This window comes from Stegodyphus dumicola, chromosome 9 (genome assembly GCF_044657685.1).
Source record: "Stegodyphus dumicola isolate Sdum_Otavi_A_Nest chromosome 9, ASM4465768v1".
Taxonomy (NCBI): domain Eukaryota; kingdom Metazoa; phylum Arthropoda; class Arachnida; order Araneae; family Eresidae; genus Stegodyphus; species Stegodyphus dumicola.
This window is the reverse complement of record NC_140776.1, coordinates 104,031,737-104,094,048: the sequence shown is the minus strand read 5'-3', so window position 1 is coordinate 104,094,048 and position 62,312 is coordinate 104,031,737. Positions and strand designations below refer to the sequence as shown.

The window sequence follows — 62,312 nt, the reverse complement described above, 5'->3', positions numbered from 1 at the left end:
AAATAATTTTTAAAGGAGTTTTGAGGAAATCTTGTAACGCCTATCTGGAGCATAATTTATCCAGCTAGTTCAACTTACAAGTCTGACTAGGCGTTACACAGTTACAAAGATTCTGCAATTGAGTCATCATTACTAGAAAAATTAAACGCTTAAAGCAAGCAGACACAGATATATTTTAGTTTTAACTTTATTCCGCCTCACCGTTTGCTGCTGTAAGGGTTAAATTAAAAAAAATACAGCATAATATTACCAGCCACCTGGATCTGACAGAGTACAAAAGCTTTTCTCAGAATTATTTTTCTAATTAATATATCTAATTTATTATAATCAGAGGTTAAAAGATTCACCTAACACTCTAACAGTGACTTTAAGTTGTGACTTACCGATAAGGTCGAAATGGCTTAGGTTTCGGCCTGGATGAATAGGTTGGTTGCATAATTGGATTTGTGGTTTTCCCATGTGTAAACCGCATACGAGCCGCTTTCTGTCAGGAAGTCCTCCACGAAGGCATCAATCCTCTTAGACATATAATACTCATGGCTTTCCCATTTTCAAATAACGTATTCTAATCTGTAACGTACCAAACCAAATCTATCTTAGATTAAAAGTTTCGCCTTAGATTAAAAGTCTGTGCGAAACTTTTAATCTAAGATAAGATAAGATAAGCTGCTCCTCTTCAAGAGACATGTTCCACGGCAAGTTCTGTTGGCTTGAACACCAAACATCTCAGTTATTTGCTATTCTTCTCAGTTATCAGTTATATAAAAATCTCAGTTATCTGCTAAATCTATAGTACAGCAAAAAATAACATCGAGATAACTTCAAATGCGTTTGGTCTATGAGACCTTAGGACATATGGAGAGTAAGATTTAGTAGAAGGGTTTGCCACTCAAATTTACATGGAATTAATGAGCCTCGTTATGAAAGGAGGCAAAAGAAATGTGTAAATTAAATAAAACTGTTTAGTGAAACTCAATGAAAATGCCACAACCACCTATGCTGCATAATTAAAAATTAGAGAGTTTGTGATATATCATTTTAGAATTATCTGTTGCTTAACTCCTGTAACGTCAGAACACCCGGGTTGGGTGAAAGAAAAGACAGGTTGTCTTTTAAAATACTTATTTAAAAAACTTAATAAGAAATTTTTGAATAAATATTAAAATAATTGAATTATTTCAGCCATAATTCATACAAAGGCCGCTGACGCGGCTACGACGCTGGATGCGTCTACTTTCTCTCCTTTACAGCATCAAAAGCTTTTTACACAAAGCTTTCTCCTCGTTTTGTTAAAACCTGGAAAGAAAATAATTAGTCCTATATGTCCGGAAACCACACCGGGAAGGAGGGTTCGCTGCACCTTTCTTCCTGGAAGTCCGAGGGGTCCATATGTCACACTCCGATTAACAAAGCCTGGTAACAAGTGACTTAGAAGATCACAACTTGGAAGTTAACTATGAACACGTGGAGAAGTTAATAAAAGATTATAAATATGAATTCAGCAAGAAAAGACTGAAACATTATTAGGAGCAAGAAAACTAACATTACTAGGAGCAGCAGCGAAAGGCGGTTGTGAAGAAAGTGTCTTCAGAAGAAGAACGAAGGAAAGATGATGCTAGTTTTGATCCGCGAAAATTTTGCAAAAGAGCATAAAACAAAAAGTATTCACTTAATCATATCACCTTGACACCACAAAGCAGTGGCAAGCTACTACATATACATTCTCAATCGCAATGCCATACCTCATTTTGGAAATACTTTAAGATGTATACAAAACAAATTACTATTAAATTAGGTAACTCAAGCCCACTGGCAGTAGGATACAAAGAAAAATGAAAGAAGATGCCCTATGAAACAGTTATCTGATATTTTTATGAAGAGGGACTACAGATCCAAATAATAAATCCTCTTCCCATCTTTTTCCTCGTCAGTTTCTATTTATGTCTTTCACTCACATTTGTATAGGTATAATAAAATTAAGTTTCCATCTATTTTATTTGTTTAATATTGTATTGTTACGAATTTTGTACATAGATGATTTTGGTGTAACTGTATGTGAAATAGTTGTATTTCTTTTGTATAATGTAACATGAAAATCTAAGAGAGACAAGCCATGCCGGAAAAGTAAGAATACAGGGGTGAGATAAGTTATTTTACATTGAGTAAATAGGTATCTCGGTGTCAAGTCCATTTAACATTGAGTAAATAGGTAGCTCGGTAATTTGGCGAGATGTCACCCACATGACAACGGTTTTGGTGACTAATTTGTAACGACAAATTTAGTGAAAAATAGACAAAAGCAGCCATATTTGGCGACATTTCGGACTTGTTCTTTTATCACGATAATACGTATTGCAGTTGAATAAATGTAATTGATCCCTCATTTAGCTGTAACCTTAATTCGGCGCTCATATTGCCTTCCAGTAATTTCGAGAAGCAGAAAGTACTAGAAATATCTCGGCGGCAGGATGAAACTATATAAGCCCGAAGAGAGCATCTGCTCTCTGTTGTTGTTGTGCGTTGCCAGTTCAGCGTAAGATCAGAATACTAAGTTATCTCCGGGTTAGTTTTCTATTTAGATGCACTTTTCATTGCGTTGTGTTTAAAGTAAACTTTTTTGTAAACACAATTATGCTTATTTAATAAATATTTGAGATTTTCTATGTTTGTTCCCTTTAATAGTTTTATACTAAATTAAATTATACTGGGTTATTTTTAAACACAATGCAATGGCTAATTTTTCATTTTATATTACACACTGTTATTGCATTTATTGGTTATATATATGTCATAATAAAAGCAAAGGAAATAACGGAGCAGTGTAGATGCGTAGTTATCCTATATTGAAGAGGAAGTAATCTGATTGCGTCGTAAGCTAATGTGTTGACTTCGTAAATAAAACTTGGCAGTAGAAGCGATTTTAATTCCATTTTTATTTCCAATTGATATTTGTGGCCACAATCACTTGGCACTCTAGTCGTGCCTTTCCACAGAAGATTTACATTTTTGATATTGTTGGGATAGAAAGCAAGCCAGCGAAATTACATCTTAGCAGAGTAGAGGGCAAAAGCTGAAGTGCCTAGTTATGAAGGATGGAGGCACGCGAAGAGAAAAAGTTTTGGTTTACAATTCGGTGATTGGTCGAGAGGGATCTGCATTATGGGTTAAGTAAGATCGCATGATTAATTTGAATGACGCAATGCAGAGAAGTTATTACGATTTTAGAATAAAGAGGAAGAATTAATGTTTTTAGTTATTCTGATTCATATAATTTATCTTACATATATATATATTTACATATGTATATATATATATTTACATATGTATATATATATATTTACATATGTATACATATTCATAGACCCATATTTTCCTTGTCCAAGAGATATTGTATTAAGTGAGTTGTTACACCTAAATTTTGATTACTGGGTAAATTATTACATTAATTGACATATACAATAGTACCAGTAATTTTTTTTATATAACATTCTTTCCTCAACAAAAGTAATACAGATCATATAACATACTACAGGCTTCAACTAACCAGTGGCCGAATGGATACGACGACTGAAGCCTTGTAGCTCAGATACGACCAGGCGAGCTACATATAAATTTTCGTGTTTTCTTCCTCTTATGCAGAGCAAATATTAACCAATATCCCTTAGAAAGTTCTTCCCGAAGGCATCCCTTCCTTTATGAAAAAAGCACCACTTGTGGGCTTTGAGCAAATGATTAAAATCCAGTAGGCTTAAAGTTGTAGAAAAATGTCCTCTAGTAGCTTTTTATAAGGTTTACGTGGATAAAAATTAAATCAAAGTCCTTCTGACCCTATTAAGCTGACAAGCGAGTTATCGCTTTGTCTGAATTTATTACGAACAGAAAGGATGTAGAAAGCTTTTTATTAAATCTTTAAAAGAATTAAAAGCACAACTTCTGCGTATAAATGAACTCAGCTACTTGAGGGTATTTAAAGCAACAAAATTGAAGTTTCAAGTAAGTATCACCTACTTGTAAGGATCTTAAGTTTTACTAACGTTTATTTTATTTTAAATCTTTACTATCACTTCTTATTTTCCACTTCCGGCCAGAATTATAAGCGTTAATGTATTTATGCAAAGTTTGTCTGGCGAACGCCAAGTACTTAAGTTGGGGCTTTTTGCCAAGCGAGAGAGAGGAAGCAGTTAGTCGAAGCAGGCCGCTTACCTTAGAAGTTTTACTCAGTTGCTGTTTGCCTTCCAGGCCAGAGGTTTAATCCTCTTGATAACTTTAAACGTATTGTAATGTTCACAGTTCTCTGTACTACATACGGCTTCCTGTTAATATAAGGCCAATCTTCCACGTTTATTATTTTAAAGTTAAATTAGAGTTTAGTTTTATTTTTATATTTTTACGTTTAGACCACAAGTAGTGGGTCTTTGTATTCCGAAGTACGGAAGTTATTGTAAATAGAGAAAAAATAAAGGGTTTTGTATACCCTTCTTGTGTATCCTCTCTACTTCTCACAGTTATTGAACATAGCTTTAGTAAGCTCTCTGTTCCGAGTCAGGTCCTTGCATGTTTCCGAAGAAAGTAAGACGGAACATTGAACCTGATATACTAAGCTGACTTAATGTTTTGAAAGAGCATTTTTAACGTCGACTAGCAAAATGGCTAAAGCCCGTTAGCAAAATGACTACATTGGAAGAGTTGACCGATGTAACGTAAACTGTATAAGACGCTTCTAAAAGCTCTATACCTAAAACATTTAAAACTAGTGAATCACTAAACCATCAACTAATTATTTGCATCCAGGTAAAAAGTAATGAAAAGGAGAGGTGGTAAAGATTTAAATCATAATAATTGTATAATTAACATAAAAAACTCTGCAACGTTAGGTTAGGATAAAATAATAAATACTGAAAACTTTACCAACAAATCTTTGGAAATACTATTGCAATTCGTGTTCATGTGACTTAATCTCACTTATCTGAAAATTAACATCTTATCGACTCATATAAAGAGTACAGGATTGTGTCTGTCGTTGGCATGGGGTTTGGGCACTTTATAGGTGAGAATACGACATCGCCGAAGTCAGTAGCAATTTTTCAGGAGAATGTCTCGAGGGGAAAGAACGAAAGGTCTTCGAAACCGCTTCGGCTTCCCTACCACCAAACATCTCGAAAAGGTTTTTGGCTAACTGAGTATTTTAAGCATCACCAGGCCGCAAAGACACCATGCATTTAGAAATATCAACACTTTCTCCGGGATTAGAATCGCACCCAACAGCTTTGTTACCTGCCGATCAGGCCTGTAATATTTTATTTTAAGTATAAGAATATAAAGAAAAGAAAAAATATGAAAAAAGATGTATTTGTATATAATAAATGAAAAATAAATTAAATTTCTGATTTATACGAATGAAATTTTACGAGCCCCTAATCTGATACATAATAGCAGGACGTCACAGTACTTGAGGCAATTCGAAAACAGATATTAAAAAAAATTGAATAATTCGGTTGTGTTTTTCCAGTAACCCAAATACTTTCTCAGTTTTCGTATTTTATTTAACAAAATTACACAGCTAAAGAATAAAATATTTTTCCTCCAGAAAAAAATATAAAAAGTCTTTTTATCTCCCTACAACCTATGTACATAGAAAAAAGATGTAATGTTTTACGTCCAAAAATTCGATAGTGAGCTGACGGTGAATAAGCATGAATTAGGATCCCTACAACATGTTTTTACTACTTTTGCAAAGATATCTGTTTATTTGGGTCTATCTGTTGATCTGTGCTTATCTTTGTCTATCTGTGTGTTCTATTCTAGTTAATATATTAATTTTATATTATTTATTTCCTGAATTTTCTATTTTTTCTGACAGCCGTCACCAAAATGCAATTTAGGTTGAATTTAAGTTGAGAGAGAATTTATAGTTTAGAAGGAGACATAGCTCTTGCAATGCAATAGAAAACTGTTTATTTTCTCAGCCGTTTACGTTTTGTCCATCAGTGATCGAACGGTAAAGTCGCTGAACACTGGTTCGAATCCGAAACCGCAATCCGAATCTCGTCAAATGGGCTGGTTGCATAGGTGTTTTGAAGTTTTTCTCCATGTGTAGCATGGATACGAGTCAGTTTTCCTTAGAAAGCCCTCTACGAAGGTATTTCTCCTCTTAAGCAGATAGCCATTTTGTGCTTTGCCATTACCAAACAAACCAAATCAAACCGATTTTAAGCTTGATGAGTGATTATTTTAAAAATTTATCGATTCAGAGGGCTAAAGCCAGGTTGAACAGGCACTGAAGAATTGGAGAATGTCTACTTTCACCTGAGAATGTTAACATTCACCAAATACGTTGGTGAAAGATCGAATATTGCACTACATTCTTGTATATTCGGACCCTCACCGGTGTGTGTCGACAATCACAGATATGCTCTGGTGTAAGTTGAAAAGAGAGTTCATAAAGTGCCATAATAGTTTAAGTTGTTGCAATAAATAAGATTTGAATCACATAATTTAGTAAGTTTTTTATTACTGTTATTTTATTTTCTCATTTAGAACGTACTGTATAGTTAAGTAAGTTTTTAACTTCTATTATTTTCCTTTCTCATTTTGAATGTATTGTGTGTTTTAGGTTCTCATGTTCTTAAGTTCTTATTTCAAGTTTCAAGTGCGTTTATTCGCGACTGAATTACGGGGAAGAAAATACAATATTGTTTTATGTTCAACATTCACCATTAGTACATAGTGAATGTCGACATTGACCGGTGTAAGTCAGAAATAAGAGTATTTGGAAAATATTTCGGACATACACCAAGAGACTATGTGAATGTTGACATTCACCGATGAAAGTCGATATTCTCCAGATTTCGGTGTTTCACCGTAACATATATATTTTAAAATCTCACCATGTAGCAACGGTAAGTTTTGTTAAACTTAAGGTTAGAATTAAAAGACGTAGTTTTAAGAAATCTTTTTTATAGTTAAAATTTTATTCAATAATTTTTTATTTTGTTCGAATTTAAAGACAACACATGCTTTTCAAATCGAAATCCTGCATGATTACGAATTTTTATCAGCAGTAACAGAGTATGAAGTTCGAATTTTCAGCCTCATTAAGGATACTGAATTCAGGCATTGAGAATGACTAAGTCGGAGTAATTGTTACGATAACAGGGAATTGACTAAGTAAAGATATTAGAGCAGGGGTCCTCCACATGGTCCTTGTGTAGCAATTTTAAAGTTCCCGCTGTTCAAATATTCAAATTATAAATTTCAGATTTCAGATATTTGGGCAACAAACGCTCATAATTGTAAAGAATAATTTTGGTAAAAATTCTTATATTATCTTCGCCATCTTAACAACTGTATGAATTGTGCAATTAAACTTTTGACAAAAATATGAATCTTAGCGACATCTTAACGAATCAGAGAATTCCAGATGACTACAGAGGCTGTTCGCACATTTTTCAGACGATTTTCATTATATTTTCAGAAATATTTTACCTAAAAGTTTTGTGTTTTAAGTATTATATTAGATAATCCTTATTCTTCACTATCTTTCTACGCCCTGATTTCCAAGACAATAAAGCCTTTTACAATATAGATTGCAAAGTTAATTAAGCAATATAGTTAATTTTATCCCATTTCACTTAAACAGCTTTCCAAAGTCCAAGGAGGGTTGTAGGTCGTCGTTGGGATAATCCGTATTTTAGAAGCTGAAAACCGCAAAAATCCGTGGATGATGCATCAGAAGATTTAATAGAGATATGAGAGAAGGAAATGGACTTGATACCAGTTTCTTGTTCAATTTTTTCCCCCAGAAATTAACAGTGGATTTTGACGTGTGATTACTTTCTTTGTCTCAATACAGTTTTACTGATAACTCTGTGAGTAAGGAGAAGGTATTTCACGTTTGAAAACTGGGTGTAAAATATGTTCCTGATAATATATGGAGTTACGATCTTAACATTTTTCTCTGCTCTCTTTATTTTAAATTTGCCATTGTAGGAAAAACCAGCAACGAACATAAATCCCTTTGAAAACCTTTCTTTAGATTCTTTGAACCATGTTTTAAGACTTTTTCTCCTCTTTGATAATAAATGGATCTCTGTTTATTGAAGTCATTTAAATACATGCAATATTCATCTGCTTTATAGAAAGCAACAGTGGTTCACATAATAGGTGCCTCCATAATAAAGTTACCACCGCTTCTGACCTCAGTAGTGGCCAACGCTTATAACAGCTAGTGTCCGCCACTGGAAAAAAATTCTGAGAGTTTTTTGCAAAATTAAATTATTATAAGTTGAGTATTTCTTTATTTATCAGGTATCAGAAAGCTGATAGTTTTCGGCGCTTAAATCAGCTTTTCGTACTTCACTAACCATCCCTTGCTCACACGTATTTACCATCTTTGCAAATACACCGATATGTAAACTGAATTTAATAACACACTCAAATATAACAAAAACTGTCCACTCTACTTGGGGGCTGAAATTAACACAATGTATTCAAGAGGTAGAAATAAGTAAAACGTGCTCCTTTTTTCAACTGAAATATACGATGCTTAATTAACTTTGCATGGAGAGGACTTTCCTTTTTCAATTTTTATGCATCGTTTTGCTCCTTTTCTCACCTACACCAGTTCATTGATATATAGTCATTTTCTAACTAACTTTCTGACATATTCGTCCATGTTTCAGGGACTTGGAAAAATGAAAACTTAAACATTTGGCACTATATTGACTAAACAAGGGATTCAATTAGTTACCCTAGAAAGCACCAACAGAGGTATTACAGGCTACTCAATTTGTGTCAAAATATCAAGGTATCTAACATATCTAAAATTATATTCACTAAAGTAGCCCAATTTGAATATAATTTTGCCGAAGAAGTTTCCGAAGGTAGTCAAAATTGGAATTTCCACTTTTTTTTACTTACTTGCACAAAGCAAAGAAAGTATTGGAATCGCGAAAAATTTCGAATAACATATTTGAAAGCAAATATCCATGTTGACTGTTCCCTTATTCCAATCGGTAGTACCACACAAATATATGTGAACAGCAGGAGACGACTACTCAATACGACTAACTGTATCGCAGTGAGATGGACGATGATAGATAAGGAGGTCGTACTTTCGACTAAGACATGATTTATCAACAAAGACGTAAGCTCTCAATCACCACTCTTTTCTTCATTTTTAAATAGTCAGTTATATATCTCCACCAGCAGCTAAATAAAATACTTCAGTCACCTAAATATGTATCGTCAACTTAGAAATCCCCTAGACGCCGAGTTTATATATATGTGGGCGGGTAAAGTGTGTATGTATACACAGCCCTCTTATCCGACTTAAAATTTCTTACCCGGCTCTTATTATCGTAGTCATTGGTCACAGTCATATACTTCCAATAATAGAAGTGTTTCAAATGAGAAAAATTATTTATGATTTAGCAGTACCAAATTTAAATAATTAATTCTGAACAATTAACGAAATCTAACTTTTAATCTTGTCTCCGGGTTTCTATACTTATATTTACCAAAATTTTATATTCAGTATGAAAAAATAAAATTATAAGAAGTTTGATTCCGTACGTCAAAAATTAACCGGGATATTTAATTTCAAAATTTGCAATTTTTAAGTCATTTTCAACTTTCTTGGAGGCATCGGTTAACTAATCTAGAATAAATCCAGGAAATAAGTTTAAATGAAGAAAATATAATTAAGTTATATGCAAAGAATGCATATAACTTAATAGGCCATATAAGGATGTTTTTTTTTGGTGTCCATGTTACCATTGTCATTGAACTGAACATTGCAATCCCTGCCAAAAATATATATATATATATATATATATATATATATTAAAAAGGTCATCGTTGTGAAACCTATGATTTTTTTCTGAATTTAATTGATTTCTATGATTTTTAGTCTTAGTCAGATAGAGAATACAAATTTATTATGGCGTACTAAAATCACCTTACCAATTTTTTTACGTGTTTTGAATAAAAAAATTTTCATGGAAGTCTTTCCTTATTTTTTCAAAATAACATTTGCATTTTTAGGGATGAACGTCTTTTAAATAATAGAATAGTCTTATGATGGTCTTTTTCCATACTTTACCTGTAGAGCATCTGTTATTCTGTAGAATGTTTAGGTATTATATGTGTGGTATGTTTAGGTATTATACGTATGCAATGTTAGGTGCTTAGGTAAAGTACATAATACTTCTGATGTTTCATACTTTGCCTACAAACATTTTATAAAATGCCTAGGTATTCTATAGAATCCTGTCATTTCATATAACATCCCTGTTAGATTTTTTTAATTCAAAACCATCTTTGTTTTACAGATCTGAAATTGAAAAATTTGCCAGCTAGGTTGCAAAAAATAATAAATAAGTGGGTTATTACGTCATTGACTCAAAATAATTAATAAGTGGGTTGTTACGTCATCAACTCAAAATAAAAATGAGTTCTAAATTATTTGTACGGAGTATTGTAGAAAAAAGGCACCATTACTTTCAGGTAGCCTCTAAGTTACGGAAATAAATAAACATATTTTTCTGAATTAAATTACTTGAAAATACAAATAAATCATTAATTGTATTTTTCTGTTGATAGCAGTATGGGTTATTTCTTTTTTTTTTCTCTGTAATTTTTAACTGTTTTTCGACTAGCCGTGGTTTTCAGCTATCTATCAACATCTTCTCCAGTACAACTGCTGTAAATCGGGAGCTGATTATGTGTTTAATACGGGGCTTCTATGCAGGGTTAGTACTTATCCCTACGGCGTCGATGAAATTTTATGGGAGTCGATAACCGGAATACTGCTCAGTTGCGGTCAAGTCATTAATTCAAACTTAAGCAGAGGGGTGTTAAAAATGAGGAGATTACGCTTTTCGGAGTCGCGGGAAAATATGGGGGCCATCTCTTACTTCACTGCATTCAATTCCTCAGAGAGTAAAATAAAAAATATAAATTCTTTGAATGAATGCAATTTTATACCATGAAAATGGATTATTGACTATAAGACGAATAGCATATTTTTTAAAGGCACAGGAATAGAAAGACACCATATTTGTTACATCAATGAATCTGTAGTGTAGGTATTGATTTTTGTACTTTCAATGCTATGCTACATGTATACGAAGTATCTGATCTGAGTATCTGAGGAAACAGTCTTAACTAAAATGTCTTTCAACCTTTTCATCGTCTATGGACCAGACGATGAAAAGACGATGACGATTTTTCAAATTACAAATAAACTGCGGGTCGCCGTTTTCTAGTTAATTTCCTAATGCCACGTAAACATTTAATTGTTTTTAATTCGGAATTTACATATACATTAAATTATTAAATTATATTTACATGTCTTTGATAAAGAGTAATTCAGCGAAATTCAATGATAAAGAGATATATAGTATTCTACAGAATTACTTGTCTTCCTAGATTTTTTAAGCTTTATGATATTTCTTAAAGTGAATATCAGTGCTGATTTCATTTCTAAGCGGTTTATGTACCTTATTTTTTTCTGCACTGAGTTATATTTAGAGAATTATTTCAAATGATTATAGATGAAAATATTGCAGAAATTACATAAAATAGCCAATAAATATATATGGCACAAGCTACCGCACATTATTTTTTTCCTTTACATCAGTTGATCTTTTGGAGGATCTCAGTCGAATGATGATTTTTCGCAAACCTTTTTACATCAGGTTTTAAATTAAATTTTCTTAAAGTGTTTTCCGTTTCCAAAAAGCGTCTCTAAATCTAAAATACTGTAAAGTCTTAGATCTTATTGTAACAAAAATATTGTTCATTGAGTTTCAAGGTCGTTTAGTAGACTAACGTACGAAGTTCGGTGGGTAACACATGTTCTTTTAATGACTAAATAAATTAGCAATCAAAAAGAACAAGGGGATTAGAAATTAGAGGTAAATTCAGCATAGTGATTGCACGAGCTACTTTACAGCCTACCACTGTGTGTATTTTCGAGGTTTTTCTTAACACCAGCCTATTTTGTTTCCCAGAAAATTATCCAGGAAACCTTGCCTTCTTCAACCAGCCCTCGTATGATTTTCCATATTCAATTAAATAAAAACACAAAATCATTCTTAAGATGGTTAACTAATTAATTTCACGTTAGACAGTACGAAGGATTTTAAAAACTAGGATACTTTACATAAACAATTGAAGTGCTAATTAGCGTTGTTCAACTGAAATTGGAACGGATTATTTGTTTATAGCAGTGGATCGCAAGCCTTTCAGCCTCGTGACCTATATATAGTACATATTGCTCAGGAGGGATAAAAATGAAATTCCTAAACGAAAATGATAATAAAACGTAATAAAATCTTAACAAACAAACAGATATAATCAATAACATCATTATAAGTAGATATATGTTATTTATAATCTCTCAAACTACATACTAATAGTACTATTGAATTGTTTATTAATACGTAAAAGAAAAAAAAATGCTCTTCAAAACGTTTGACACCTATGTAATTTATCTCCAGTTTAGTACTATGTACATCCATGTACACATTGGTAACCAATAACTTACAGTGAAGAACAGATGAGAGGCCTCGCTACAGCTCCATTCTATTTCTTACTTCTGATATATTGATATTGAATGACACCTAAACATAACTAACGTCCTGCTCCCCTTCTTGACCGCATCTGCGACAAATATGCACCGGCATTTGCTTAACATAATTACATTCTCACATATAAACAAAATTTGTTATCAAACAAAATTGATTACTAATTGTTTATTGGTATATAGCTGGGTTATGTAGCAAAGAAGAAATATAAAATAAATATGGAGGAAAAGTATACAAAGATTATTTAACGTATTTTTAAAAACCAATAATATTTAAAAAAAATATGATATATTTAAAATATATTATAAAAATTAAGAAGAACTCAAAACTATTAGAAAAATAAGAAACAAGTTGAATATTTTTAAATCTAAATTTTTCAAAAATTACATTACACTTAAATTTTACGCCAGATATTAAAAACATTCCATCAATCAATACAATTCATGAAGTAAGCCTAGCCTCTACATTAGTTGAAACCAAACTTTTCTGCAGTCAGAATCTGTGACTTTGTTTCTGAAAATTTATTTATATTTGTAAAATTAAAAATAAAAATAAATAAAAATAAAACAAAAAATAAAATAAAGTAAAAATAAAAAAACTGAAATCTTTCAGATTTTACATTACACCAGAGGGGCGTTTTTTTAACGTTTTGTGTGTTACCTTTATTTAGCAAATATCATGTTCTTCGCACTTAAACCATAAAGTTCAATTCAGCTGCAATATCACAAAACAATTTTTTAATGAGCATATCTTTAGAATTTCCGAAACACATCCTCGCGCGCTGGAGATAAAAAAGTCTTTTTTTTTTTCCAGAGTGTTGCCATTCGTCGCTTCGAAATCGTTGAACTTGTCAATAAAAAATTCTTTAATGTCTGTCAAAATATGAAATAGATAATAAAACAAGTTCTAAATTCCAAATTAGGACTTCCAGATGCCCTTATTTGATAGAGGATTACGTTATTCAAAATTTGATGGCTCTAGCTACCGTTGTTTTATGACAGTGGGAGAAGTATGCATATATTTATGCATATTCCTCATTAATTAATTTCTTTAAATATAATACAGGGCTGTAATATTTGGTGGCAACAGTTTGAAAAGTGAATCAACGCAAGATGCCAAAACGAAATTAAGAACCCTTCGGGACCAACGCTCTTTGGGCTTATAATTAAACATAAATATAATAAACCATTTTTTTCAATAATTTTGTTCCTATTTTAATGTAATTATTATCTTTAATTATTTATGTGCAAATATTTTATTGTAATTATGTTGTGTATTGTATATTATGCAGAAAAACGTAGGGGGGTCAATGGAAAAAAAAGGCATTCCTTAATATGAGGTCGATACACGAAAAAAGTTCGAAATCTAAAACAATGATATAATTGAACTGTAATATAATAATTTTCTTGTTATGATAGCAAATGGAAGTTGAAATGAAGTTTAAAATCATGATTTTGCTGTGAAAAGCGAAAATGAATTTGTAATATACAGTTATCAAATTGTATGATTTTAAACCTGTTCTTTAGGGCTGCCGGTAACATGAAGGTCATTTGGCGAATTTTACTGGATATTTTTTTCGTTCTCAACTGATGCTCAGAACAGATTTCGTAAGAAATTTGTGCAATCAGTGCATATAAACTGGTTCCAGTGACATTGACTCTAACATTTAAAAATATGTTGTAGAACTTGATATGCTACGCAATCTTAGATAAGCCATTTATAATTTCGTTATTCTCTACAATTTGATGTACATAGGCCTACAAAAACACAAACAGATAATTATTTGCCCAAATGGTCTTATTAGTCTTGAAACGGGATTTTATGTTGTTTTACTTTACTTTAATGCGTTGTTTCACTTTTCACTCAAGTCTGCTGCCATTTGGCAAAATGTAAGATTTTTATCTCTCAAATTTAGTCTATTATTGACGAACAAACTAAATATTAGTTGTTTTTTTACATTTAAAAGTGATAGATTTAAATAGAAACGCATTTATTTCATGATCTATCTAATTAAAAACATTAAATATTTCTATAGAATCACATTATATATATTTCACTTTTCAAATATATATTTTACCCCAAGAAGGGTTATTAGTCTCGAAACACGATTTTGCGTTGTTTCACTTTTCATTTGATTCTGCTGCCATTTGGAAAAATGTAAGATATTTATTAGCTCAAAGGGAAATTTGTCTTGAAACTTTTAAAAGGCTGTATCACTTTTCAAAATTTTAAAAGGCTGCATCACTTTTTCTTGCCACCAAATATTATCGCCCTGTATTATATCTGCAGAAATTAAATAATGAAGAATCTGTATAAATGTATATATGTTTTTCGCATTGTGATAAAACAACAGTACCTAGAGCCATAAAAGTTTGACTAACATAATCTTCCATAGAATATGGGCATGTGGAAGCCCTAATTTGAATTTGAAATTTGTTTTATTATCGATTTCAGATTTTGTAACACTTCAACGAACTTTTGATTAAAAAACTAAACGATTTCAAAGCGAGAAATGGCAATGTTGTACAGAAAAAAATATCTCCCGTGCGTGAGACCGCGTATGAGAAATTCTAAAGATATACTCAATTTAAAATTATTTTCCGATATTGCTCTTGAACTGAATTTTATGGTTCAGGTGCGAAAATCATGATATTTAATAAATAAAGGTAACACACACAATGCTAAAAAACGATCCTTTGGACCTAATTTAAAATCTGAAACTTTTCAGATTTTCTTTTCTTTTCTTTTTTTTTTTTGTTTTAAATTTAATCCATCTAATTAAAGCAAAACAACAACGCTGATTTTTGTTATTTGACTTCAAATTTAATTGATAACAAACTAAGTTATTTAAAAGCAATAAACACAATTTTTAAGAATATTCCTTTTTTTACTTTTTAATTGGATTGATTTAAGTGAAAATGCATTCAATTCATGGCACATCTAACTAAAATCATTAAATAATTTTATAGAATTACTCTAAATATTTTTCACTTTTCAAATGTACAAAAGTTAATAATAAAATAATCTTTTCATGTCAGTCAAAATCTATATTCGCTAGTAGCTTAGAAAATGTTCGCTATTTCACCTGAGTACTCTCTACTGATAATCTCTACCGATAAACCATATATAAATTTTGAAACAGCTGTTTTGGGTGACCGTTAAAATCTGAGCGCTTTCCGAGTTTTTTCTTTATTTCTTTACTTTTTTTGTGAATGACAAAATTGAGATTTTGAAACAAAATTTAACCAGACAGACAGATAGACCCAAATAGAACTATCAGTGCTTCGCATTCCCAGAGATCCGCACCTTGTTTAATTTTTTAAATTACATTTTAAAAATGTTTTAAAAAATTCTATAAGCACAGCCCAAAACAATTATTTAAATGTCTGCCATGAGTGTCATTAATAATCAATAAAATGTATAGAACTGCGTCACTGGAGATCTCGTATATTTCTTAATGAGTCATCCCGACTCATAGTAACTTCTGAAAGTCTAAATTTTGTAAGTATCGCAATGGAAATTGATTTTGACTTGATTATAAACTACTTTAAATTGTGGTACAAGGAAAAGAATATGAACTTACTTTAAACTGGGCCCACCAGCGGCCGAGCGGTAAAGTCGCTGAACACTGGTAGTTCGGTCCGAGGTTCGAATCCCGCGGACGGGCTGGCTGCATGGGTGTTTTCGTGGTTTTCCCCATGTGTAACGTGTATACGAGCCAGTTTCCCTTAGAAAGTCCTCCACGAAAGGCATCCCTCCTCTTAGGCAGATAGCCCTAGTGTGCTTTGCCATAATTAAATACACCACACCACACTACTTTAAACTGTAAATCTCGGTTTTATATGACTGAGACAAATATGAATTCAAATATCAAATGTTATTAAGGGAAGGACGGTGGTTAATTGATTAAAGCACAACGCACAAGGGGTATCTGCCTAAGTGAAGGAGTGCCTTCGTGGAGGATTTTTAAAGGAAACTGATTCATATTATGATTGGTGGGTAAAAGAGCAGGATAAAGCTGTCTTTAAACAAACTATGGGTGCGATATAAAATGGACTGGTATTATGAATAAAGCTGCAAGAAAGGGCGGTGAGAGTTTTTTCCTTGTATTCATTTATAATTTAGTATGTTTTACCGAATAATTAATCGGATTCTTACTAAACAAATTGCAAGAAGATCATACAAGATACTTTTTCTATTCTATTATTATTTATTTTACTTGATTCTTTGTTTGGTTCGGGTTCAAATCTCGGAGAATGGGATCGTTCCATAACAGGTTTTATGGTTTTTATCTTGTGTGGTAATGTCTCTTGTGTCAATGTAATATATGAATAGCTGTAAACTTCCAAACCGATAATAATCATCCTCATGGTTAACACAGCTCACCTAAAACACACACACACACACAAAGGGATACTCAAAAACCAATAATTAATACCAAGAAATAAAATAAAATAAAATACAGGGTGTTTATAAAGTCCCGGACTCATTTTGATGTTTAATAACTCATAAAATAATAAAGATAGATTAAAATTAATAACATAAATGGTTAGATAGACTCACAAATTTCATGACCCTTGTCAATGAACTTCCACGCGTGCCTTCTTCGTCGCACGGAGAATATCAAGTCGATATTTAATTTCACGCCAGGTACCGGCAAGCATGTCGGCATCCACAGAGGGTATTGCGGTTGTAATTCTGGCTTTTAGGTCATCAATGTTCGACACTCTCCTCCTGTAAACGTTGTCCTTCACAAATCCCCAAAGGAAAAAGTCCATCGGCGTTATATCAGGTAACCAAAAACAAAAGAGAGAAAAATGCAATTAATAAGCAGACAATATTTAGAAAAGTACAGATATTTAGATTGGAAAATGAAATTATCTGAAATTAACCCCAATCGCAGACGATATTTACAAAAGTAAAGATATTCAAACCTGAAAAGGAAAATATATAAGTTATTCCATCAATAAATGCCATAAGTTTGTTTATATCATCATTATTTTATGAGTTATTAAACATCAAAATGGGTCCGGGACTTTATAAACACCCTGTATGTACAATTACAAATATCAAATTAAAATTCCCAGCTCTGTTCTATTACCATTTACACGACTCATCAACTCCTTTGAAAATTAAAACCTTTTTGTGGCAATAGGATCCCTTTATGTTGCCATGTTTTTCCCTAACATCACACAAAAATACACAATCTTCGACGAAATGTCTTGCATTGCTTTCAGCATCCAAAATTTACAAATTAAATCTTTTCAAAGACGATGCTCAGTAATTATTTGATTGTAATCAATATCGCATATCATTCTCATATTCTTAGAAACTTCGAAGTTTAAAAGATAACCTTTCTTTTTATCCGAAATGTTTCATTGTTCTTCCCAGCAGTCAAAATAAAATCTTCAATTTTTCCAAAACAATTCTTTTTGATGCCTGAATATCGAACGCATCTCTGGCAATACCCCTAGCAGCTTCATATGTGGTTAGTTAGTTAGTTAGGATCTGAGCTTAACTCAGCTGACCTACTGAATGTAAATTCATCTTATAGCCAAAAATGGGACCCGAGAGAAAACCAAGATGAGGAGGTGGGGAATAAAAAAACAGAAAAATAAGAAACAGAGAAACAGAAAAATAAGAAAACAAACACAAAAGGGAATATTATGAAGTAAAATAAAGTAAAAGGAAAACTCATAATCGTAGTAATGATAATCTACTCTAATGTAATATCGAGTGTGCTGCAACCCTCTTGCCCTATAATAATCAACCTCATAGTTAACGCAGCACACTCAATACAGTTTAAAACAAAAATACAGTTAAAAACATCAAATAAAAATTCTCAGTATTAACTACAATATAGTTCTCATATTAACTACAATATAGTTATAGTAAATAATAAATATGGGAATGATTGCATTCATTCCCTTAAATTTCTCTTTGTCAGTTTAGAATTGAAATTAATCATGCTCATCAACGGCCAAGTGGTAAAACTGCTGAACATTAATATTTCAAGCTGGGTTCAAATCCCGTGTAACGGATCGATTGCATGAGCATTATCGTGGTTTCCTTGGTGTGTAAGATGGATGGAAACACGTTTCCTTTAGAAACTACTCCATCAAGGCAAACTTTCCTCTAGGGACTCGAGCTCCGAAACGAACTATCAGAGTTCAGCGACTTTAGCGCGCAGCCGCTGAGGGGCCTAATGAATTAATCTTGCCGGGATCAAACCCCAGCGAGTGGACTAGCTGCAAGAGAATTTTCATGTTTGTTTTTGACTAATCGTCAGCCCAATAAAAATCTTCGTTGCAATTAGCACAGCACTACGCCTATCGGTGGCAACAGTATACAGGTGACAGTGCGATTTAATCAGTTCCGCTCCCAAATTTTGATGGAGAGCATCCTGGGAAAACGGGTCCGAGGGCCTCCCACCACTCTTTCCCTAACACCAACTTCTCGAGAGGACGTTCGGCTCTCCACATATTTAGAGTGCCCACATACAGTTACAAACATCTATGCCTTCTCCAGGATTCGACCCCGACCCCTTCGGTACGGCAGTCAGCGACGCTAACCACTATACCGGTTGGGCGATAATTTTCATGGCTCATTTCAGATCTAAAGTGAATACGAAACAGTTACCCTTGAGGCATTTTAAGAAGAAATCCTTTCTATTATGCGTGTTGCCCTTCTGTATTTTGCCTTAATCAATTAATGTAGGAATGCTTAAGCATGGAGAATTCATAGTTCCGGTGGGGGAGGGGGTTGAATGCGGTCAGTCTTTTGTTTACCTGTTAAGTACTTGTTTTTTTGCTTAATTTATGAAACATATTAAAAGTAACCGTAGATCTAAATAAAGTATATATATTTTCCGAGTTTGGGGATGGAGGGGGATGATAGTCTAGCAGTGGTGAAAAGCGTGCATGGATTAAAAAATTTGAGAACCATCGAACATTTATATTTTAGATTTTTGTAATTAACAATATTCTTCTTTTGATGGTCAGCAAAGAGTTCGGCTCGTATTCCAGTTACGTACTGCAGTAGGCGTAAACTAACAAATCTTTTATTACAAAATTACAACTTGATAAACATCGCGCGTATTTGGGAAAAAAGAATTGCTTCATCATGAAACCGCCGAAGGTTAATCATGCTTCATCATGAAACCGCCATAGCTAAAATTTTTTTCAAAACATTTTTTTTTACATTTGATTAAAAATAGGTAATAAAAAGTGCTTTTTGTACATTTTAAATTGATTTTTCAGATTTGGGGGGGGGGGGTATATTACTAGTGATGATACACATAGTATGCCATTAAATATATATATTTTTATTTTCTTTGAGGATCGACAGCAATCTCACGAGTTTAGAAACAAAAAAAGTTTCTTTCTTTGTTTATGTAGACATATTTCATTATTTCTCAATTAATAGATGTCAGTTTTCTGAAGTGTTTGCTGCAGTTCTTGAATTCATTTTATTTTGTGGCAACTATGAGGTAATCTTATTCCATGGAGAGAAACGTTAAAATTTTCCTTATATTCAAGGTGTTTCTCTTTTTTTTTTTTTCGTTGATGGATTCCCACAGAGAAGAGAAACACTTGAAAATCTGACATAAGGTCCCAAAGTTTTCGCCAAGGATATTATATATTTCGCCAAACATCAGCTTCCCTCAGTCTTCCTCGTCTTGCTAGGAAATTTAAAGAAGACAAGAAAATGAAGGAGGTCTATCTGTTATTTCTTTTGATTGGAGTAAATGCAATTCCTCTTGGAATTAATGCATATGTTTTTCAACACGATTTAGACACCAAAAATGGTAAGAATTTAGTTGCATAATTTATAAAATTTTTTTAAATATTTTTTAATTAAACATCAATTATTAATTTTAAGAGTAAAAAAAAGAAAAGCACTATTTCAAATATATTATTTTCAGATGACAAAGCTTTGTTTTAATTTGCTTTGTCTGCGATACGATTTCTGTTATCACTACTTTAAAATTTTTCTTGATTGCTTTTCTTTCCTCTTCTTCTTTCTTTCTTTTCTTTCCCCATGTATCTATCTTTTTTCTAAAGCAACAATTTTTATTTTAGACCATTGTCTCTCTAATTTGATGCACATAATCAATATCTTTTAATACCTATTTATTGTTCTTTCTTTTTTTTTTTCATCCGTTTGTGTCAAAAGAATCAAAACGACTCTGTTTATTAAAAACTTTTAAGTAATATAAAAATATTTTACATACAAAGCACCTTTTCATTTAATTTTAAAAGATACTAAAACGTTAATATGCAGCTAAATCAATATTTGCAAATGTCTTTTAAAAAACAATCCATATGATATTTCAGAACTTTATTTTCTTATTTGGATAGTCTTTCTTATGTACAATACATCGTGCACCCAAAAGTATTTACCTGTTCTTGATTTTTGCAACCATTCGTCATAGACGTTTACTTGGAGTTACAAAAACGTTATAAATGACACAAATATTCATGTTTTGTCATTTTTTTTTTAATTTAAAGAAATAAATTTTGTAAAATTGCCAGATCTAAATTTTTACACATTTGTTCGGTCTTACTTATATCTAAGAACATTTTATACTCCCTATATGAAAAATAAAACACCAAATGTTTGACATCTGTACAAGGAACTTTGAGCGAGACGTCTGAAATAAAAATCAGGTATCATATTTAGGAACAGTACATAAATTAAAGAGCGAAATATTTGCATTCGCGCGTAACTATAAATAAAATATCGTTAAGAAATTACGTGACAAGCATTTCTATGCAGAATATTTTGAAAAATATTGATCAATATAATTTTTGTTTTTGAAAAGGAGATCTTATTTACAGAATTTTATATAATTTGTGTTCTAGAAATTATTGGCAGGTTTCACAGCACTGGTATGAGAATATTAACAATGTACTTTTAGACCTTGAAAATTATAAATTACGTGCGTGAAAAATCTTTCGTCACATCAACTATGAGAAAGTTATAAATAAAGACACCACTAACTTACGAAAGAATATCATTAAGTAGCATTTATGAGGGAAAAATCAGTCTCAAATCATCCTAGTTTATTTATTAACCGGCCCTTCAATGTAAATTCAAAATGATGTCAAATACCGAAAAATATATCGGCCATTTTGTCGTATGGAAGACAAACATTTCATGTTTTATTCTTCATAAGGAGTACAATATTTTCCTAAACATAAGCATAGATACTGGAGGATTGTATAAAAACACGAAATTAATTTTACTAAATTTAAAAATACAAACACAAGAAACTTTTCGACGTATAAAACATTTTTATAATTGGTAATCTATGGCAAAAGATTGCGAAATTAAAGACTGAATGAGGACTTTTGTAGACAAGTTGTATAAAATCTTGTTATTTTATTAAAATCTGCTTCAGTGAAAAAGAGTGAAAATTCTGCAAAATCACTGAAAATCTGCTTCAGATCTCTCTAAAATAACTGATTTAACGCTGAAAATTACTTCGGCCGATTAAATAAATTATAAAGAAATTAAATAATACTCTCAGATAAAGCATCCATACCATATTAAAACTAAGACATTTCTATCTTTAATTAACTTTCTTTCACCTCTGCATTCTAAAATGAATTTCGTTCTTTCTTTTCTTCTTTCCTCCTGTTTAACAAGTCACTTGATTGGCCAACTTTCAATCTGGCTTGCATACTTCGCCAAACTGACGGTTTGGTTTGCTTATTATTTCAAATCACTCGAGAGCTGTCTGTTAAAATGATATTTTCCTGGAAGACCTTCTAAGGAAAATTGGCTCGTATTTTACATTGAACATCAGGAAAACTACGAAAATGCCCATGTAACTTGTGCGTTCACCAGCTTTTAAACGCCGCCAAAGCAAAAGCTGATTATATAAACAGGTAGTTGTAACAATGAAGTTTGAAGAGACCTCGTTATATGATCCTTTCAAAGAGCTTCTCTAAATAGGGGAGAAATAAATACAAGCTAATTTACCCTATTCTTAAGTAGATAGACTCATGTGCTTGCCACAATTTAAATAACCCCATTTATTAAGTAATATGTTTGTTTAGGCTGTGTGTGTATCATTTTCGCGAATTTTTAGAAATTTCGCGAATATTAAATAAATCCACGAATTTCAGATTTTTCTTTATTTACCAATTTCTGTTACGATTATCAGATTAATTTTCTTATTTAAATGCTTATTTATATTCCAATGCTTCTTTCTTTATTTGCTTTTTTTTTATTTAATAAAATATTTAACAACGTTGCATTAAAGAAGAAAATGCATGTATAATATCGTGTATTGAAAAGCGTTTTATTTAACTAAAAATAACACGCAGCACTATTTTAAAACTAGAATTGGAGTTGTTTGCAAATACGTAAATATTAATGTAAAAACATGTATAATACAATACACATTTAATTATTTGTTACTAATTTGTTTTATTGTTTCTTATCTGAAAAGATATTCTTATGCTTCTCAAATATACAATTTTGAATAATCGGATGCTAAGTTTTCGAGCAATTCTTAGTCTAATTTTAGGACTCGAAATTTTGGTGAAATTATTAGCGTAAATCAGAGACCTCAAATTTTTCTCGCAAATTTTCTTAATCCGAAATTTGAGATCTACTTAGCAACAGATCCGAAAACATTATCTATTCTTTCCGATTTATTTAAATGATATACTATGAGTACAGCATTTAATAGCGTAAGTTAGCTTTCAAATTATAAAGCGTTGTTTGGATGCTAAGTTAAAAAGAATCAGCGATAATTTCGATTATTGAAAATTACCGCTGACCCTTGTTTTCTTAGTATCTTCACTAATTGTAATTCGGCGTGTTATTTTTACTTACATTATAAGGCGTTGCTTTATGCACCAAAAAAAGAAAAAAATGAACAGAAATTTCACACGCAGTTATCATAGTAGACTATCGCTAAAAGTGCATTTTAGTGTAAGCTCTAAGGTTTTCCCATGCCCTAAAAACCTAGCAGTGAAAATTTCGCGAATTTAAATTTCCTAAAACAATAGCAGAGAAGAGATTTGAGGAGTGAAAAAGAAGGTAGAGGCGTTAAGGAAGCATATGGAACGTTTTGTATTGATTTCCGCTGTATAATCTTGAAGACTTGAGCAGGGAATAGTGCGACTAAATTCACATGATGACGAGACCTCTACTCAGCTGCGTAGCATATAATCTCAGCTGGAAATCTAGTCTATTACTTTAAAATAGAGACTTCAAGGTTATTTTCCGCCCGCCTTATGTGACTCGTAACCACAGAAAAATACCGCTGAACCAGTCTTGAATATTAAGGTGGGGAAAATAAATGTAAGGTGATCACGACACGAGTTACGTTCGCAAAGGAGATGAATGGCAACGGCTTTGAAATGCCTATTTTAAAGAAACAGGTTATAGGAGTTCTGGTAGTAGCTGACTTTAGTTCTGCCAATATTTGAACTATGTCATCAAATTTTAGCTTTCCGGAAGAATTTTTCTTTGATCCCAGATCTGGATTAACAGCAAACAAACTAAGCATCTGCTTAGGCACCAAGGAAAGAAGGCACTACAAAAAAGTGCTTTGAAATCGCCCAAAGGGGCATGACAAAAATTTCCCAATGCCTGCTTTACCCTGGATTACTGTTTTTTTTTTATTTGGTTAAGGCAAAGCACTCAAAGGCTGTCTCCCTAAAGGAGGGATACCTTCGTGGAGGACATTTTATGGGAAACTTGATTGTATCCACGTGCTTAGTATCCATGTCACACATGAGAAAAACTATGAAAAAGCCCATGCAGCGATCTCGTTGGCCTGGATTCGAACTCTGTTGAAATAACAGTAATTAGTGACTTTAAAAATTGTCCAATAATGAGCTGTTACCAAAGAATATATAGTGCAACTAAAACAAGATCGAGAGAAAATAAATGGCGTAAATGTTTATGGGGGCACCCAAATCTTTTAGGCTCTTAGAACCTATAATCTGCTTAATCTGGTCTTGATTTATTCCATTAAGTAATTTTTTTCTAAAATAACTAAATTTTCTAAAATAATTTAAATTACTTAATGGAAATTATTAGAAATACTATTTTCTAAAATAGTATTTCTAATAATTTCCATTAAGTAATTTTTTAAGTAATTTTTTGTTGTAAGTCTCTGTATTATGCAAATTGGCCGAGCTGTTTAAATTGCTAAACACTGGTAGTTCGAAAGTTTTCCTAATTTTCCCCAAGTGCTACGTTGATACGAGAAAATAATATACATCACTTAGAAAGTCCTCCAACGTAAGTATACTTCTCCTTAGGCAGAGAGCCCTTGTGTGTTTCGCCATAATCTATAATCCAATTCATTCCATTCATGAAGTATAGTCTTCCCGTCATATATAATCTCAATTTAGCCTAATCTAAATTATTGTAATTCTGTACGAAAATTAAGAATTTCACATGGTGTCTCTACAGCCTCGATGAGATTAGCTTTCTTCATGATACCAAACATCATTAGGCTGATCAATCTGCGTTTATGTCAGGGCACCCTTGTGTCATAGCGAGCGCACATCAAACTAGAGAAAGGCGCCTTCTGCACCACTGTGCAAGGTGAAGACTATTCGTCAAAACTAAGATCTTCACATTGACATCTTTATGCCTTCATGTCCTAAAACGTTTGGCTTGATGAATGAAGGGTAAAATAAAAAAAAGGTGCCACCCCAGAAAACAGCAAGAGTGTAAAACAGACTTTTATTAAAAACTGCACTCATTTATATATCTGTTGGAGTATACTAATAGGGGGAATACAGGACAGTTTTAGCAGCAGAAGCAAGAAGATTTGAGTTAATATGAAGATTACTGATAATTCTCAAAGAAATTATTTTAAAGCACTTGGAATGGTTACAATTCATTGTTTGAAACAAATGCCTAAGCTGAGGACGGGTAAGTAATAATTGGACAAACGTGTTTTTTCACAATATTTACATGTGATTCCAAAATCATATAATTTAGAATGATACTAAAATCTAAAAAACAAAGAATGGCAAGAATTATTCACTTAGACTGAAGCTAAAACAAAAAGTGGCGAACGCTATACATGCCTTGATATTATGAAAAATAAAGCTTTAATTATAATGTTTCTTCTAAAACACTGAATGTTGGTTCTTACAGGCTTTTGCGAAGGTCCTGATTACGGCCGCATTCCAGTAGGCAGTACTGGCTATAATGATGAAAAATGTGAGAAATATGTATGCGAAGAGAACCATCTCACCGGTGAAGGGTAAGCAATCCACATTTTTCACTCTGCTATTTTACATGCTGTAATTAGTTTTATATGTTAGAAATCAGTGAAACCGAAGAAGTGTGCGTAGTCATTCTAACCAACGTATTATTCATTTTGTCGAAGAGTTGCCGAAAACTTTTTGCAAGACAAAAGTATCATCCACAAGCAAGACGCTCAGAAAACCATTAAGTAAAACTGCATTTTACTAGTATGCAGTTTACTGATCAGAACACCCAGATGGCGCTGCAACAAAAGATTGAATTGTGGGAAAAAAGTGTCTGATGTGAACACCACATGACTTCCATGTAAGATCTTTTAAATTACAGAGACGTTTTGCTCTACCTTTATTTAAACTTATTTCCTCGAATCATTCTATCTTAATAAGCCGATAGCTCAAGGCAAGTTGAAATGACATCAAAAACTGCAAAGTTTGAAATTAAATATCCCGGGGAATTTTTATCGTTCGGTTGTCAAACTTCTCTTATTTTTATTTTTTCATAACGAGTATAAAATTTTCCAAAATATAAGTATAGGAACCGAGAGACCGCTTTAAAACTTAGATTTCGTTATTTGCTCAAATTTCTTTCTTAAATTTGATATTGCGAAATCCTGAATATTTTCGCTATTTGAAACACTTCTGTAACTGGAAATACATGACTACCACCGGTTAAGGACTTTCTAAGGCAGAATAAGAGGTTGGGTACTACCGATTGCAATGAAAAAGGTAGGTGCACAACTAGATGTTACAAAAGTTTCATATGCAAAATTTAAGCATTCTGAGGCTAATCGTTTTCGAGTTATGCGAGATACATAAGTATGTGAAGACTTCACGAAAAATTCCATTTTCAATTCCTTTTACAATCCTTTTTGGAATAAAGAGTCTTTTATTCAGTCCGTACGTATCGATGTCACGCAAAAAAAAAGTCAAAATGGATTCATGAATTATCAAAATGGGTATTTCCATTGAAATCTGATAACCGAAATTTTTCGCGATTACAATACTTTCTTTACTTCATACAAGGAAGTAAAATGATTTACAAAGCTGGATGCTAAATCGAATATTGAAACATTTCCTTTATAGCTGTTCGTTTTATATGTCACATTAGTAGAATTCTGTTAATTAAAACTAGAAATGAATTACTCTACAACTGTCAATTGGAATAATGACAAATCTTTTCTTGTTTGTGAATTTTTTTCTTTGTTTTCCTATTTATTTTATATTTAATATGACTTCTGTAAATAAAAATACTTTCAAAAGTACTTAGGTTTCTGTTACTATTCTATGTACTCCTAACTTTAGTTTGCTTACTGTGAGGTACTGGTTTTGACAGAAGTCTTTTTAATAAATATATATATTTAGGAACAAAGCGCAAATACGAATTTATCAATAATTAATTTATTTCAAGGCCTTTCATGAATTGGTAGTTAAATTAAATGAATAATTTAGATCTTTATTCGGTACTTACGAATTTTGTCGTCACCTGCTTTCAGCATGTCGCCAAATAGTGTAATTTATCGTCAGTAATGGTTAAGCTTGACTTCACAACACATTCATAAGAACTTCATTTCGAATTTAGGTAAACCCGACCTTCAGTAAACTAGATTAGGTTTTGTGAGGGGTTAACTGTTGTTATTTTTCGGTTTTTCTCTTACTTTTTTGATAAAAGGATTAAAGTTTCGGACCTGCATTCTACAAAATAGGAAGCAATGAAGTATTTAAAAAGTTTCGAGACTGGTGATATTGATATGCATACTCGAAACATTTAAAAGAAGGTGTAGTTCGTTAAAATAGCACAGTAAAAGACATCGCAGAACACCCTTTTCAGGTTCGTAGTTACATGATTTTGCGTGACATTGACTTCATAAAAAAGGTGAAAGTTTCGTTGTTACTTTATACTCCATTGCAGTGTTCCACAGCCGGAATGACTGGCTTTAATTTCTTTGCCATATAATCCCAAAACTTGAGCTTAGTTATTCCAGTTTTTATATTCCCCATTCGTAACTTGTGTTTTCTGATTATCTAATTACATATACAGTAATCTGTTAATATCTAACTAAAGAGAAAGCAATCTACTCTTTAAAACGTCGACCGGAATCGTTGGCAAAAACTCCGAAAACTTTTCCGGTCGATGGGACAATAAGTACTCCATATTTCCTGTAACAACAGAAAACTAAATTTATAACTAGGACAACAGAAGCCAATGTTTGTCCATACTTTTTAATTTTAAATGAATAGTGGCAGTTAGTGGATTATTTAAATGGAGGTACAAGAAACAAATTTCGAAAATTAAATGCGCAGAAACGACGTAATTTGCTTGCGTACATTTGCTTTGCGAAAAAGTGCAAATAAAAAAATGTTCTCATTAAGTAAAAATTGTCACATTTTATTTATTACAATGGACTGCAATAAAACGATAATATTGCTTACGACATATCTTTGAACGTTGTAATAAAATCGTGAAATGCAATTTCTGTAAATTAAATGCGCTCATATGCAGTTTTGGGAGACAAACAAATCAATAACGTTTTCATTTAGGTGTGTTCTTTATCATGCTTGCTTTCGGTTGACTGAAAGAACAGATGATTTCATTTAAGATAGAGATATCACTGGTTATCTGCAAAAAGAAAGATGGTTTCATGGAGGAAGTTTTTGGGGAAGTTAGTTCCTTTATCAGTTATTCACGGGAAAACAGTGAAACTACCCATGCAGCCAGCCTACAAGGAGATTCGATCTTGATCGAATTGCTTGTGTTCAGTAGTTTTACCTACCGCTCCACTGGTGACCCAAAAGAGAAAAATATAAGTGTTCAGTTATAAATTTGATACTTTCGTATTAAACTCATGCCATTAGCGAATGTTCAACACGTTTTATTTCGGGTGGAATTGCCCTTAGGATGGCATCAAACATATCATTATCATAATGATGCTTGTTTTTTTCCCTCCATTTATATGGAGGAACGAGTAGGATTGAAGTGATGGGGAGATGCCTCCTCCATTTTTACATTTCGCCATTTTGCGCTTCCCTAGATGCATTTTACTATATTTATGTATGGATGCTAGTTTCAGGGTTCATAAAATAATATTCATGGTTTACTTGGCAGTGAATTCAATGAAATATATCTAGTTATTCGATGAATCAATGAAATTCAATGAATCAATGAACTACTTTTTCTAGTTCTTACTCTGACCTCCTTCGACAGCAACTTTTCTACATACATTACTATTAGTATACTTAAGTAAATATGCTTATAGAAAAAAACTACGTTTCTTTTCAATAACTGAAGGCTATTAGTGTTGGTATAATCTTTATGTTATTAATTAAAAATCAAATTATAGGATTCTTATCTTCTTATCTTTTTCAACCATAGAGAGAGAGAGACAGAGAGTTTCTGGCGTTTACACCGCCTTGTTAGAATTTTGACAGCTCTATAGAAAGGTGATTAAAAGTTTTGCACTCACTTGCAGCCGAAACTTTAAACTTACTGATAAAATAAACTGAGCCAGCTTATAACTACTATTTGAATGAGTAGTAGTAGACTCCTTTATGAACGTTTAAATTTATTTGACTGTTATTGTTTAATTTACGTAGCCACGAGTAGTGGTTCTTTTATGTTACAAATTCAGAACAAATAATAAAGTTACTTAAAACTTTTGCAAGTCTTTGTCTTGTTATACAAGACGTAGTAATAACTATCTAATTTGTCTAGTAGAATTTTAGGACTTAAATTCAGTTTTCAAATAAACAGCAAACTTGTAGAGACATTTTCGCCGGAAATCGAACCGCGGACCTCTCAATTACGCGCTGAGCATGCAGAGCGCTACACCACGAAGGCTCGCTAATAAGGCGGGAGAAATACCTTATAACCTTGCAAAATAATGCAGGCACTAGCATTAATGAGATGGTTGAGCTTGGTGATTCTTGCGTAACTATTCTACGTTTCGATGTATGCTAGTAAGAAGCATCATAATCGTAGCGATTTAAATCCCTGTTCTGTCGTTAAGACTACACTAAGAAGGCCTTAGGTAGGATTAGTTGGTAATAAATTTCATAAACTGTTAGTATTGGGATAAAACGTGACAGACGATTGACCTGAATAATTTTCAGACTCTCAAATTTCCATCTGAAATTTATTTTCGTCTTTTTCAGAAATCTAGGACAACAAGGGAAGACTTCGAAACCACAGTTTGAGAAGCGCCTTATACAGTTATAGCAATTGAATATAAACTGAGTTTCGCAATAGCCTACAATACATTGAGAGTAATTACGAGACATTATGCACAGTTGAAAGTGTTTCTTCTTACAAATTTGCAATGACAGTCAATGTGGTTATTTTGTAGTAATCATTTTATTATTAAGATATTTTTGTATTTGATTCACCTAAAGTTTAGAAAGAATTGATAACTTATGTTGCATTTTAGGTGCGGTTCTGTGAGAGCAGGCGATGGTTGCTGGCTTGTTCGTGGATCAGGACGTTATCCAGCTTGCTGCCCAAGTGTCAGATGCGCAAATACTGAACATTCAGACGGCTGAAGGAACTACGAACTGAAGCAAATAGCATATAAATTAATCAAAAGCTACATTTTTCTATCTGATCAGGATGATCAATATATACGCTATGGTCAATATGTACGCTACATCGATAATCAAAACGTCTGATAACGTATGCTTATGTCCCGCGTTTGATTATGTCTAATAACAACTTGCATTTTTGCATGATAAAATTGTTAAATGCTACTTCATGCAGACGTTAGATTTGAATATTAAAAATTTTATATTATCCTGCATTACATGAGTTAGTCTTTCTTGCCTTCTGTGGATACTTATTGTTAAGTTATGTGACTACTCTTCTAATAAACTCTTTGCCAAATTCATTGGGACATTTTACTAATTTCTGACAACTAACGTTCTTTTAAAAAACTTTATTCGCAATGAAAAGTTTTATCCGATAGGGATAGTTCCGTGTGCACAGGCAGTGGCATCATTCTACGCAGATGAAAGTACTGAAATATGCAGAATTTTGGGATTAGGATTGAGTATCGAAGTACGTTCCTTCTGAATTAAATGTGCATCGCTGGAAAGGTAGCGAAAAATTTCTGTTGATATTTTATTGAATGTCAATGAATTTATTGATTAAATTTTCAGATAGAGCCTTTTAAAACATTAACATATTGTTTTTTTTTAAATATATAACAAAATTATGTTAAGATTGTTAGAAATCTTAATTTTATTTGAAGAATAACTAAATGGTGCATTTTTTAAGATACAATTTGACATCTGAGCATGGAAGGAATTTAACTGCTAGCATGCGCAAAACAGAGTAAGATAGGACTTCTTTTTTAAACAGTTTTGTTGTTTATGACAAAACAACAAAACAACAGACAACAAAATTAAATTCTTAATATCAAAGGGGTGGGGAAACAAATTTTAAAATTTGTCAATGAAAATCTAAAATGAATCTTTTAGCCATATCCTCATTGGCCCAATTAGAACTATAATGAATATGTATGCAATATGGTTTAAATACAGTAGCTCACATTTATTTTCTATCTGATATAATCTATCTGGATGATATCATCATCGTCGGGAACAGTTTTGAAGAACACTTAGAAAATCTTAGAAAGGTGCTTCAGAAACTGAAAGAAGCCAATCTAAAGTTAAGTCCCACCAAATGTAAGTTGTTCAGACAGGAAATGAGTTATCTCGGACATGTCATCGCCTAAGGTGTGTCTCCATATTCAAAAAACGTGTCTGAAGTTAAGGACTGAAGACGCACCAAAAATGTCCAAAAGCTGAGAAGTTTCCTAGCGCTTTGCACGTAATATAGGAGATTTCTGAAGGACCTTTTTTCATCACAAGACGCCTTCACAAATTGACAGAGAGCAGGCAAAAATTCTTATGGAGAAAGAATGCGAGGAGGCATTTAACAAACTGAAGAATGTTTTAACATCTGTGATAATCCTGACGTATTGTCAACAAACTATTTATTCTTGACATGGATGCCAGCAATGAGAGTGTCTGTGTCCCAAGAAATAAACAGTCAAGAACGTGTTGTGGCATACTGGAGCGAGGGTGTAGCTAAACCGTAGAGGAATTATTGCGTCACCAGAAGATAATTGCTCGTCGTAGTTAAAACCGAATACCATTTCCACCATTACCTCTACAGCAGAAGATTTTTCTCCGTACAGATCATGCATCAAAGACACGGCTCTTAAATTTCAAGAATACTGAAGCCTCAATAGCCAGACGGATACAGAGACTCCAGGAATATGACATCACTATCCGTCGTCGGATAGAAATATCACACGGAAACGCCCATGTCCTATCTAGAAGACTCTTCCCAGAAAGCGAAATACGAGACAGTTAATCAGGTTACACTCAAGCTGTAACTTCAAAATCATATGACCCAGACCTATAGAGTGACAAAGGAGCCCAAGAAGACAATTTAGAAGATGTCGACATTAAACCGATAATCGACCTAATGGAATCTTAAAATAGGAAATCTAACTGTCAGGACATTTCGATCTGTAGCCCTAAGACAACACATTGTTGCCTTAATAAAAGCTCCTTGATAGTTTTCATAACTCAGCAGGATTGGAACCAAAATTTATCTCTGTTTTTACTTGCCGAACGCAGAGTAGTGCACAAGAGTACCGACTATTCCCATCCCAGATACTCTTCAGTCGTGATCTTCTTCTGCAGTGTTACCGATTGTTTGGTCGCCCTACGGATGTGCCTTCATCGCAAGAGGAGTATAATAAAAATCTCCGGGCACGGTTTGAAGGGATGCAAAATTTTGCACGACAGCGCGTCAACTCGGTGATGGAGAATGTGATAAGCCGATAAATCACAAGAGCTACAGAACATCGACTGAACGAAAGTGAAAAGGTGTTATTATGAAATTTGATATGACGGAAATGACTTTCTGCTAAAGTACAGTTATCCTGGTATCGTCCTTACGTAATATTAATCAGGCAGTACGACACTATAGTTTGGATCCGTACGGCATCAAAACCTAAGCCTGAAGTCGTTCATTACAACAGACTGGCCCTTTGTGGCCCTTATAGTATATATAATGTAAATAGTGTGACAAGACCGTGGTCCTATTTTTATAGAAATTTGTAAAGTTATGCATTTATTTATTGACTTAGTGTTCGGTTTGATATATGTTATTTATTGAAATTTTTGTTTTAGCATTGCATTGATTTTTTCTAGTTGTAAATCTGTTCTTGTTTCTCTAGTTGTTTCTCTAATTGCTACCTAACCAGGGACTGTAATGTTTGGCGCATGCAGCCCTTAGAAAGAGTGCAATACTACGAATTTTGTATAATGTGCCATGAACGGCCTTGAAAAAAGCGAGGCTTTTCCATAAAAATAGATTAGAGAGACAAGTCTGTTATTGATATAAATGGTTATCTCGCTAAATTGGAGAGATACTGCCAAACTGGCGATGGTTTGAAAGACTAAATTTTGCCACCGAATTCGGCAAGAAACCGCCAGAAATCGCTACATTTGGTGGCGACCATTTGACATAAATGACGATTTGACCATTTGACATAAATCATTTATGTCAATTTGACAATTGACATAAATGATTACGTATATACCTTCTAGAAATTTCTAGAAATCGAAGGTATAGAAAATTTCTCGGCAATCAGGCGAAAAATATATATGAGCGGAAAGAGCATTATTTCTCAGCTTTCAGTTCAGATTCAATTTCGAAATTGGTCCGATTGACAAAACTCATAATGTTCAGGAAAATAGCTTGTGGCCCTTTTCTAGTTTTTCGCCTATATAGTTTAACTATATGAATAAAATAGTTGTTGTAAAGAAAAATTACATAACGATTTTAAAGAATCTAACGCAACTTTATAAAATCATTTAATATTTTTAATTAGTTATGCCATGAATTTAATGCAATTTTATTTAAAGGAATGAGATTTAAAAGTAAAAAAGATATGAGCTATGTTTATTGCTTTTAAATCGCTCATTTTGATAATCAGTAACAGAAAGATTAATTTTGAAAATGAACTATCCTTTGCTTTGACGAATGGCAACATACTTGCGCTCGGTAGATAGAAGTACTTTATTTCAGGCAGTGACAACTCTTTACTTTAAATTAGCCTAATTAATTGGTTAAATGTGGAAGATAAATATTTTATATTTTACCGAATGACAATGAACTGGCGTACCAAAAAAATGTTTTATAGCAAGCAGTTTCAACACACAACTTTTAAATCGCTGTATTTGATAACAAAAATTTCATTAAATTCACGGAAAATATGAAATAAATGAAATACATATACCAAATTCCGGCTTCGAGGTATCCCATGTTCAAGTGGAGGGATATGTGTATTAAAATTTCGTGGCTCTAGGTGCCGGAACAATGTGAGGAACATGCATAAATATATACATATAGATACTTTAATATCTAATAATAGAGTTAGTCATCAGCTCTGATATTATTTGGCAAATTCGTCAAAATTAGGGCCAATTATTCCACTGGCCAAACATTATGAATGATATTTAAATAGCAACGAAATATTACATTTTTAATGGTCTCAATACTACAGACAATTTATTTAAATACAAATCTAAGTGTTCTCGTTCAGCTCCAGGTTATTTTAATTGGCCATTTTTCCAAAATCTGCGGTCTTTCAGTGTTTTGATGCTCGTAACGTAAAAAAAGCTTCACTGCTTACTATTCTGCAAAAAGGCTGTTCCAAATTTAAACCTTTATATCCACCATTTTCATAATAGAAGTGAAGGATCGCTGAAATTTAGTTTATTACTCGAAGAACTCGGTAGAGCACTGAAACTCGTATTAAGTATTTGTGAATTGAATGGGTGATGTAGTATTTAATTAAAAATAATTGGTGATCGAATGTTACTTTAAATCAAATTACAGCATTTTATTTTAAATTAAAAAAATGTATAATAAGGACAAGTAAAAAACACTGAAATAAAATGTCTCACAAATTGATTTGACACTTGCGGTTTCGAAAATGATGTCAAAATACTTATAATCATTATATTGAAACTGTAAAATAAAAATCACAAAGACCGGGCGAGTGCAAGGGTATTTTCGTGTTTTCCTCCTTGTATGAAGTGAATTTGAACCAGCTTTCCTTATATAGACTACTAATAGTTCAAATTAAGTTCGAGGCTAGGCGAACAGGCCGTTTGCATGGTTAATTTTAGTGGATTTCCAAATGTATAACTTGAATACCAGTTTCTCTCAGAAAAACCTCCACGAATGCATTCCTCCCCTTGGTGATATATCCCTCAGCCCTCTTGTGGTTGCCTGTAACTTAACCCTTAAAGTCCTCTCTCTTTAGATTAACAACTAATGTGCAATATTAAGTTAAGAAAATCAAATGACTCAAATGTTCTATGTGAGGATCCATGCAAGAAAAGCAGATATCATCTTTGTGTATCTGGAAGCCTAGAGTTCTTTGATCGCTCAATAATACATAGTTCCTCAAAAAAACTGTATCATGCATATGCATACATATTATTCATAATATAAAATTCTAACATATTTGAAGGACTCCGAACAGTTAAAAAGTTTCAGGGAAATGTCATTGAATGATGAGAAATGCAATTTCACTCACTTTCAAGAGGGGGGGGGGGAGGGGATACATATCAATATGTAGTGCTGCCATCTGTTAATGAACATAAGAACTATGCAAGCCCAAGGTATCAGTAATGTTATTGCAGGTCTTCCATTTGTAGCAAACCTGCTCTTATATGAGCACTTATGGCTACAGATGATTTTGGTCTTTTATAGATTTGATCATCTTAGAGATGTTGTCGTAAATAACGGTGTTTGTTAATGTTTCTCAGAAAGAATGGTCATTACCAGTTGTGGTCGCCTTAGGGAGGTGAACATCACAAAAGGATTCTCTGTATTTAATTCGATCTTGCATATAAACTGTTAATTGAGATAAAAATTACATATAGTATACGAAGAAAATGAAACAAAAATGAAGGTACTATACCACTCGTAGAAGGTAAACAACTTGTAGAACAATAAAAGTACTTACTCTCTAGGAGGTAAATTATTGTAGCTCTATATTTAGAATAGTCATGTGGTATACGAATATCTTTCCAATGTTCTTGCATGAATAAAATGTTGGAGAAACATTATAATAGAACTTTTTTAATGCTTCATCGGATTTTGTCATCTTTAATAGTGCTGCCATCTAGTATTCAATGTGCAAATTATACGGATTCTAGGTGTCATTTTTAACAGTGCTGCTATCTAGTATTCATTGTGCAAACTAAACATAAATCATTATTGTGCAGTGTGGCCATCTGTTATAACACATACGAACTAATACTCGCTTACTACTTGGATAATGTCTGAAAAATATTGTGTTTAAATATATGGGGCGGACACAAATGGAATACTTGACGTCAGTCTCAAAGGAATAAATTCCAGCAAAGCGGAAGTATTGGTTTTCATATACAGTGAGATCTCTATTAATAGGGATCATACCGTGTATGAGATTCAATAATGATTAAAAACTACGGATCATCTAAGGAAAACTAAAAATGTTTAAAAGGAATAACCCACATTATAATTAACAGAAAAATAGTATTAATTATTTCTATATTTTCAAGCAACATAATCTTACGAATTCTTACTACTGGTTACTTTTATTAAATTAGTACTTAGTACAAAATGAACACGTTGTAAATAACTGAGAAATAAATATCTATAGAATTGAAAGAATTAAGTTATAATAGTAACATTAAAACACTGTTTATGAAAGAACTTTATAAATGTCAGCGAGTACTAATGCTCGTGGGAAAAAAAATTAAGTTGAAACATTTTGTTTTTTAGCAGACGTTTTTAAATATCATCTTATGGGGGGTATAATAACGTTTATACATTCGAGTTTACGTGCATTAAACTGCGTACTGTTCTGTATAAAAACTATTTCCGAATATTATGACATCATCTGCAATTATTATTATTTTCTTTTCCTTTTTGGATTTTCATTGAAGTTTTGAAAGACGCTGAAAGCTGACAGAATCCTCTGATTGGTTGATTGATGCGGTGGTAGCGTAATGCAGTATGACTCGGTTTAAAATCTATGACTGTGTTGTTGTCGACAGAGAAAAGAATAAACATTTGAAAGATACTGAAAACTTGAAAGAATCGTCTCAGCTGATTAATGGATGGTAGCAATAGCGCAACTTGTCGTGATTATAAGCGCTGAATGTATTGTTTTCTAAAAAGAAAATTATAAATGTTTTAGAGATGCTAAAAGCTGAAATAATCGTTTCAGTTGACTAATGCGGCGATAACATGATGAGGTTGAAAATATCGGAATATGTCGCTTCCGCTAAAAACATCGAGGATGGAAACATCGCGGAGAAAATAACGCAAGAGGAAAATATCGTCGTACAGACAACTGTGGGAGAAAAGAAAACAAGAAGAAAATAAATCAATTTTAATATAATGTAATGTAAAGCATCGTTATAAAAATATACCGATAAAAACTTCAAAAACTTCACAATTTTAAAATACCATCGTCGAATTTATGATAATGAAAAACAAAGCACCTGAAAATCATCGCATGATAATAACATCATAGATATGTGTTTAGGAATGCATGTTCGAAATATGGTGGTTCCAGTAGCCCTCGTTTTCCATAATGCCAGGAACATTTGCATGTACATAACAGATTCTCCATTATTTAATAACAAAGAGCGCTGTTAATTAAAATTCAGTCTGGCTTATTTTTTGCATAATTTTGAAAGATACACATTAGGCTTCTAAAAGCATATTCATTTTAAAAATACGTACTTGGTCGAATTTGGAAGAAATCTGCATTTGTCGTAATGTGATGTACTGTAGTAAAGAATTACATTTGTTCTTCTCCAAGAAATAGAATGAAATGTTTTAAAAGCTTCAAATGATAGCTTGTGTTAACTAATTAACTATAAAATGATCAACACTTCTTCTCATGGGCTCACAAGTTTGATATCAGTCTTTCACCACATAAACAGTATTTCACTACGCATATAGGAATTTTTTGAAGTTCAGTGTCTTGCTGTTTTAATTATTTGTATAATCATCTAGAATCACCCAAAATGACAAGTTGAGAACTTGGCAACTTCAGCGCTCATTCCGCAATCTAGAATTGTATGCTAACTATTCGTATTATGAATAATATCATTGAGTAGGCTGCATTTCGAGAAAAATATCCTTTATTATAACGTGGATTGAGTTGGTTTAGATGTTTTAGATTACGGCAAAGCAAAGAAGGCATAATTGCTTAAAGAGTAGGGATGCCTCCAGAGAAGAAGGACTTATGGATAATACTATCCATATCAGGAAACTACATTTCTTTTTTTTTTATATTCTTGAAGCCAATCTGAGAGATAGTGATTTATTTATCTTTCTTTAAGTAAGACGTCTAAAATAATGCAAGTTTCTTCAATAAGTCAAACTTTTAAAATCACTCAAGCATGTTTCTACAAAAAATAGTTTTGAAGTAGAAATTGGCAAACCCGCTCCTTTAAGAGAACAGATCGGAACTTTTCGCTCCCGAACCTATATTTTCGGAAGAAAATATAAATTACTTGTTTAAAGAAAATATTGTTAACATATCAAAAGTAGAATTCCATCTAGTAGGTACGTCGTTTTTCAATTTGAGTTTCTTTTTCTTTAAATTCTCCTGCATTTCAGCAAGTTTGCTTAAAGCGAATGAACGTTTTTAAAAATACATCACTGTCCGTTTAACTACGTGAACAATTACAGGAGAGCGGGAGCAATGAAAATTGCGAATAATCAAGACTGCGAAGGATCCAGATCTACGGTTAGTGAAGGACAGCTGAAGGGAGGACTACTGGGAGTCGGAGGAAACTAAGTACCTATAGTTTAATTTAACTTGTATTTTCCCACGGCAGTAGAACTCAATCCCTTTGAAAAAAGGGGGTGGCTTATTTTGTGTTTTGTTTTTAAAATACTAGAAGGAACACAAGAAAGAAAAACATATACATAAAAAACAGACACATACCTAAACATAAAAAAAATCAGAGATATTTACAGTAAATAAGAAAGGAAATGATGCTAATGTTTATAAGAAGAACCAAATATTTTGCCAGCAGGAGCTGTCTGCGAACCGTTGAAGAACTACCATTCCCTTTTCGGTGAATTGCTGATCATTCCCTTAGTAAAGTGAATCGGTTCATTGAATCATTTGCGGAGCAGATCGTCCATCTCTAGTTTGAAGGTCTGGCAGCATGTCGGATTGTAGTTGTGATGAGTTCTAAGCAGTTCTGAATGATGAAGTTAAAAAGCGGAATAAGCCATTGTATCTAAATGCAACATGAATCATCAGACTCGTGATATTGCTAGCAAAGCTTTGAGTGAGATTAAAAGTTTTATCACAAGCCATGTTTAGTATGTTAAATTCATAAACTTTCGTGAAGCTCGTAAAGAAAATTTACTGAATTCTATCATGCAAACGAAATCCTATGCAAATGTCGTGGCTCTGTTTGTGGCGCCAAATCAGACTATTTAAAATTGTTCTGTTACTATGACTGCGGAAAACCTTTACATCTGATGATTTTAAAAAGCTTCTTAAAGCTGAAATCGATCCTCGGAAATATAAAATTGGAATTATCAATATTAGAAGAGTTGATAACAATAAAGTAATGGCAAAATGCGTTTCGGGATATTACTAAAGAAAAACCATTTTCTGCCTTGCAAGAAGTCTCAACTCTTTAGAATTCTTCTATTCCAAAGCAAAAATACTCTTGATTGCAAAAACTCTTTGGCTTGTTATTGTTACTCTGGTGTGTTCTTTACTTTGATAGTGGCAGAAAAATATACCCCGCTTGTAAAACATCCTGTGACCATCCAGCTTCACTGGATCACATACTGGGTTGCATCGGACTTTCTAAGAAGGACTTAACATCCGATCCCCTTATTTTTTGACGTTCAAAAACCTTCCGGAGCTGATCTGATATATGTAAGAAGCAGCAACAATATTAACTTTGGTGAGTGCGATAGTTCAGATTGCTATAAAAAAGACAGAAAGTGCTATTTTATGTTATTCAATTTAAGAAAAAACGAAAAATGCAGCTAAGAAAGTTGGTATAAATCATAAGCCATTTTTTGAAACTTGCACCAGCCATACTTTTATGATAAACCTTGCGGCTTCCAAAATTTGTTATGGGTAAGTCCATCAATTCGCTTGTCTCTTTTGTATAAATTAATTTGCACAAGTTAAAATCTGCTATTTAGCAACTTATACGTAGGCAAGTGGTATAAGTTGTAAAAGTGGACATTGATGTTACACTGTTTCAGGAACTGCACTTTTATAAGTTATTCTTTCTTTCTTTCCGATTAAATATAAAGTCTATTATGATTCTGAAGCAGAAACTGTCAAGTGTGCTGTTTTTATTCGTAATTCCTATCCTTCTCCTTTTTTGGATTTAAATCATAGAGTTGTATGATTATGTAGTTACTATTGTACCAATACTGTTATTTTGGATATAAAAATTAATGCTTCTGATTTGATTGCTTGTTCTGCATACTTTAAACCCCCAAAAACTAACACTGATGTAAAATTATTGAAAATTTCACGAATGTTAAAGATTAAGATAACATGCAATTCTTTACGTTATATGGATTCAAATAGCGAATTAGAGATTTCGCAAAGTCCTATTACTGATTATAGAGGAACGAAGCTTGGCGATTTTATTAGCATGAATTATTTATTTTTAATTAAAAAAATAGCGTAGCTACTTTCAGTTCCATGCATGGCTAAAGTTATATTGACATTGCATTTTGTAGCTTGAGATTGCTACCATACATTCAAGGCTGGGGTATCTCTGAGGAGGATTCTCTTTCTAACCATAAAATTATTATTTTATAGTTTGATATCTTATGATTATATTTGTTAATTAGAATACTTTTAATTTAAAAAGTGCTAAATGGTTTTTATTTATAGAAATTCGTAAGAGAGAACTGCGTGACTTGAATATCCGATATATTCTTGAAAGTTGTTTTGTGTGGATTGTATTAAAAATACTGTAAGTAATCTTTCTGCTGTTTTCAATTGTGCTTCGTTATGAATCCCGATGAACAGAAGTATGACGAATGGTGTTGTTTGGTGATCTAAGGAAACTGATTGTTCTAGAAAGCTTGTAAATACCACTAGTCTTAGATTCTAGACAGAAAGTAACAGTATTCTTAAAGATATATATAAAATTAAACAGTTTGATTTGCGACATCTTTATTCACTTACATAAAAGCTTATTATAAGAAGTTTTTATGTAAGTGGAATGAAGAATATATTTTTGTCTTCTAATGCTGAGGGCACAGCAAAATTCTTTCTATTTACCATAGACTGCATTCCGAGTCTTTCCTCATTTTTAATTTTAAAGTATCTCAGTTTTTATTTCCTCGTGGTAAATTTGCAATTTTCATGTTTCGTTTCAATCTGAGATCAAATAATATGTGTGAGTGGTTAAAAAAATGTCTCAAGATGTGGAACATTTAATGTTTTCCTGTCTTAACTTCGATGACCCTAGATTATGCTTGCAGAACGATTTAAAAGAGGTGACTTGGCCAGTAAACTTATCTGTTTTAATGAAGTCTAGACTACTGTTTCCTGTTTTCGTTCGTTTTTATTTATGCATGTAATATTTAATTCTTTAATTAACTCACTTTTGTAAGCCTCTTGCTGCACATTTGCAGAGCACAGGGAGATATTGTACATGTTCAAAAAATAGTTCATTATTTAGATCAAAATTACAGATCTGATGGAGTAGCGGGAAAAGTTCTGTAAGCATTAGTTAAAATAAACATTTCTTTTATACCATATCATGCGTATACTAAACAATTCAAAATGGAAACCAAACAAGAAATCGTACAGAACACTTCATTTATTAATTTTAGTAAATTAAGTATCTTCATTTAATTAGAACTGAAACTGCAGATACCTTGAATAATGTTTTCAGATTTTTTAGAGTAAAAGAATGAGAATTAAATTATTCTCTTGCCAAGATTCGAACCATGGATCTTTCAAGTGCTGGTTGAAAGCGGTAACTTCTCCTGGGGATTATTTGAAGTGACATTCAATTTAAATTTATAAATACTAATTTTCCAAGATGGTCGAAGAATCTTCACTGACTGCACTTGAAAACCATTTCCAGCTAAAGTGTATAGCCTCAAAATACTCAGCTAAATCAAAAATGCACGATTAAAATAAATCATATTAACATAACACAGTACACTATTCACACAATAATGGATAGGAATCTTTCGTAAAGATGGTTAAACCAATAATACAGGCTTTCACGCAACTCAGTGCGTGATATTTCATTAAAATTGGTAACTACGCTGTGATGAATACTACTCAAGGGATAGGTTAAGTTTGTTTAAATATATAAAAGCCCCCGAGGGTTATTTGCCTAAGAGGAGGGATGCCTTGGCGAAGGGACGTACTAAAGAAAACTGGCATATATTAACTTTACATTGGTATATATTACTTTACACGTCAAAACATTGCATCGTAAGCAAACATAGCGTTCACCAAAATTTGAACCCGGATGGAAATACTAGAGTCCAGTGGTGAACTCATTATGATATGAAGTAGTAGAATATTTTTGCCAAGTACTTGACAAGCTGTTTGAATTAAATCATGAAGGAGATTTTAACAATATTAATGTCGAATGCATCCTCCTCCTTAAAAATAAATTAATAAATGCCCTGAATGACCTTTATAAAACCAGTAAAAATGTAAATCAATAAATAAAAATGCAATATAAAAAAAGAGCACATAATCCAACTGAGCGCTGATAACTAAAAACAAGTAGTGTTAATAATGCAAAATAAAATAAAATAAAAAATAAAAATATGTTTAAAATCCATGCCATATTCAGTTCAAAATAAACTACATGTTAAAAAAAAATCGGAAGCACAGTGGTAAACTGCAAGAAAAAAAAACCGGACAAAATATGCCCATATTAAAATGAAAATGATGCATCTTTCCTGCACCATCAACAGAGGATTGGAGCAAAGAAAGAAGTAAATAAATTAATTATCCTATTTCTGAATCGACGCAAAGTAAAGTTAAAAATTTTCTGATCTTAATCAGCCCAACACCTACAGGTCAAAGTAAGCAGTGCCAAAAATGCAAAATTATACCATCGGAAACATAAACAAATTCAAAATAATTGCGAAATAACATACAAGTTAAAAACCGTATAGTGAGTATATAAGGTATTTCTCCCACTTCCCTAGCGTGCCTTCGTGGTGTAACGGTAGCACGCTGGGCTGGTATTCTAGAGGTCCGTGGTTCGATTCCCGGCGAAGCGGTTGCATATTTTTCATCTTTTCTGCTTCCAATTATCCTAATGCATCTACAAGTAGATCGAGTTCGAAAACAAAATATGCAGAAGTAATAATTTAGTATTTGAAAGAATAAAAACAAATGCAAGTCTTTATTTCAAAATTACGAAATAACAAAACTATATATGAATTTTAAAAACATACAGGCCGGGTAAAAAATAATATAAATCACAAGCAAAAATGCTTAAAATTCTGATAAAATTTTACAGTATCCGTGGATTGAGTCCAAGAGCATGTACAACAGAAGTAATCAACCTATAAGTATAAACCTAAAAGAAAGAAATTAAAATTTGCTCTAGAAATATAAAGTAAAAAATAAAAAATAAATTAGTAAGTTCTTAAAATCTATAACATAAGAGCAACAAAAGCTTTGAAATGAACAAAATATATATGCAGCAGTCTAGTAGCAAAGTCTAAAACTAATCGACTAAGAATTTTACATTAATAAAATGAGACCATAAAAAATCGTTGACTTTTGGAAGAGTAAAAAGAAACATTTGAGACGGTTAGAGGATTAGTTAAAAGAACTGTGTCTATCCTTCCAATCTTGCCATAAAACACAAGTAAACAACACTTTCGTGAACGTTTTGAAATATTTATCAACAGGAGACAAAAAGCATTCTGATCGTATACTTCAATATGCTACAACACACCAGCAAAAGCTGATTAGATCCGGAGTCCCAGTAACAGTTATCAAGTTGTCAAAGTCTACGAGGACATGGTGTTTATGGTTCATTTATGGCCAGGGTTTGCTCTGTGGGCCGGATGCACAAATTGGCAATTTTAGTACATCACTTGGACACTTAAGGGTCAGTAAAAGCTTTATGGATATAATAGTTATCGACGCTGCTGTTTTTCCCTCGATGGTTATAAGACTTTTCTGGAAGTGTGTCACGTCTTTAGAACGATTCTTCACTTTTTTTCAGTTGTGAAGAGAGAATTCCCAAATTAGTAGTGAAATAGCGAAGAAATATTAAACATTGAGGGTATTATATGCTTAGTTAACGAAATGACAATGTTGTGTAGAAGAAATAAAAATTTGTTGTGCTTGAAATAATCAAACCGAAGTGCAAGTTTATTTAATAATCTCACTGCTCTGTCAATGAAGATATCTTCAAAGCTAAATTCTACTTCTTTTTATTGATAAAAGTAATTCTGTCAACTTTCTCTAACTAATTTAATTTTCTACACAAAATACTTAGTTGGGAATACCTGTAAAGTGGAAGATATCAAGGGTTGCGAAATTCTTGAATTAGAAGATTTAATTTTATCCCATTTAACTCTGTTCTTTAGTTCTTAATTCTTTTCAGAAAATGTTTGAGCTTGTAGAAGAAACTCCGTTATGAACGTTCAGGAAACAAAATCTATAATTAGAAGTTATGCATAGTAGAAATGAAACGTTTAACATGAAAGTAGTTGAATCGGGATAGAGATCAAATGACGTATAAATATAAAAGTTGCATAAATGAGAAACATATAAACAGTGCTTGACAAGAAAATATTATGGGAGCTTGTAGAGACATTAGGTATATTTTTTGGAAGAAGGCAAGACGAAAAATGAGCAACGCCTTCGACGGGAATCGAACCGCTGAACTCTCAATTACGCCCTGAGTGTGCTAACCAATCGCCAAATCGCCAAATCCTGGGTGATCCCAATCGCCAAATCCTGGGTGAGGAGAATCATCATTAGTTCGGGGAAATCGAACCACAGACCTCTCAATTACGCGCTGAGCTTGCAGACCACCACACCACGAATTCATGCAAAGAAGGCGGGAGAAATACCTTATATACTCTCCCTTTTAAAGAGCTACTGGGGTTTTCAGGGAACCCAATCATCAAATACGGGGTTAGGAGAATCATCATCCACAACCCTTTTTATTTCGGGCGCCACTGTAGATACATTAGTTATATTTTTGGAAGCAGGCAAGATGAAAAATTAGCAACGCCTTCGCCTGGAATCGAACCGCGTTTCTCTCAATTACGCGCTGTGCTGACCACTACACCATGAAGGCTCGCTAAAAAGGAGAGAAACACCTTATAAGCTATGTATTATAAATTACATTAGTTGAAGAAATAATTAGAAATAAATTAAAGATATAAAATATTAAGAAGTACATATGCCAACCTTATACCACTCAGTTTGTTCAATGATCAGAAAATAAAAGGTTATATAAACCTTTATTAAGAGATTAGAAAAGTCATTTAAACTTTCTCATTACTTTGTAATTACTTCATACAGGAATAATTCGCTTTACGTCTGTTAGGGTTTTGGATTAATTAATATTACCAGGTCAAGTGAAACCCTACGAATGTTCTAAGCAAAAAGATGCATTACAATGATTTTTCTTCATATTAGTCTGCAACAAACTGCATTTATTGTGCTCACACTATTTTCAGCGAGGGCAGTCCACAACACGGGGCTGCAAAGAATACAGTATGGGCTCAATATTTTACCTTTCGCCGATGAGTTCATAAAACCTACCTTGCTGAGGATTACAATATACAAAAACAAGCTTCATTTTAAGATATGCATCTGTTTGCTTTCCTATAAGTTTAATGCTTATCAGCTCACACAGAAAGCAAAATAATACACTGCCCTCCAAAAGTTAAGGAACAGCATGTTTTTTTGTCTGATTTGAGATGAAGCAACATAAATACAAGGAATTTACAAGGAATGTTCACCAAACAGTTCCCTTTAATGAATGCGACATAAAATGGTTCTAAACTTCAAAACAAACATAAATTACAACAAAAAATTGCACTCTTGGCAGAGAAGTTCACTCTTGGAGAAACAGTATATCATAATTTTTTGAAGAAACATAGGGTGGTAACATTACAAAAATGGGTTCTAATAAGGAATGCATCCCTCCTAGCTGCAATGTATTGGCGACAAGGACGTTCCTTGCTGTTAATTAAGGGGACTCACACCTTAAAATCCACAAGATCTTCGATTATGTGACTGTTGCAAGAATTGGGATAACTTATTTATTTTAAAAGCAATTACTTCCAACTTTGTACTCTAAAGCATGATTTTATCTGCTGTTTAATACTTAAACTTTAATTCATTTCTTTCGAGTATTTACTTTTAGCATCTAAAATTTTATGCTTCTAGACTAAATTCTACTTTTACATAACTTTCAAGTATTTACGTATATTTACAAAATTCTAATACATATGATTTTTACAATTTACCATATAATGAATAAGAGAAAAATAAAATTTTACTTCACGCATTCTTCGCCAAGCTGGCGGCACTGAAACTGAATTTCTCATTAATACAAGAATACGAAGTTATTTTACTTTCGGCCAAATTTTGGCTTTAACATAACAGAATTAGTCTTTCGACCAACAGGAACTGCTTGTTCTTAGATTTTATACTTAAAGAAAATAATACTTTTGCCTTAGCTAAATAAAGTAAAACAAAACTAAGTCTCAATCGAGACAAATTGACTTCCGTCAAAACATAGAACTTCGTATTTACGCATAACATTTCGGAACAAAACAAAAAATTTATAGAAGATTTTAACTTATCTTTGAGTTTTCGACGATTGGAACTCCGACATCCTCTTCTGGCAGAACTGCTCCCACGTTATGGAATTCATCGAAGTCAGTCGTCTCCTTTGTGTTTTTCGAGTTTCGTCCATGTTGATTTTTCTTTTTCGCCCTCTGTATGCCGGCCTCTTGGAGTGGTAGTCGTCGGGTTGCTGTCTTTTCCGTTTTGCCCCTGGACGGCTGGTCTTGGCGTCCTCCGGTCTGGAATCGTGCTTGAATTTCTTCTGTTGGTGGTGGTCTTTTCGTTCCTCCTGCTGTCTTTTCGTTCTCGTGAACGGCGGCCTTGTTTGCTCCTGACTTTCTGGCCCTGGAAGTGTTTTCCTCGATGCAGAATTTCTACTGCGATACGTTGTGACTGATCTTTTCCTCTTTACCAAATATTCTTTACACGGCGGCGTTGCTTTCTTGTATTTCTTAAATGCTGGAGTCTGAACGTTTTCCTTTCTTCTTTTCGGTACCGTCGCATGACTTGTAGAAGGGCTAGGTTTCTCTTCAGTTCTCTGATTCTTGGGTGGTGGAGCGGGTGACGTTACTTCTGGACCTTCCACTTCTTTTACGCTTGAGTCCTGCAAGAAACTTTTAAGGATTTCAAAATCATTTTCATTATAATATTTTTTCACCTGGTCGGGACTTGCTTTACAGATTTCCCCTCTCTCGTTCTTAAGGTACAATACGACTCCCTTGATTTCCTGAATTACATAAGGGCCTTCAAATTTTGGAGCTAAATTTGCAGTAAAATTGTCTGGGGCACATGATAAAGAAAATTTCCACTTCAACACTTTATCCCCAACTTTAAAATCTGCTTCAAGGCGTTTTCTATCATAGTATAATTTCTTTATATTTCTTGCCGTATCCGAGCTTTTAACCGCCTGGTCAATGAGTTTTTGCACATCTTTTTGTTTGAACTCTTGCTCTCTTTGTTGCACAAAGAATAATTTATCTAGTGGCGTAATTAACTTCCGTCCCAAAAACAATTCTGGTAAAATTTTCCCCGTAGTATCGTGATTTGCTGTTCTTAAAGCATAAGCTAACTCATTTATGTAGCCATCCCAGCGCTTGTGATGTGTGCTAACATAACTTCGAATTATTTTTACAATATTTTTAATAACTCTTTCTGCTATGTTTGCCTGTGGTCTATACGGAAACATTTTGATATGGCGTATGCCAAGTCCAGTGCAAATGTTTCCAAATATTTGGTTAACGAATTGTTTACCGTTATCGCTAATGACTTTTATCGGTGCACCGTATTTTAAAAGGTATGTGTGTAAGAATGCATTTGCGACTGTTTTGCTGACGCGCGTTTAAGTGGAACAATTTCTGTCCATTTTGAAAAATGATCTACAATTACTAAAAGAAAACGATTTTTATTTAACTCACTCTGGGGGAAAGGACCAAGAAGATCTATGCCTGAAATTTCTTTCGGAAATGTAGCGCGAATGTTATTTAAGTACCCAGCCGGGCTGTAATTAATATCATTTATTAACTGACATTGATTGCAGGACCTGACATACGCAGTTACTATTTTGTATAATTGCGGGAAATATACCGCCTCGCGTACCCTTTTTAAAGTCTTTCTGACCCTTAAATGACCCGCTGTTTTCGCGTCATGTAATTTCTTCAAAATGCTTAATGGAAGCGAGGCTGGGATGACTGGTTTGTATTCGAAATTTTCGTTTGTTGTTTTCGTATAAAATAATAAATTATCTATTATTTCATAGTTTTCTGCTCTATTTCTTATTGAATCGATATCTGTGTGTTCAGAGTTTTCGGGGTCTTTCAAATATGCATAGATACTTCAAAATTCAGGATCAGCTTTCAATTCAGCAATAATTGTTTCTCTAGAATCCAAAATTTTTGAAGTCAACACAGCGCATTTGAGTTCATTGCCTTCATCGTCCAGTTTTATACGAGATAGTGCGTCAGCTACATTGTTTTCCTAACCCGGTTTATATTTAATTATGAGTTTATACTCTTGAAGTTTTAAAGCCCATCTTATTAACCTGGGCGTTAGGTTTTTCCCCGAGTAAAGTCTACCAACAGCCGCATGATCCGAAAAGACTGTTACTGGCGCTTTGCCGAAATAAACTCGAAATTTGTGTACAGCCATTAATACGGCTAATGTTTCTCTTTCTGTAGCTGTATAATTCCTTTGTGTTTGATTCAATGTTTTACTAAAAAATGCCAGCGGATGGTTATTTTGCATAAGAACCTCACCCACCGCATAGTCTGATGCATCTGCCGCAATTTCCAGGTTTTCATCTCCCTCAGGGAATTTTAAAACAGGGGCATTAATAAGCGCTTCTTTTAATCTTTCAAAAGCTGTGTTAGCTTCAGCTGTCCACGTAAATTTACTCTTTTTTCTTTTGATTACTAAGAGTGGTTCAACAATATTAGCAAAATCTTTTATGAACGACCGATAATAAGAACATAACCCAAGGAAAGAAGAAAGTTTCTTGGCGGTGTTGAGAGGTGGGAAATTCTTGATGGCTTTTATTTTTGAATCCTGAGTTTCTATATCCTTTTGCGAAATTTTATAACCGAGATATTTAAGTTCTTTAGTTGCGAACTTGCATTTTGATGCATTAATTGTAAGACCGGCCTCTTTTAATAATTTAAAAACTTCTTCTAAGTCTTTAATATGTTGTTCCAACGTACTACTCGTTATAATTATATCATCTAGATAGATTAAAGTCGATTTTCTTAGGACAGGCTTTAGAACAATGTCCATAGCTCTCTGGAATGTTGACGGGGCCCCACACAACCCAAAGGCCATGCGTAAAAATGCATAAGTGCCCGATTTTGTTATAAACGCGGTTTTATGTATGTCTTCGGGTCTCATAGCTATTTGATAGTAGCCAGACGTTAAGTCCAACGTAGTCATGTATCTCGTAGACTTAATCTTTCTAATAATTTCCTCTACAATCGGCAAAGGGTAAACTGGGAACTTAGTAACACTATTAAGCTTTCTGTAATTGATAGCAAACCTCCAAGCCCTTTTATCCGAAGGAGGAAACTCATTCTTTTTCCTACATAGTACGACTGGACTCGCGTACTCACTATTTATGGGCGTTATTATTTGGTTCTTTAACATTTCCTGAATGTGTTCTTCGATGATTTGCTCTTTCTGTTTATCATAGAGGTAAGGTTTAGTCATACAGGGTTTGTCGACAGTTAACTGTATATCATGCGTAATAATTTGACAGTTACCAGGCCGATCTGAATATAAGTTCGAAAAAGTACTCACCACTTGTTGGATGGCTTGACTTTCGTGGTCATTCAAATGGCTAAGGTCGACTTGCGGTTGTTCCACTGGCTCCACCACCCTCCGATCCATCTCCAGCACAATAGAACTTTCCTGAAAATTCAGTTTGGCCTTCGCTTGCTTTTAAAAACTCCATACCTAAAATAAGTGGACTTTGCAAATTTTTTACTACAAAAATTAATACTTTAAAGCTTTCGTTTTTAACTTGTATTTGTAATGATAATTTGCCAATACATTGACAAGTTTTTCCTTGTGCTGCTATGATTTCTGTGTTTTTATTTTTAAACAATCGTAACCTATTAAAATTCTTCTTAAAAAAAGTATCACTCATAAAATTACCTTCTGCTCCTGTATCGATGAGGGCTTCTACTGGTACATCGCCAACCAGGACTTGTATAATCGGTAATTGTGAGTTTTTTACGATGACCGTATTTAAGTATCTTCTTGAGGGTTTTTTCGAAACTTCCGGGGTCTGGACCCTCGCTTTTACAGGCCCCTCTACTCGTTTAAAGCTTTCCTTTCAACTTCTGCCTTCTGGGTACGCGGACGGTTGTTTTCAAATTTCCTTTTTGGGCCTTGATCTTCGAGCTTTGATGAGTTAGCTTGATAGCGCTTTCCCCCATAAGAGCGATTTGCGTTTCTGGTCTGCTCATTTGAAGATTGCCTTTGGAGACCTTGAGAATACGATGCCCCTCTAGCTTTTTCCGCTATTCTGCGATTTTGGAATTTAACCGCCAACTCGAAGAGTTCCTGCAATGTGCTTGGGTTTCTAATTTCAAAGTAATCTTGAATAGCAGGTAGGAATCTTGGTAATATTATTTCAATAATCTCCGCGTCGGGTTTCTTCCCATGCAGCATATCCGTCAGTTTAATTTTTCGCAGAATAAAGTCCGTCAACTCTTCTATATTCCTTTGATAAAAACTATACAGTTCGGCTTGTAGCTTTGCTCGGTCCTTCACTATGGGGAAGGCCTTTAATAATGATTTTTTGAAATTTTCAAAGGTATATGTTTGGCCTCCGAATTCCCCTAATAAAAATTTACCTATATTCTTCCACCACAGTGAGGCCTGTCCTCTTAGTGCAGATGTGGCAATGGCAACTTTTTGTCTTTCAGGCACAGGGTAGAGCTGGAAATGGTTTTCGAGACCTTCTAAGAATATTGCCACCGAATTTTTCCTGTCGAAATTGACGTTTGGCTTGATTGATGCTCTCATCGTCTGGACCAGGTATCCAAATCCTTCCAATTGGCTTGCCATTTCTTGTTGTTGGACTTGTCCAGAAGCTTCCATCCAGTTTTCGGCCATTTCAGTTCGACAAGTGTTCGGGCGCCAATGTGGTGTTGCGCGACCCCAACCTACACGCAACAATAGTAGTGACTGCTATGAACTGGAAAGTACACAAAACTCTTAAGAAGGGTTTAACTCCCTTTTTATTCTACTTTAGAAGTTACAGATGCGTGCACTTGACGCTCACAAACTACGCTGACCCGGCGGTAAAATAAAAATAGGAAACTAAATGAATAATAACAAGTTACTACCTACGAGGCTCTCTAAACGTAACTAACCTAACCGCGTCCTAAGATACAGCTGATATTTCAGCAAACTTTCTGAATGTTAAGTTGAAAGATTCAACTATCTGCCGAGGCAAGCACACAGGCCGAAACGCGCTGTTCTTCAATTTCTACCTAGCCACCTTCACGCTCGTGAAGCAAGAAAGCACACTTAGGAACTCGTTTCCCTTCTATTTAACTCAAATTACTTCTGCTTAAAGATTTGAATACTTTGCGCGTTCTACTAAAATTTACATACTCTGGCATTGGCAATTCCAGGGGGAAGTAAGGCTTGACAGGAAAGATAGTTTAAACTTAAAATAAATGTTAGTTAAAATAAATATAAACCCTACAGCTTAATTGCGTACACAATTTCGTAAAGTTTAATGAGACAAAACATTTTAAATGTATGGAAATTTCTGTGTATCATATATAATCACTCTCACAACTTAGTTGTCTGATTCGGATTGCAGAAGCACACGAGTGCTCGCCTCGCACGGTTTTATTTGATGCAAATCAATATAATCTCCAGACTATTCAGTCATATTTTGAATTCAAAACTTTTTTCCTTCATTTTCATGAGAAAAGCAATATAATACCTTATCAAAGTTGATCTTTTGCATGCATGCGTTCTATTGAGCTGTCAGTTATATAGCGAATAAATGCACTTCTGCCTTTTAAGCTCTTTTCTGTTTCAGAAGAGTTGGCTAGTATTATTAGTATATCTGTTAGTAATGATCCCATATATCTAGATCATAAAATGGAATATTTTTATTTCATTTGATCATAAAAAATAAAAGTATTACTTTAATGTTATTGCTGGATAATTATAAATTAAATGATTAACAAACTTGATAGAAACAAATTTATGTAGATTACAAACTAACTGAAACTCAAATTTAGTTGCATAAAATGGTTGGTTGCATTTTTCCAGAAGTGCAACATAAGTTTTTCTTTTTCAAACAACAAGGAAACTGTAGAACATTCTTTGAAGAAAATGAAATTTTCTTTGAAGAATAGTAACATCTGCTAGTTTTTTTTCAAAATATATCATGCATTACTACACAGCCTAGTTTAATTTAAATTTGAATTTGAATTTATCTAAAAAGACAGCCAATTGTTATTTTATTGATATGTAAACTAAAACCTGAAGTTAATTAAATTAGTTCAATTAAATTTTTTGAATTAAATTAAAATACTAAAAATATTCACATAAAAATTACCCTCGAAAATGAATTTAAAACGAAAAAAGGCTGTCTAATTTATTTCAACAAGAAGCAGAAAGTAGACAAGTAGTTCAGGATCATGAATCTGATTTGATATCTGTCTCAACGATGAGGTCGCATTCCAAGGATAATTAAACATTTTAAACCACACAAAACACGGGAATTCAACTATATCTGCGCAGAGACTCGAAGCACAGACGTTCCGACTGCTAGCTTGTATTTTCTTGTTATTCCAGTTCATGCATCAAGAGAATCTAACTAGCTGTTTCAACTGCCACGTCGTAATTAAATTTTTACTAGCAGTTACTTTTATGTTAATTTATATTCTTTGTATCGTCACTCTACTCTCTCAGAAGACAGCAACTTCTATGGCAAGTGACCGAGCTTCAAGTGCAATCTTAAAAGAGTATGCTTTCTTAAAAGCTTCGTGGATTCAATCTTAATGGGCTGTTTTGTACTTGTTCCTCAATTCTACCATGTTACAATGGAAGCCGCCGCAGAGTCGTGATTGGAGTTGCCGAACGCCTGACGGATTCTGTAATTTAGCTAGTTTACCATTATGACAGAAAATGAGCTGTAGATATTTTTACTGTTTGTTTCTGTATTCACGTTTTAAAATAATAAGTAAATAAGCTCTAAATTCCATAACGAATCAAATAATACATTAAATTAAAATGACCAAAGAACGTACATGTGTCATGTTCAAATTTAATCCTTGTTTTTAATCCCTAGTGATCTATCTCAAATATTTTTTTCATGTGTTAATAATTGTTGTTAATTCGTCCAGTGCACGGAGGGAATAAATTTCTTTCACTGCTCAGTGTTGATGTTAATTGGTCGAGTACACACACAGAACTAAACTTTAAAATTATTGACAAATTGTGGAATTAAGACATAATCTTGTTTCGAATATTTTTACATTTTCTTCTTTAAAGACCTAATTTTTTACAATTCCAAAAATTTCTTTTATCATAGTTACAAGTTGTTGAAATACCAGCTGAGCCAGAAACTAAAGATTCATAAATTTTGCAGGAAGGAGAGGAAAGAATTAAAGCAAATTAAAATTAGCAAAACAGCACCATTAACGGTAATATAAAAATAAGGTAACTACCGTTCAATGTAACATAAAAATCAAAATGTAAAATTAAGGGTACTAACCCCTTTTACCTAACCAATAAAACATCAGTTAAATCAAGGGAATAAAACCAAACGAAATTTAAATTAACAATTAAGTTTTCGAAAGAAAATTAATTTCTCCTCGAAAATTCTTAGATTAACCATTATCAATTATCGGATACAGTAAAAATACCAATTAAAGCTCATATCCGTAAACTTCTCAGCTCTTAAAAATCTTGGTAAACAATTAATAAAAAAAGAAAAAATTAATATCACTTTAAAAGTTAAATCAATTTAAATTAAAAGCTAATCACATACAAAAATTAAACACGAATTTTAAATTAGCTAACAAGTCACATAGCACAGTTCATTGCTGTGAGAATTAATTTTATTTGGAAATGAAGCTTTTATTTTAGAGTACTGTAGTTACTCGGAAATAAGAACCTCTCCTCCTTTCATTTTAGGATAAATTTTAATAAATAAAAATATAGACGGATATTTGATGAGAGCTGATTAAAATGAATACTGTTTAAAATGATATGGCTGTTACCGAACTGAATACAATATTTGATCATAGCATAGAAAAAAAAAATTAGGAAAAGTTATTTATTTATAAATGGATGTTAATATGATTAATAACATATAAGTGTTTAATACATCTTAAAGTCTAAACGGGTATTAAACTATCCGTTTACATAAGTTTTTAAGCGGGTTTGAATACCCGATAGGTCTTTGCTGGTGCTTGACAAGCGATGTATATTACTAACAGCGGAAACTGAACCAAGTGATAAGAAAGTAAACGTGTAGTCAAATTCCTTTCCTACGAAAAAATATTGGTTGCTTATGTTTAAAACTGAGAAACACTCTCTTGTTTTAAAAAATGGTATCGACTTAAAGTAAAAAGCAATCTAGTGAACATTTCAAGAATACTCCTTGAAAGCTTTTTCAAACAGCATAAAATAACACGTTGAAACGAAATTTCGAAAAACATTCCCTGTATTTGTTTCCATTACAAGGTGAAAGTAATACCGAAGTTCATACTTAAAAGGAAAAGAATATGTTGGAAGATTTTGAAATACGAGCTTGACATCTTTTTAGGTGCCCCCTGTGTTTCTTATTCTGTCAATGTGTCAAAATCGTATGTGCAGTTCTAAAAGTTATTATTGGAGATAAAAAGAAAATCAAGTGCGAGAGTCCAGGGGAAAAATTCTGAAGTTCCGAAATTTTACTGAGCAAACCGCTATTTTAGATTTCAGCTGCTTGTCTTAGATAACATGAAACACATTCTCTACATTTTTCTGCCTCGTTTTCCTTTCACTACTTTGCTTTATCAACTTTGATCGGTGATAAAAAAAAATTAAATAAGGTACCTAGGGAACCTAATTAAAGTCACGTTGAGATGCTAAGATGCTGTATTTTTTTCCTTTTGATTTACTACTTATTTTTATATTGCTGTTAATTATTAGACTTATTCTTTGATGAAATAACAGATTTTTTTAAAAAATCCCCTTAATAGCCAAAAGCAAGATAATTTATTTTATATATAAAGGGGATCGGAAGATAATGTCGTATTTGCGTATAACAGAAAGTTTTTCCCCAAACAAGAAAAATGTGCGTTCTTCGAATTTCGGAAATATGATAATGCAACAAAAACTGCAACAAAGCAGTGATGGGTTTTCAGCCGCATAAGATGTCCGTGAATTCCAAGGTAGTTTGATAAATTCGCATCGGTTAATTTTCAACTTTGTGATGGACTTGCTTCGATCAGGAAGACATAATACACACTTTTCCTCCAAATTTCTTCCTCTTAGAGAGAGTTGTCAAAGTCGAATGAAATTTTATATCTGCGAGAGCCAATTGATTATCCGTGTGCTGGCAGCCATTCATTATTTCCCTAAACTTGGTCTTTAATGAGAGGGTCAGGCGACTTATCACCCCCCCTTATCACAGTAACTTCACATTAGAAAGAGGTTAAGCAACCTTTCTATTAATGCTTTAATCTTAAAAAATGCATGGCTTGTCACAGAACAATCATGCTTGCGGGATTTAATCTAACAAAAAATGTTAACTAAAGGAAAGTTAATGTCGGGTATTCACAAAGCCTCTCAAGTATTAGCTTAAACTAATTTAATTGCTGCAACAAACTCTTCTAGTTAAAGGGCTAACGTAAAATAAATCTCAGACCTCTGAGAAAATAATGTCACAATGATTAGCATCGCTGCAGAAATCTCCGTAACTTCCAAGAGCTCTCTTATTACATACACGAATAAAATTTACATCATGGTAAGTGATAACGAAAGTAGAAACGATAACGCAGATAACGTAATAACACAATGGGTTAATTAACATTAATTTTACAAGCAAGTCATTACAAAATCAAAGCAAAGAGGTCACTCATTAGGGGGAAACCTACAAATGAGTGGACGTTCCAGTATCCTATTGGACCACTTTTTCTGTAAGTGTACCTCTAGTTCAACTAAACACTTAAGCTGTCCAACATGCCGTCCCAAGTGATCAGACACATTTGATGAATGGCTAGTTGGGATTAAGGCAGGCAAGAGAAGAGAAGGGCGGTAATGTGACGGACGCATTGCTGTTTCCTCCTTTGTGTGTGAACGAACACATCCTTACTGATGGATGAGCACTGTGTTGAAAATGCCTCTTGAGTGTTCTGACATGAGTGACCATACATGTGCCCCCATGAGCTGCCATAGTACAGTGAATTAATTATTGTGGTCGTATGTGACGGCACACTTTACCATCACAATTTCTATGGGCAGTGTGCCGCTGTAAATCGGAGACATGATTAGACCATTCGTCATCGCGCCTCCACACTTATGCACAATTGTCATAACTGCCCAAACTGAATTTCAATTCGTCAACGAATGCGACCTATTTCCATTCCAGTTGTAATCCAATCCTATCGAGCGTAATACCACTCCAAACGGTGGCATCAGTATATAGGGGTTATTGGCAGTGTACGTAACAGGTGCCGCGATGCCAAATATCTTTTAGCCACCGGCCTCGAGATTGTATGGACAGACACAGAGGACACATTAACAGCTCTGCCTGAGTTCAGATAGCGGACAATTATACAGTTAGCGCTATTTGTGCTTGTACTGTGATCTGATAGCACTCTTGGTTACTGCCTTACCGAAGGCGCACTGATCTTGCAGACGTGTATGAAACCTCTTTCATATCTATTGCTCCCAACACCTTCTCCCAGCAATGTCAGAATGGCTATGTAGCGGGTTACTCTTCGAGCTGACCAGCAACTGTCGGTAACTCGATGATTTTTCAAGATCCTATTGTTTTCGATAGCAAGGTAACGGCAACCTTTGTAAAAAGCTCCCATGTACAAGAAATTATAAACAGGCAAAAAGAAAACCTTTTTATGCGTCAAGGAAAACGAAGTTCAATGCATTTTGGTGGCATATCGTAGTGAGAAGTCACGTTGTATTTTTAATAATTTGCATATCTGCTTGACACGTAACGTTATGCCAAGATTCGTTAGAACCTGAAAATATTTATTAGTGCGCTAAATTTTAAGGCCATGAGTGAATTTTATGGGCAGAAGTGGAAGTAAACCCTTGTCAAATGATTGACGAGTTTTCCAATAAACTTAACACATCTTGGTCAATCATTCCAGAACATATGAAGAAGATTGGTAGAAAAGGTGTTTCACAAACTCTGAGAAGAAAAGGCTAATCATTAAATCACCTGCAATTTGCTGCTGAAACGATGTAACATTTCTTGAACGTGTGATGACTGGAAATGAAAAATGTGTAGTTTATGAAAATTCCAAACGTAAAACGCAGCTAAATCTCTTCTAATCAAATCGCATTAGCTATCCAAAAGCCAGAGGCTTGCCCTCTAGCATGATATTGCTGTCTATTTCACTGAATACACGCGACAATACCCAGTTTCTTCTGTCTCAACTGAGGCCCGGTGGCTAGCACATCGCGCAGCAGCACCACAGGTCCAGGGGTGTGGCTTTATCAGTGGCTAGAGCATCACGCAGTTGCACCACAGGTCCAGGTTCAATTCCCGGGCTGCGCAAAGTCGACTCAGCCTTTCAACCCTTGATTTAAATTACTTGGGTCGATAAAATAAGTATAAAGTTCGCTTGGCGACTAATCACTGGGGGTGCTGCAACCAAGCTGACCACTTGTTCAGCGCATATGTTTACGCAACCCGGGGCTCACCGGCAAAAAAGCAGATTTCGGGCACTGCAGGCCTTGGCCCATTAGGAATGTTACGCCACTCACTGAGTTTAGTTTTTCTGTTCCAACTATGTTAAACCAAAACTGCAGAATTGCATTGTCATCAGTTAGATGGAGTAAACCAAGTTTTGATTGAGAATCATCCAGTTCTTGTTAACAGAAAAGACAACATTCTACAGCATAACAATGCAAGACTACACTTTGCAAGAAAGTGGGTAAAATCAAAGAACTGGAATGGGAAAAGTTACCTCGCGTATCTCTTTCTTCCGATAACTCACCATCTGAATACTATTTATTCAGGTCGTTGCAATATTACTTGAGTGAAGAAAAAACACATTTGAACTTCAGAAGTAAAAAATGGAATTTCCAGTTTTTTTATTACAATTGTTCTACTGATCCTGAACTGAAAATCTACCTACAGGGTACAAAAAGTCATTGATAATGAAGGTGATTATATCATTGACTGAAAAGGAAAATATATCATAAAACTGTACATTTAAATCTGAAGAAAAAGTACGACATTACCTTTCATTCTTCGTTATGCATGTATAGTGACCACAAACATCTTTATAAGGTATTTAGTATTTTCGCAGACGCCCGTCGTAGATTTATACTTTCAAGTACCAAAATGCTTTAAATGCAAAAAATTCATGTTCTTCCATTTAAGTTAAAAAACGTCGATATAAAATATTATTTTTGCGCCGTCCTTGGTCTTTACAGTTATAATTATATTCATTAAGAGTTTATGGTCATTCTAAAAAATAAAACGCAAAAAGATTAACTATCGTGTGAAAAAATTGACAGAAATATTTCATTTTAAAGTTTGAGATCATATTCATAGATCATATTCAAATTGAAGAACAAAATGTTTGCATTCATACATAACCAAAAATGAAATTACTGTATAGCGAAACATTATTTAAGTTAATATATGAAGTGGCAGTTAATATATTAAGCTATGGAGAAACTCGTGAAACGTATTGATTAACGTTATTTCTTTCCGAAAGCATCCATTATTGGCATCAAGCAACTTGCAGCCTAATTTGAATAAACTGAAAATGAAGAATATTTCTAGTTTAACTATGTTTTGTATTACATTAGATTATCACTCTGAAGTGATAAAACTTCACGAGAATATTAATCGCGTATTTTTAGAATTTGAAAACTTATAAATTACATGTATGAAAATGTTTTCAGCATGTCATAACGGAGTAAAATTTACAAACTAATAAAATCAAAAGAAAGTAATTGAAGGATATTAAAAGAAAATAAATCTATCTCGAATGTTGTTTAATTAATGTTTTAATCAACCTCTTGAAGGAAGCTGAAAAAGACAACAAAAATCGCAAAGTTTGGAATTAATTATCTTGTCAAATTATTATCAAACAGAAGTCAAATTCTATGCATTTTAAGTTTTTTACAAGCATATACTTTTTCATAAGTATGCAAAATATATTTATAGGAACTGAGGGCAGTATAAAAGGTTAGGTTTCATAATTTTTAGAAAACTGGTTTTCTAGATTTAAATTATTGATAAAATAACGGATGTTTTAAAATCTCGTTAATAGGGGTACAACACAGTATTTATATATAAATAGCTTTACACTGCTTCATTTTATAACGTGAACGAAAAGAATTTACAGAGCTTATAGAATATTCTATAGATTTAGAATATTCTTTGATGAAATGAAAATAACTTCGAAGAATGCTTAATTTTGAGTTTTCCCTTAGAGAAGAATCTCTATGTATTTATCTGTTTTAAATCATCTTTTTCGATTAGAGCATAAGTTTCAATTAGGAAACTATTTTTAGTGTCTTTTGTGCAGAATATATCCCTAAAGAATTTTCGAACATTCTTCCCAAAAATAATGCAGTACAGCACAGTGCAAAGAAATTATGATATAACCGATTGGAAACACTAATGGAAAAGATTTAGAAAAATAATTATTCCTTTTTTATGTCTCAGAGAATCGCACACAAAATATTCTTTTGTAAAGCAAATTAAAATTACTTTCTCATTCATGGTTATGAATATTAATTACAATACTTTTACACGTGCCCTTTGTGCATTAATTTTGTAAATCTTAATTACACGAAAACAATTTGAATATGTTTTGTAAACTAGATCAGATTTCCTACCAACACTGCTTTTGAATATTTTATTAAAAAAGAATTAAAATTATATAATGCATGCTTAGAATTTCAAACGTCTATTTCTCTGACTGAATTTGTACAAAGTATAATAAAAATTAATCTCATCCCTTCAGTTAATTTTCAATACTGAGTGCTCGTAATAAGCAGAGCACATCATCACTCATCGCGTAGAGCTTGCTTTCAGTTTTATGTAAAGTAGGCAAAACCCTGCAGTAGAAACTGCAAAATAATGCTCAAGAATTAGTTCAGCCTAAAGCTAAATTATATCTAATAAAACATCTGAAGAGGCAGACTTGAAAAAAAATGTGTTCTTGTCGGTATTCGTCATCACTTGTCTTCCAGTGGCTAACCGGATGCCAGTTGTACATATGGTGAATGATGATGAGATGCAAAATTTCCTTGCACTTAAAGGAGTTTAATACTTTTTTTTAATATAGGTTATTTTGAAGCAGGAAATGGGGAAAATGAGCAATGCCTTCGCCGGGACTCTAATTTGGGACCTCTCGAATACTGTTATACCACAAATCCATATTGGAAGGAGGGATAAAATACCTTATAACATTACAAGATCCCCCCTTCGTTATTTATTTATTTTATTGAAGTAAATGATGAATTTCTAGACTAAAGCATAGACTAAGGTATTTATTTCTTGAAGAATAGGGATCAGTATATTCTTTCAAAAGTCATCATTAATATTGTTGTTATCTACCTTTGAATTTTCCATAATTTTTTAACTACCTTATCATTTTTAAAAAGCTTTCTCTTCTATAATTAAAGGTAGAATATATAAAGAAACAATATTAATCTTTAAAATTAGGGTTGGGAAATTTCATTTAAGTACAAAACGCATGAGGGAGTAACTGTGAAACATTCACGAGTCGAAAGTAGATTATGCTGCATTTATATCGTTTCAAAATTACTAAAGCAGTTTCTAAACATAAACAAATGGTTTGAGAACTTAATAAGGTTTTCTGATTTTAAGTTAATATACTTATTTATAAATATAAATCGTACTTTTCCATTAGCTGGAGTCCCCAGTACACCAAGAACAAGATATTAGAGCTTTTTGGCGCTTAACCATGCTTTTGACATTATCAAAAAATGAATCAAGTGTTTTTATTTCCAGCAAGCGTTGTTTGGTATTCCTTTGCAAAACTCCTTCGAAAATTCCTGATGTGATTAATAATCGCATCAGAATGTCATTCCTTCGCAACTTGTCCCTGTCTCTATCTGAGAACTAAAAATCAAGTGACGGCTTTGGAACTAGATCCGAATTCTTATTCTAACACTTGGGATTTTGTATTTGGGGGTGGGAGATCAAGCTACCAAAATACGAGTATCGTAAGTCTAGAAAAAAGAATTGCTTCTGTTTGATTTCTTAGAAATTTTAATCAGCACATGATGGAAAATGCAATACAAGTTAACAGTAGAGGAACTAATGTCGTTTCAAAAACTTTCCGCGAGAAAGGGATGAGCATTATTAAACAAGAAGTCAAGTGACTGCTTTCGAACCAGTTCCGAATTCTTATTCTAATACTCAACCTTTTCTTGAGAGGTGGGATCAAAATGACAAAAAATAATAATCCTGGAAAATATAGGTTCCTGGTGCTCGATTTCTAGAAATTTTAATAAGCACGTGATGCAAAATGCAATAAAAACGAGCAGAAGACGCCCAAATGCAGTTCCCAAAACTTTCATTGAAAAAAGGATTACGTTAAAAATGACGAAATTCGGATGTACTCTTACTCTGATTAGTCTGAATTTGATGCCGAAATAAAGAGAAGAGATGGGCATCAAGAAATGTTGCATCAAGTTGCATCCCACTTAAAACGTTTTTCTGAAAACTTTATAATTCAAATTTAAGTAAGTTATTTAAGTCATGTATTTTTACAATTAATAATCCAATATAATATTACCAATTAATAATTAAACAACAATATTATTAGTTATTGCAATTAATGACAATTACAGTTTATAATACTCAATCTTATATTATTTCAATTAATAATTTA

At 33.2% G+C, this 62,312-nt stretch overlaps 1 protein-coding gene across 1 annotated transcript; it reads left to right on the top strand.

Moving 5' to 3' along the window:
* The first annotated feature begins 20,240 nt into the window (after window positions 1-20,240).
* On the top strand, window positions 20,241-30,624 carry LOC118202055 (toxin-like protein 14). The gene is made up of 3 exons (XM_035374241.2): window positions 20,241-20,397; window positions 25,728-25,836; window positions 30,259-30,624. Exons 1-3 carry the CDS (start codon window positions 20,298-20,300, stop codon window positions 30,368-30,370), a joined length of 321 nt encoding a protein of 106 aa, XP_035230132.1. The 5' UTR covers window positions 20,241-20,297; the 3' UTR covers window positions 30,371-30,624.
* The last annotated feature ends 31,688 nt before the right edge of the window (window positions 30,625-62,312 follow it).

Coding starts and splice junctions, on each gene's coding strand:
- LOC118202055 (XM_035374241.2), top strand. CDS start 20,298: ATGAAGGAGGTCTATCTGTTATTTCTTTTGATTGGAGTAAATGCAATT. Junction 20,398..25,727: donor CGATTTAGACACCAAAAATG/GTAAGAATTTAG, acceptor TGGTTCTTACAG/GCTTTTGCGAAGGTCCTGAT. Junction 25,837..30,258: donor AACCATCTCACCGGTGAAGG/GTAAGCAATCCA, acceptor GTTGCATTTTAG/GTGCGGTTCTGTGAGAGCAG.